The 72,089-nt window shown below is 34.2% G+C and overlaps 5 protein-coding genes and 1 pseudogene across 5 annotated transcripts; 4 read left to right on the plus strand and 2 right to left on the minus strand.

The window, feature by feature from the left end:
* Nucleotides 1-20,556: 20,556 nt before the first annotated feature.
* Nucleotides 20,557-26,651, plus strand: LOC141708312 (protein DOWNY MILDEW RESISTANCE 6-like). Its single transcript, XM_074511874.1, has 4 exons — nt 20,557-20,869; nt 20,968-21,215; nt 25,103-25,427; nt 26,095-26,651. The coding sequence occupies exons 1-4, from the start codon at nt 20,672-20,674 to the stop codon at nt 26,335-26,337; spliced, it is 1,014 nt and encodes a 337-aa protein (XP_074367975.1). The 5' UTR covers nt 20,557-20,671; the 3' UTR covers nt 26,338-26,651.
* Nucleotides 26,652-27,835: 1,184 nt separating this feature from the next.
* LOC141708313 (esculetin O-methyltransferase) lies at nt 27,836-31,585 on the minus strand. Its single transcript, XM_074511875.1, has 4 exons — nt 30,959-31,585; nt 28,812-29,122; nt 28,621-28,685; nt 27,836-28,373 (listed from the first exon to the last, which is right to left on the minus strand). Exons 1-4 carry the CDS (start codon nt 31,381-31,383, stop codon nt 28,077-28,079), a joined length of 1,098 nt encoding a protein of 365 aa, XP_074367976.1. The 5' UTR covers nt 31,384-31,585; the 3' UTR covers nt 27,836-28,076.
* Nucleotides 31,586-38,430: 6,845 nt separating this feature from the next.
* On the plus strand, nt 38,431-39,721 carry LOC141706238 (RPM1 interacting protein 13-like). Its single transcript, XM_074509049.1, has 3 exons — nt 38,431-38,832; nt 38,990-39,076; nt 39,320-39,721. The coding sequence occupies exons 1-3, from the start codon at nt 38,551-38,553 to the stop codon at nt 39,455-39,457; spliced, it is 507 nt and encodes a 168-aa protein (XP_074365150.1). The 5' UTR covers nt 38,431-38,550; the 3' UTR covers nt 39,458-39,721.
* A 1,451-nt stretch (nt 39,722-41,172) lies between these two features.
* LOC141708315 (nascent polypeptide-associated complex subunit alpha-like protein 2) lies at nt 41,173-43,366 on the plus strand. The gene is made up of 4 exons (XM_074511877.1): nt 41,173-41,331; nt 41,422-41,527; nt 42,695-42,813; nt 42,897-43,366. Exons 1-4 carry the CDS (start codon nt 41,284-41,286, stop codon nt 43,233-43,235), a joined length of 612 nt encoding a protein of 203 aa, XP_074367978.1. The 5' UTR covers nt 41,173-41,283; the 3' UTR covers nt 43,236-43,366.
* Nucleotides 43,367-43,682: 316 nt separating this feature from the next.
* LOC141708314 (peroxidase 5-like) lies at nt 43,683-45,459 on the minus strand (annotated as a pseudogene).
* A 2,580-nt stretch (nt 45,460-48,039) lies between these two features.
* LOC141699588 (uncharacterized) lies at nt 48,040-48,636 on the plus strand. Its single transcript, XM_074503502.1, has one exon. The coding sequence runs from the start codon at nt 48,040-48,042 to the stop codon at nt 48,634-48,636; it is 597 nt and encodes a 198-aa protein (XP_074359603.1).
* Nucleotides 48,637-72,089: the final 23,453 nt, after the last annotated feature.

The raw sequence follows: 72,089 nt of genomic DNA on the forward strand, positions 1-72,089 counted from the left end.
CATCATCAGCATTAGACTCTTCAACTATAGCTTTTAGCTTTAAATCAACTTTTGATTTTGCAATCACGACATCCTGATCATTTTCTAGAAAGAACAAAATCAGTAACACCTAAATCTCTCTTTTCTTTTAAAGTGATCTCATCACTTCTCACAAATATATCACTTTTAAGCGTAATAATATTCTCACCAAAAGCACTCAACTTCTCACTCAAATCTACCTTTTCTTTTTGCCAATACAGGAGACTGCCTCTCAAAATTTTGAATTTTCACTAATTGTTTTCCCCAGTCTCATTATAAAGGCTCAATTCACTCACAAGAGAAGAAATGAGAGTTTTGAGAAAAGTGGTTTATAGTCATATAAATAGGAGTATCCTCATACAAAGGTCTATTTATACTCATACTGACATAAAAAGTAGAAGTGTGAGTTGAAATTATACCTTTAGATGGACATTTCATTGGTAAAGCTGTGATTGGTGTAACTAGAATTGCTCTTAGTTCTGGCTTCTCAACAACAACTATAGCATTAGGATTAGGAATTGTGCTATCAGGATCAGCTGCGTCAGGAACTGACTACGAGCAGGAATTACAGTTAAGTCTGCATCAGTACTTTGAAATGATGGTTCTTGTGTGACTGGAGGCTTTGAAGCTTCCCTCAAATATTAAATCATATTTAACTACATCCATCTTAGCAAGATGTTCCTGATGATCTTCTTTAAGCTGCATGATCAGTAATATCAATTTCCTCAGAGTCAGGACCTCCTTGAGCAATGCCAGGAATTGCCCTTTGAGTTATGATGTTTGCACTTTCACTTTAAGAAAGTGATTATTGTGGGACTTAAGCCCGAACAACTGCTGATTCCCTTTGAGAATAAGGTTCTTGTGTGATGTGCTCTTTCTGTGAAGATTGCAACTTGGATTTCTTCCTTTGAAACATTGTTGATTCTGCAACTTTTCTATTTCCTGAGGTGTTATGACCAACATCCTTAGAAAGTTGATCCATCCTCTCATAAGAAACTTCAATAATTTTGGATGGTGGAGTGTCAGGAATACGAGTTTCATCTGTGATGTTGACCATCTTATTAGGAGAACCAGTCAAAGGAACAAGTGTGTCAACTTGCTTTGTAGCAGTATATAAAGTAGACTGGTCAGGAGTTGCATATAATTTTTGTTTGCATCTTGACCAATTTGATTTTTTCTTCAAGTTTATCAGCAAGCTTGATCAATCTCTTCTTTGGAATAGGCTCACCAGCAACTGCCTCATTCCCTGTAGAAGTAGAACATGCAACTAGTAATATTAAACTTAGAAGCCAAAGTTGCATGATCATCATCAGAATTAGATTCGGATTCAATAATTGTTCTCATAGCTTTTTGCTTTCTTTTCTCATTCTCCTCTACAAGTGCATGTCTAAGCCTTGTTATTTGTGTCCTCATTTTCTTAGGCCCAATTACCTTCATTTCTCCACCTTTTTCCTCCTAAATTGTGAGTAAAAGTGGAACAGTCTTTAAACCTGAATGCCTTCCAGACACATCAGTCCTAGCTAACTGTTTAGTTTTTACAACTGATTCTTTTTGGGAAGAATCAGAGGTGGTTGAGTGTTTGGATTTATGTTGGGGATGTGCTTTGGTTAGAAACAAGATGTGTTGTGTCCTATTCCATAGCATCAGGATTTGGTACATGAGTAGCATCAAGATCAGCTACCATGTATTGATTAGGCATACCCTTTTGCAGAAACTGATAGATCTCAACAGTAAATTTAGCCTTTCTTGGAAACTTACTAGATTCATCTCTCTGTGCAAGATCTTTCATATATTTTGGAGAAATTTGAAAATCAACTCATCACCATCAAAAGTAACATCCGGAAGAAAATAAGTAACGATTAAGTAAATAAATTTAGTATAACCTATTACCCCATCATCGTTACTTAATGTAGCCATAAGGAATTGCAATATGGTTCCTCCATAGTAAAACACATGATTGTAAATTAAAAAGTACCATAGTTGGAAGGAAATCAATGGAAGTGTATCAAAATTTGATACCTTATTCAAACAATAGCGAGTGATGCAATCATAGTAAAAATTTCATTCTTTCTTGAGCTTAGTCCTGAAATGCTTTATTGCCTTGGTGAATGTAGAGTTGTGTTCAATGTTCCAGACAAACTCAAGCAGAGTTACAGTAGAAGTAACAACTGTAGTTTTCTCTCCTAACTCTGGAAGTCCCGATGCTTTCTCAATTACCTCTGCTGTGATTTCATATTGCTTGTCATTATACCCAAAGAAAATTACACCTCTTGCAGCATCAATACGAGATGTGGTCCGGACCTACATAACCTATTAAAAGAAAGTGTTTGAGCCAGAATCAGGATTTGCTGGGAATCAGGATCTCTCCCCAATCAGGATTTGCATGGCATCAAGATTTGCATCAGGATATAGACAGTCAGGATATGACTAGATCATAGGCTAAATCAGAATCTACTGATTTATACAGTCCCAGTAATTGAGGAGTAGTTTAGTGTCGGTTCCTGATTTGTAGGAACATAGCTGTAAATTAGGATATATCTGGAAACAGGATAGTTATCTTTTTGACATATCTTGTAATTGATAGAGCATATGTGTATTATATAAACACAGAATAAGTTATCATTGTTGATGGGCTATACACGAGTATCATTATAACCTAATAGCTCTCAAGAATATCAGAATTTCTTGAGAGAGTTTTGTAACAGTTTATACAAGAATTAATAAACTGTTATTGATTTTATTGTTCTTACATCCTGATATCGATTTGTTTATATAATTGTATTCAACCCCCTTAAACAATTATCTTCTTACTGGGTAACAATTGGTATCAAAGCAGTCTAATTTATTTTTAATTAGAAAAGATCAAGATGTTAGTAAGTAAGTATGAAAGCATGAAGATCCCAATCCAGAAGAAAGCCGACTACTCTACATAGAAAGTGAAAATGCTGATGTTTCTTGAATCTATTGATGATAGCTATGGTTGTATCATCAATGATGGACCACCCTATCCTGAGAAGGTTGTTCCAATGACACCAACTATTCATGGACACTACATAAGAAAGGAGAAATCAGAATGTTCAGATGTTGAAAAGACCGCAATACTAAAGATGCCAAGGTCAGGAATATTCTTCATAATAGTTTGGACAATGTTATGTCAAACATGATGATTGCTTGCAAAATTGCCAAAACTATATGACATGTTTTGGAAACTCAATGTCAAGGAACCTTAACAATCAAGAAGAATAGTAAGGTTGTTGTAAGTCATATGTCATAGACCTATTTGTATATTCGAGGATTCAACTCAACTCAAATAAGAATGTAATAAGTAAATAGTGGATCGACCGTCAGAGAGATCTCGCAAAGTAATATCTGTCAAAGGATTCAGAAACAAGGTTCATCTACAGACTTGAGGAGTTAATTCACTGGAAGAAGTTCAAGAAGTTGATCATGCCTCAGTGATATAAATTAAGATCGTGGATTTAATCAAGTGACAGAGATCTCGCCAGGGTATCAATTAATTACAAGGATTTAATCTGAAGAAAATCAGAGTATCAAAGTCAAGACATGAAGAAACGTCACGGAAGTTAGTCACTCATGAACCAGACAGTACATCGAGTGTCAACATTGAAGTGGTGGAATTGATTCATAATTTTCAGTGATTTTCAGAAGATCTGCAGAAGGATGGGTGCTGTTGAAGACTAGAATTAATTCTCTATTAATTAATTAAGTCATCTAATTTAATTAAGAAAATAAATTATATCTGCGAAGAATAATTTATTTATTAATTGAATTAATTGATTAATTAATTCTGAATTAATTTTAGGAATTTTCAGAATTTAAATTGGATTAAAATCTGCATTAAATCAGCAAGACAATTGAAAATGAACTAGCATGACAATCAGGATTGTCATACCGATTGTCATGCTAGGCCATTTTCAATAGTCTCACCGAAAGTTACACTAGGAGGAGGATTGTCTTGCTAGTTCATTCTGATTGTCATGCTAGTTCATTCTGATAGTCTTGCTAGTTCAAAAGATAGTCCTACCGAAAGTCTTGCTGAGCAAAAAGGATTGTCATACCAGCTTAACATTTCGGCTGTTGATTAAAAAGAAGCAGAAGACCTTCTTTCAATTATCTATCATTAAAACAGAAGAACAAAGAACAAGAAAAGCAGCCGCCTTGAAATATTACATTTTTCATCTGTTTAATTCAAGATCAATTTCTAGATTGTAAAGTTAAATCCAATCAACTAGAAATCTTTATCTTGTTCTTGTGTAACAATCTAGCGGATCAAAATCCCTAGAACTTAATCTCAAATTGCGTTTAGCATTTGAATCTTTTTATTACAAAAATAGAAAAAGTTCATGTCAAATTTATTCTAGATTTGTGATAATTAATTTGAGATTAATTCCTTGTAATCGATACAGTTGTTGTAACACCTTTCAAGTTTAATAGTATTTTTATTTAACTTGAATTTTGTTTCACATTTTTTATTCCGCATTTAATTCGATTATTCGGTACTGTTTGTATTCAACCCCCCCTTCTACGAACACATTGGGACCTAACAATTGGTATCAGAGCCTTCTGATTAACGAACAAATCAAGATCCTAGACTTTTGTGATTTTTCAACTCCTTGAATTTTTATTTATTCAAAAATTCATAATGACTTCACATAAAGTTGGAACCGTTAAAATTCCACAATTTGATAAAGAGAATTATATCATGTGGAAGAAGAAGATGCTATTATTTTTACAAGTTGCAAATCCCAAATATTCAAACTTGTTAAAGAAGGGTATAAAAACTCCGATGGTTATTGAACCGGAGGTAATAATAGATGGTGTGGTGACTACTGAAGCTAGAACCTATCCAAAAGAGCCTGAAGATTTTACTCCTGCTGAGAAGGAAGAAGCCTCCTTGGATGCCAGCCTTCAATTAATATTAATTGATTCCCTTGATCCCTTGATGAACAGACATGTGATGAACTGTAAAAATTCCAAACACATGTGGGAAACTATTGAGGTGATTAATGAAGGCACAGAGGAAGTTAGGGAGAACAAGTTGGAAATCCTAACCTCTGAATATGAACATTTTAAATCAAATCCAGGAGAAGGAATTACTGAAGTGTTTGAGAGGTACAATGCGTTGATCAACAACCTGAACATCAATGGAAAGTATTATTCAATCAGGGAGGTCAACAAAAAGTTCCTTTTAACACTGCCAGCTCATCTTGAACATAGAATCACTGCCATTAGAGAAGCTAGAGATCTGAGTGAGATTTCTTTGGACAGGCTCTATGGAGTGTTAAAAACCTATGAGTTGGAGCAGATTCAACAGAAGGAAGTCTACGGGAAGGATAGAATGGTCAGCACATCTAATGCACTTGTAGCTGAAGGTCAACAACAACAACAATCTCAACAGTTAGAAAGAATGGTACAGTTTTCCAAGGGTGAGGAAAATGAGTTAGTAGCAGAATATGATCCTCCTACTACAAATCAATCAAGTGATGATTTTTATTCCTTGGAAGAGCTGGAGCAATTGGAAGATGAATCAATGGCCCAAATTGTCAAGAGATTCTCCCATGTCAGATTCAGGAGGAATCCCAAGCTTAAGTACAAGTCCAACTATAACAAATTCCAGAAAGGTGGATCTTCATCCTCTAACACCAGCAGTGGTGGGTACAAAACAGGGATGGTTGATCGAAGCACCATTAGATGCTATAACTGCAATGAGTTGGGACACTTTGCCACAGAATGTAGGAAGCCAAAGCAAGTAAGAAAGAACTCTGAAAGGGCTTATCTGGCAAAGGGAAGAAGCTGGGATGATACTGACAGTGAAGATGAAGATGAAGGAAATCTTGCTCTTATGGCTATTGATGGAAAAGCTTCATCGTCAAGAATAGAGGTAAAACTTTCTGATGCTGAAATGGTTTATCATCTAAGAGGTAACTTAGATTGTGCACGTCATGATAATGAACTGTTAAGTTTAAAGATCACAGACCTTGAGAAAGAGGTCAATGAATTAAGACTTGTGCATATTAATCAAGACAAATTAAAAGAACAGGTATCTTTTCTAGAGAATAGAGTTGACTGTTATAGAAAACTCGAAACTATTCTCAAAGACAAGATCACCGGTCTTGAGACTAAGGTTAGAGCCTACTTCAATTCTTGTTCGAAGGCTAAAGAGTTCTACAGTAAGCAAGCTGTTAATCAAACATCTGGAATAGGATATGATTACAATGCTGCTATTGGAGAATTAGGCATAAACTCCCCTCCTCATGTCTGTGCTAAAGGGAGGGAAGTACCACATGTGCTTAAGGGTGTTGATGAACCCCTCTATAAAGCATCAATTGCTGAACCATTTGATGCGACCTCTTCTGTTATTCAAGAAGAAATACGTGCTGAGGATCATGCTTATGAGAAGATTGTTTCCAAGTCAAGTGAGTCGAAAGTTCCAGTCAAAGTTGTGAAAGCAACTGAGACTAACTCAGACACACATGAGTTGGATAACAATAATGCCATGTCTACCATGCATAAATTGCCTGCTGTTAATCACTCTCATAAAGCATGTGGTGTTTCTAATTGTATGTCTTGTGCTTTTAATATGATGTATGCTTATTTTAATGGCAAGCATGTGTCTAATGATAAGACTACTCCTCGTCAGCATGTGAATAACAAGAAGCATGATAGGTCTAAGACTGCTAGTCCTTCTAAGGCTAGAAAGGAGACATTTGTGCCTAAGCTTAAACAGAAATTTGTTAAGGCTGTTTACAAGGTCAAATGTTCAGTCATTGAGAAAGTTGAGACAATTAAAATTAAAAATGTTGTTTTGCCTGATAAAGGACAATTCTACAAGTATGCCGGGCCCAACCAAGTTTGGGTTCCGAAGAAGGTCTAATCCATTTGAAGTGCAGGGCAGTATACAGGTGTAACCGGTAGTGTGGATTCTTGACAGTGGATCATCAAGACATATGACCGGAGATAGAGCCCTGCTATCAAATGAGGATTGAGAAAGCTGGCCCCCTGGTTACCTTTGGAGATAACAGCAAAGGTTTATCTGAGGGATATGGTTGTTTGCAAGCTGGGAATGTTATCATTGTAATTTTGTATATTGTGCTAGGTTATTATCAGGAAGCAGTATCTAACATATAGCACTAGTGACGAGACTTGAGAATATTACAACATATCAGGCACCTGATGCACATTACACTTGGAATTGGACTCTAGTAAGATGTGTACAAGTGTACTCCTGGTTGGTGAGTCAAAGAGGAAGTCAATGCACCACAGTTCATGGACTTTGCAGCTGCAGATCTATTGGACTATGCAATCTCTTCTTCACAGTCTCACTTCAGGTTGGTATGAACTAGTATACTGCTCAAGCAATCGTCAAGGACATGGTATGGCACTCTAACTGCAGTTACAGTTTTATATGAATAAGTAGAGTCGTCATATTTATAACTATCTTATCACTAAGCACAATCATATTGTTTTATATGTGCAGTGATATATTGTTAATGCAACATAACAATTAGTATCTAAAGTACTTGACAAGTATCGGTCAATGATATCTTGTTAACATTATGTTGCAGATATTTGTAAGCTTTTAACATGAATGAGAATTACTTAGACTTTACCCTAAGTGATCAATGTTTTCTCAAAAACTCATTCATATTGAAAAACAAAATCAAACTTCTTTCTACATTAGTGATTTCTTATGTCATGTAAAATCTTTTGAAATCACTATTGTAAATCATTTTCTCTCTATTACCATATATTCTGTGTTACAGATTCAGTCTCCAATGGCTTTCTTTCATTAACAGTCATGAGGTTGAAAACCCACAACGTCTATCCCAGACTGTAAAGACAAACACAAAAAACAGAACCAGCCAACACTCTCTTACCATTAAAAGTAGTATGAATGAGCGTGAGGGAGATAGTGCCTAGTGCACCACATAAGGAAGGTTCTGTAGTCAACCCAGTAGCTCTGTCTCCTACATAGATGAGTAGTATTTAAACCGAGACAACTGCTAGCCCCCATACATCTTCTCAAAAAGATGTAATGGCTGAAAAGGCACAAAAATAGTTACTAGATTCATTCTCTCAACAGGGTGCGTCTATTGAACTTTGCCTGTCGGCCAAGGTATCCGATGTAGTGTCACCATTTCAAACATAAACAATTCTTGATGCACAAGGAAATGTTACACACACAAAGGATGAGTTGACGGAAACAAGAGTTTCGACCATTTTAAGGTCAGATTCGATTGTTCAAGGTTCGTTAGTGGACCAATTGCCTTTACAGGTGTTAGGAGAGGATACTGATCCAAAAGCCATATGTCAGTGGTCAGTGTCTACCTCCCCAGGCTTAAATCCCCTGGATGCATCTGCGGATAGTGGATCTGACATAGGTGCAGATCGGCAACTTGTTGACAATGATTCAGATATTACCTGATAAGTCACAAGGAAATGTCTTCACAGACATTAGAAGGGAACTTTGATCTTTATGCTAAATTCTTTGGATCATTGTTTACCTTCCCAGAATTCAAATCTGGAACCCTAAAAGGGAAACTAGCAACTTGTAGATTATGACTCAGATTTATCTGACAAGTTTAACAAGGATGGGGATTTGTGAACTCCCATTGCACCACCTGTGACCTCCTTTAAGGATGGCTAAGGTGATTTTCCTTGCAGGTACAGCTGGATTATGGAGCTATGAGAGAAGAGTGATACACTTGTGAGAATGAGTGTAAACACGAGTGGAGAGAAGAGTGAAACACATGTGAGGTACACTAAAACACAATCACACACTCACAGTGAGGAAGAAAATAAAACTACTTGTTATTTCTTTTCCAACCAAGTGAAATATGAGAACTCCTTCAGACGACTGCATGCATTCCTTCTTTAAGGGGGAGATAAAAGCTTAAGTAATAGTTTGGAGGATCCCTCAACTAAGGGGGAGAAATAGCATGGAGGAAGAAAAAGATCCTAAAAATGTACACTACACCACACCATTGTTGTTTCTAACTACAGATCCTATTGTACGGGAGAGGTGGTAAACACAAGGTGATTTCCTAGTAAGGGAAGAAGCTGTTAGGAGAGTACCATTGGTTTTTATCTGCGGATCCTATTGTACGGGAGAGGTGGTAAAACGAAGGTGATCTTCTTTAATCAGTTGATTCTCATAGGGGGAGAAGCAAGAGAGATATGTGCTTCTCAACAGGAAATGTGGTTGTACAAAAGAAGATGAAACTACTTGAAGATATGTTCAGTCTAGAGGAACATCTACTTGGAATCTGGAAAATGTTAAATCTAGTCCAGAACTTTTCTACTATTTACTTTGCATGTATGTTTATATCTTTTTCTTATTTGTTAGTTGAGTTATCCTCTAGGTATTTGTATGTTATTGTCTAACAAACAAATAGGGGGAGATTGTAAGTCATATGTCATAGACCTATTTGTATATTCGAGGATTCAACTCAACTCAAATAAGAATGTAATAAGTAAATAGTGGATCGACCGTCAGAGAGATCTCGCAAAGTAATATCTGTCAAAGGATTCAGAAACAAGGTTCATCTACAGACTTGAGGAGTTAATTCACTGGAAGAAGTTCAAGAAGTTGATCATGCCTCAGTGATATAAATCAAGATCGTGGATTTAATCAAGTGACAGAGATCTCGCCAGGGTATCAATTAATTACAAGGATTTAATCTGAAGAAAATCAGAGTATCAAAGTCAAGACATGAAGAAACGTCACGGAAGTTAGTCACTCATGAACCAGACAGTACATCGAGTGTCAACATTGAAGTGGTGGAATTGATTCATAATTTTCAGTGATTTTCAGAAGATCTGCAGAAGGATGGGTGCTGTTGAAGACTAGAATTAATTCTCTATTAATTAATTAAGTCATCTAATTTAATTAAGAAAATAAATTATATCTGCGAAGAATAATTTATTTATTAATTTGAATTAATTGATTAATTAATTCTGAATTAATTTTAGGAATTTTCAGAATTTAAATTGGATTAAAATCTGCATTAAATCAGCAAGACAATTGAAAATGAACTAGCATGACAATCAGGATTGTCATACCGATTGTCATGCTAGGCCATTTTCAATAGTCTCACCGAAAGTTACACTAGGAGGAGGATTGTCTTGCTAGTTCATTCTGATTGTCATGCTAGTTCATTCTGATAGTCTTGCTAGTTCAAAAGATAGTCCTACCGAAAGTCTTGCTGAGCAAAAAGGATTGTCATACCAGCTTAACATTTCGGCTGTTGATTAAAAAGAAGCAGAAGACCTTCTTTCAATTATCTATCATTAAAACAGAAGAACAAAGAACAAGAAAAGCAGCCGCCTTGAAATATTACATTTTTCATCTGTTTAATTCAAGATCAATTTCTAGATTGTAAAGTTAAATCCAATCAACTAGAAATCTTTATCTTGTTCTTGTGTAACAATCTAGCGGATCAAAATCCCTAGAACTTAATCTCAAATTGCGTTTAGCATTTGAATCTTTTTATTACAAAAATAGAAAAAGTTCATGTCGAATTTATTCTAGATTTGTGATAATTAATTTGAGATTAATTCCTTGTAATCGATACAGTTGTTGTAACACCTTTCAAGTTTAATAATATTTTTATTTAACTTGAATTTTGTTTCACATTTTTTATTCCGCATTTAATTCGATTATTCGGTACTGTTTGTATTCAACCCCCCCTTCTACAAACACATTGGGACCTAACAGTTGTTCTCATTCAAGAGTATGAACAGTTTGATGCAAAGTCTGATAAAACCATTATGACACTTATGACAGATTCCTGACACTATTGAATGATCTGTCATTAGTTGGAAATGAGTATAACAAGGAAGACTCAAATACTAAGTTTCTGAAAGCTCTACATGAGGAATGAGATACACAGACATCCATCATCAGTCACTAGTATGACTTTGATCAATTTTCACTACATAAAACCTATGCTTGGAAATTCAACAAAGGAAGAACAAGATAGGATAAAAGATGAAGTCTGTTGCACTGAATGCTGAGACTCACAAGTTTAATGAAAATACTAGTGAGAACTCAAGGAGAAGGAATACAGTTGAGATGTCAGATACTGATGAGTCGTTAGATCCTGACACTGATACTGATGAGGATTCTGAGATAGAGTTGGATGATCCTCAAGTAATTCAGATGACTGCAATGTTGGTGAAAGGTTTTAGAAGGATGAGGTTCAAAAAACCACAGAGAAAAGGTGGTTTTAACAAGAAGTATTATGGAGATGACAAAGGAAAATTCAGGAAGAATGAAAGTCAACACTCCAAGGGAAGAAAGTTTGACATGACCAAAGTGACATGCTAAAACTGCAATAAAAAGGGACACCTTGCAATTGAATGTCCAACGACAACTAGGAAGGCACTTATCACCTCAAACTCAAACAAAGACTAGATGGACTCATCAGGACCTGACAGTGATGGTGAATGCTATGCTCTAATGGCAAACCATGGATAATATGTGTCTTCTACTGACAAGGTACCAATGACTATTTTCCCATAAATACTGATAACAAATCTGAGTTAAAAACTTTTATGAAATCTCCGCATGTTAAATTTTAAAAATAAGTATCTTGATAATGATGGTCTAGTTCTTGAGAATAGAGGGCTTAAAAAGAGAAATGATCATCTAGAAGCAGAGTAAATTTGTATGCATAAAACTGAAACTGCTTGTAAAAGAGCTAAGCAAAATGAACACGTTAAGTATCCCATATTAGAAGAAGTTCTTGAAAAAAAAGAGAAGTTCTTAAAACTTGGATGAGTTTAGGAAGAAAGGTTCATAGTTTTATTACTGATAAAAACTAGAAAGAATGTTTAGGTTATAATAAATACACTGATTAAACTATTGTTATTAACATCACCAATACAACACCAGTTAAATTTTTCAGTATTGATGAAAATGAACCTAAGTTAGTCTATACAAAGGATCAACCTCTAAAACTCCTGATAAAAAGAAAATTGAGCTAACATTTGTTCAAAAGAGAGGTAAAAACATAGACCTTCTCTCTAAAAGACAATTGGAAAAGAAAATCAGTGAGGCAACTGGTAAATCTCACAAACAAGGTGACAAGAGAAGTAGAAATAGAAAGCAAGGTATTAATAAAGCATATAATTATTAGTACATTCCTGATACTCCCAGAAAGACTCGCTTTAAATGTAGAAATACTAATCATATTGCTATTTATTGCAGGATAATTAAAAAGAAGGTTGTTATTATTCCTGAGTCTGATATTAGTGGTAGAAAAGTATTTTACAAACCACAGAACCCTTGTTTTCACGGTGGTAGTATTTAGCATTCAAACTATACTTGTAATAAGTATCATAGTCTGTATCACAACTATTTTGATCCTTTTCCCACGTTTAATAAAATTACTAATTCTGTTAGAACTGCCAACTTGAATAAGCATGCATCTTATAAAATTAATACTGACAGTACAAATCCTGATGGTCCAAATCCTGTTAGAAAGTCTTCTGCTGCACAAAAATATAAGATGTCAAAAAGAACCCAACAAGTGTGGGTGCTCAAAGATGCTAATTAATCTACTTATTTCTAATTGCAGGGAAACAAAAAGAATGTGCTAGTATTGAATAGTGGTTGTTCTACACATATGACTGAAAATAAATCCCTATTATCAGAATACGAGGTGAAGGTTGGCCCAATGGTTTCCAATGGAAATGGAAATGTAGGAAAAACACTGGGATATGACAATATTATCATTGGAAATGTCATCATTCAAGATGTAGCTCTAGTAGATGGACTGAAGCACAACCAATTGAGTATCAGTCAGAATACTGACAGAGGATACTATGTTATATTTTATGATACTCACTGTGAAGTAGTTCATAAGATAGCAAAGAAATTTATTTGGATTGGATACAAACATTGAAACGTTTATGAAGCCAAACTTCATGCAAATGCTGATGGACCTGAAACTTGTCTGATAAGGAAAACATCAGTTGATGAAAGTTGGAATTGACAAAAGAAGCTTTCTCAAATAAATTTAAATAATCTCAATAAATTGGTCAAGAAAGATTTGGTAAGAGGACTACCAAATATGTACTACTCTTCTGATGTTTTGTGTGATTCTTGTCACCAAGCCAAACAAAGAAAGACTTCTTTTAAAAGCAAGTCCGAATCATCCATCAAAAAGCCATTCCAAATGCTACATCTGGATCTTTTTGCCCTATTAACATCATGTCTATTAACAAGAAAAAGGTACACCCTAGTTGTTGTAGATTAATTTACCAGATTTATATGGGTATTTTTCTTGCACAGGAAAGACGAGACTCCAAATATTCTTCTGGATCACATGAGACTGATTGAAAATGGTTCCAAATACAAAGTGCAAATACTCAGAAGTGATAATGGCACTAAATTCATAAATTCAACGATGGATGAATTATGCATATATAAAAGAATCTCTCAACAATTCTCAGCTCCAGGAACACCTCAATAAAATGGAGTTGTGAAAAAGAAAAACATGACATTGTTTGAAGCAGTAAGAACCATGCTTGTGAAAGCAAATCTCCCAACTTATTTTTAGGCTGAATTTGTCAATATGCTTCTTATACTCAAAATTTAACTCTTATTAATAGGCATGGGTTGACTCCTTATCAAATGATCAAGGAAAAGAAACCAAGCTTAAAGCATCTTCACATTTTTGGATGTAAATGCTTTGTACTGAGAACACATCCTAAGATGCTTAGAAAATTTGACAGAAAATCCGATGAGGGTATTTTTGTTAGATATCCATCTTCCAAAGCTCACAAAATCTTTAATCTGAGAACAAGAACTATTCTTGAATCTATCCATGTTTCTTTTGATAACAAGAGAATCACTGGTTTTGAAGGAGACTCATATTAAGAACTGGTGTTTGCAAATCAAAGGTCAAGTCAGGAATTGACTCCAATCCTGATGACTCATCAAATCCTGATAATATGTCAAATCCTGACACAAATGATCCTGATCTAGAGTTAGTTATTGAAAATGCACATGTTGAGGGGGAGCCACATCAATACTCATCAAGTGAATTAGATCTTAATGATACATCAGGAGATCATTATGGATCAGGAAATGATAAATTACACGGAAATTCTTCAAGTTCAATAAATGATAGTTCATCAAGAGGAGACCATTCAAATGAACATCAAGATCAATTTGGTGAACAGTTCTCAAATAGAAGCCCTACTCAGTCAGGAACTGAGAGCAATGACACATGGGGGCTTCACAAGATAATGATTTCAATGATGCATCCAATTTATGGGGTATCGGGAAGTAGGACTAAACTTCCAAAAGTAATCAAATGGACAAAAAATCATATACCTGATCTTGTAATCGGAGATCCTGATGCTGGTGTTCAAACTAGGAGTGCAACTGAGCATGAATTATTGTATCATAATTTTCTTTCTAAGGAGGAGCTAAAGAAAGTAGAAGATGCACTCAAAGATGTTGATTGGATTACAACCATGCAAGGAGAGTTGAATAAATTTGAGAGGAATGAAGTATGGAAGCTTGTACAAAGATCAAAAAACAAGTCAATATTTTGTGCAAAATGGGTTTTCAAAAACAAGACAGATTCAGATGACACCATAATCAGAAGTAAAGCTATACTTGTTGCAAAGGGATATTCAAAATAAGAGGGAATTGACTATGATGAAATTTTTGCTCATGTGGCAAGACCAGAAGCTATCAGGATTTTCTTAGCTTATGCTGCTCATAAAAAATTCAAGGTCTTTCAAAGGGATGTCAAAAGTGCATTTCTGAATGGAGAACTGAAAGAGGAAGTATATATGAAATCACCTTGATTCATTGATATAAAATTTCCTAATCATGTCTACAGACTTGATAAAGCACTGTATAGACTCAAACAAGCACCAAGAGTGTGACGGCCTCAACCCTGGGGCCAGGAGTTGACGTCACTAAACACAACAAACCACAATATAAACTATAAGATTATTATTAATAATATACTAACACGACCCCAAACCAAGATCCGATACAGGTTCAAGTATGATTCGAGTTAATCAGTATTACAAACCATTTATTCAAAAAGTCTGACACACTAAACTTATTCAGCAACTCATAAGAACGCACATGGTCTGATACTAACTACCTCCGAGGAGCCAGGTCTAGAAGGGGTTGATACACGGTTTTGCCAAGGTCTGAGTGGTCTTCTAGGAATCTATGAAATATATATATATATATATAACATGTTGCAAGGGTGAGCATACTATCGCTCAGCAGTACCAACATATGAATATCAAGATAAAAATGGTAAAGTAAACAGTTATAGGAATAGAATTATAAATCCATATAAAATCTGTAATTTGAAAATCATTTCCAACAACAGTAAATAAAAAGAAACTGGATATCACTGACTGGCATGCTCTTAATAAAAAAAACATAGTTGTGTGTTGTGTAAGTACCAGAGTCCAATTTTAGCATGCTATTCACATTTGTTATTCAACTGTATCAATCGCTTATTCCCTTACGGGGATCTCAAAGCCAAATCAGATACGTAACGGATATGTGAAGACAGCTGATCAGGCTATCAACACCAGACGGATCCAACTGCCACCCCATTAACCTGTTTTGGAACTCAGAGACTAGCTAGGTCTCTGACCTGCTGGACTAATCGGTTATGTAATGCGCGCAACCGAGTTAGCCTCTTACGCAACCTCACTAGGCCACTCGGGCCCCTATGTATCCCAAATCTGATCATTTTATCCAGTTTTCAAAACACTTGTACCTATCCCATTTTAAAATTATTCATTTAACAACACACGTAAAACCTGGTTCACAAATCGTTCCATTCGGGATATATACCTTTAGAAGTTACTTTTCCCCAAAACAGGTTTAAAACAGTTATTTATAACTACAGGGGATACGTAACTTAAAACGTTTTTGTTCCTGTACCAGAATAAAGTAACAATTTATTCATATGTAGTGAACCATAAAGGAATGGTTAGGGGTACTTTCCTTGTAACGCTTTCAGAAACCCTAAGTAGCTTTTACGCTGACTTCGGTCCTTGCAAAACTCGACTGGGATCTACAGTAACAGAATACCCTAATTAGACATACTGGCATGCTTGATATCCTCGTTCATACATAACCCAATCTGATAACCCGACTTGTATAATATATAAAGGTATACCCATAATCATGTAATCATCATTCATATATGAAGGGTTTTTAGCACATAAACGTAGCGAAAACGTCAATTTAAATCTTAAAAAAAATGAAACCCTCCGCAGGATCCATGCGAAAAATAATATTTAATTCGTAGTTCGGTATGTTTACCTTAAGAAGTTTTACGTTAATTGAAAGATGGAGGTCTTTAATAGCGATCCAAGAACGATGAACGGAAATCCCTAGCAGCGGCTCCTCAAGTGTGAAGCACTCTACCGGTATCCACCAAGAGTACAATGTGATGGAGGAGGAAGAGGTTGAGAGAAATAGTTGCTTCCCTCTTGTTCTACTTTAGAATTAGGGTTAATTATTTGAGTTGAGGCAAATAGGGTTTATAATAGTATATTTATAGGCAAAATTTTCAGCTGAAAATTTTCCCATAAAATATTATTATTATTAACCCTTTATTATTCTCACTAATAATTAAAACACCTTTTAATTATTAATCATTTTTCTAAACTCTTTAGAAATAATTCTCTCACTTGATTTAATTTCCAAAAATTAAATTCTTAATTAATAATATTAAGAATTAATTAAATCTCATTTAATCAATTATTAAATCTGCTAATTAATTATTTATTTCACAAATAAATAATTACCAACCATTATTAATTAATTCCTCCACCATTAAATCATTCTCTTTTATGGTGTGACCCTGTATATTAAGCTGGTAGTAGAAATAAATAATAATAAAACTATTTTATCATTATTTATATAAATTCTCTAATTCATTAAATATGATTAATTAATTAATCATATTTATTCTACATCGTGAGGGATACTTCTCAGCATATCGCGACTATCCGGATAATACGAATTCACTGCTTAGAATACCAAGAACCTATTCAGTGAGTAGTTACCGTACAATCAATTCCTTCTACCCTGCAATATCACGATTAAATACAAGGCATGAAACTTGTGTCAAGCCTATCTTATTTAATCACTTGCTTTCACATTCACTATGCTTAGTTCTATTTAATGTAAATTAGAAACTCTTTTCTAATTTCATTCACTCTGGCCAGAGATTCCTGAACTAACATAAGTGGATCAGCATTGAATATTCTTTTCCTACACTGGAAGGGGTAGATCCTTTATTGATCATACACTAACTTCGTGTACAAATTCCTATACCCAGCAGAGCCCTTATAATTGTCCCTTGAGACTAAGAACTAAACCAAAGCATAGTTCAGTGTACACAAGATGACTATGATGACCTCAAGTCTAAGGATACTTGTACAACTATCACTATGTGAACAACTGCTGACACGTGAGTGAACTCCATCAGTTGTTCAGCTGTGTGAGTCATGTTCAGTAAACTTATTCTATAATAAGCACCTACATACTAGCTATAGTGTCACCACACAAATGTCTATGAGAACAGACATCCTTCATAATGAAGCAAGCATAGTATGTACCGATCTTTGCGGATTATTAATTACCAGTTAGTAATCCTATGACCAGGAACTATTTAAGTTTAGAGTTATCATCTTTTAGGTCTCATTATTATGATCTCATCACAATCCATAAAAAGCTTTACTCTAAACTGTGGTATATCTTATTTAAACATTTAAATAGATAGAGCCCGCAATAAAAACAAAACAAGTCTTTTATTAATATCAATGAAATCAAAACAGATTACATAAAAGTTATTCCTAAATCCTCATACATGATTGGACTTAGGACATATCTCTTTCAATATAGGGGTAAAACACTTTAATTTGTAAAGTACGTTTCTCGCATTTTAAAATAATTTTTGCAAAATTTTGACAGCGACTCCTCTATTTATAAGCCTACCCGTCGAAACATCATCGATGTCAATATCCAACAAATCACAATCCACGATTTACCTTTCAATACGTCTCGTAATATAAATATCGGTTTACGTTATAGGTCACAGGGTCGTCATCATCAATGATTGACAACTCATTGCCATTCTCAATGACAAGGCCATAATACCTCTCAGGTTGGCGAGACACTCTCCTTGTCCTACGAATGGGCTGTTCCACAGAAGGTTGTTCAGTCTGAACAGGTGTTTCCACTTGATCCGTAGTAGTTTGTGCTTCTTGAACTTCATCAAGTTCAATTTTGCTCCCACTGTTTCCTTCGAGGATAAACTCCTTTTCCGAGAAGGTAGCATGTATGGAGACAAACACCCGATGATAGGTGTAAAAGTAATACCCCAAAGTCTCTTTAGGATATCCCATAAAATTACATTTTACGGATCGAGATTCCAGCTTATCTGGGTCAACCTTCTTGACATAAGCCGAACATCCCCAAATCTTAACGTGTTTAAGACTCGGTTTCCTTTCTTTCCATATCTCATATGGCTCCTGATTCTAATCTTGATGCTTAGAAATTCTGATTTCTTATGCAACAAAATATGAATCAGGGTTTGTCAGTATCAGGATTAGAATGAGGATGTGATTACAATCTTAACTCTCAATTATATTCTCCATGATTACAATTCACATAGAATATTATGGCAAATTCAGCATTAGGATTAGAATCAGGATTTGAATACGAATAGTATATTGTTTCATATCTATGTTTTTAGTTAACTTTTTTAATAACATTTGCAGAACACACATATGCTTGCAATCTTGCCATTAGCTATTTGGAATCAATTTGTGATTTCCATGACATCTACTGTTCAAGAGACTTCCAACAAATCTTTTAGAAAACTGGAGAATCATTTTGCAAATTATAGAGCATTGATATGGATCTGTGCAGATAAAAAAAATATTTTAATTGTATAATGTTTAAACGACGAGGCGTCGCAATAATATTAAAATACTTTTGAATAAAAAATTTCTTTTAGCAGAATAATGACTTTTGTTTTAATGCACTAATTTATATGTTTTGTATATGTATTCAGGTAAAACATTATGGTTTTCAATTCAACAGTTTTAAAATAACTTATATTAGTATTTATATCTTTTAATTTTCAAAATTTTAAACTGCGAGGTGTCGCCATAAGGCGACGCCGAGTAATATTGCACTATTTTTTTATATTTAAGTTATATATATAGTAATACAGTTAGAGAGTAATTTTCAAAAATTGATTTCAAATTCACATGTGTAAGCAATATATGTAGAAATATAACATTGTAGTTTTCAATTCAACTGTTTTAAAATAACTTATATTGAGTACTTTCATTTTTTTAATTTTCCAAATTTTAAACTACGAGGTGTCGTCGTAAGGCGATGCCGAGTAATATAGAACTAATTTTTTTATATTTAAGTTATATATATAGAAATACAGTTAGAGAGTAATTGACACAAATTAATTTCAAATTCATATGTTTAAGCAATATATATATATATATATATATGTAACATTGTAGTTTTCAATTCAACGGTTTTAAAATAACTCATATTAAGTATTTACATTTTTTTAATTTTCCAAATTTTAAACTGCGACCCGTAAGGCGACGCCGAGTAATATTGAACTATTTTTTTATATTTGAAATTTATATACAGAAATACAGTTATAGGAGTAATTGACAAAATTTGATTTCGAATTCACATGTTTAAGCAATATATGTAGAAAAACATATATACGAAAATTAACTTTAATAGATATTTTTAATCTCAACATACAAATATAATCCACTGTCAACTTTCATTATTGAAGTAGACACCATTGTATAATGCTATACAAAATTTAAATATCTGATTAGTAATGTTTAGACAGTAATAAAAATCAACCAAGTTTTTCTATATGCCAAATCTATTCACATACTGTGTACCAATCTAATGCAAAGTTTAAGTAGGAACACGATTGATAAAAATATTTTCATACTTTAAAGAATCCTTATGGTGTACTATTTATGTTATGTAATATTTACTGGATTTTTTTAAAAAGTATTTAATTAAAAAAAATATTTACTCAGTTTTGCTGTACAAATTATTAAAATATTGACTACTAAAAACGTAAAAGAGAAATGTTAAAAATGAGTTAAAAGACTTTTAATTGGTTAAAATGTGAGAGAAAGAAAACTAAATTAAAATATTGAGATTTAATGTTAAACTATAATATCAATTTTATATTTTAAAATAAAGAGAACCTAAATAACTGTAATAAATAAATTAAATAAAACTAGAAGATAACCGTTTATGTTATAAAAATTACAAACTTCGTGAAAAAATGTGCGGGCAAAAAGTCTAGGAACTAAATACTCGAAGTATCTCAAGCATCCTTTATTTTATGCCGAAATGAATAAACAAGGAGTATTTACATACACAAGTTTTAAAGACTTTGAAGCGGCGTCAACCCCTGTCACTCCGTAGATGTCTCCAATTTTAGTATATATATGTACGTGTATCGTTAACACCTTCTTCGTAACTACTCGAGCTAACTGAGTTATCAGATTACCAGATACTCTATATTATATACCATATATTAGTATAGCTGTAGATAATATGAGTACTGGAATGATAGCTACCGGTATCCCTTTTTCAAAGCTGCCGGAAAGTTATATCCGTCCTGAATCCGACAGACCTAATTCTTCCGAGGTATCAGAGTGCGAAAATGTACCTGTTATCGACTTGGGTTGCGACGATAGACAGCTCATCATTCGACAAATTGGAGAGGCCTGTCAAGAATATGGTTTTTTCCAGGTAATCCTAATTTGTATCTTTGTTACACTGGCTTAATATTTTAATTTATTCTGTTCGGAGAAAATTTAATTTGTGGGCGCACGTGTATACATGAGCAGGTGATTAATCACGGAGTGGGAAAGGAAACAGTGGAGAAAATGCAAGGAGTGGCAAGGGAATTCTTCAGTTTGCCGGTAGAAGAGAAACTGAAGTTGTATTCCGATGATCCGTCGAAAACAATGAGACTGTCCACAAGTTTTAACGTGAACAAGGAAACAATTCACAATTGGAGAGATTATCTGAGGCTTCATTGTTATCCTCTGGAAAAGTATTCACCTGAGTGGCCTTCTAATCCATCTTCCTTCAGGTTACTTTTCTCATCTCTGCACCCATTTAATTCGAAACCAACAGCAGTTCTGTTAATCAGCCTAATGTTAAATTGACAAAGTATCATGCAAATTTTAGATTGAGATACATAAATATGAATGAGAAGTGGTCTGTACAATTTTGAATATAGGAGATTATAAAACAGGATAAGTACAACATGTACAGGACAGACACAGGAGGTATGTTTTTAAATCTTATTTTAAAAGTAATATATTTATAATTTAAAATATATGCCAAATTAAATACTAAATAATTTGTTTTTATCATATATTTTCGTACTCAAAATATGATACATCAAAATATAATTCTATTGAGATTAAATTTTTATATCCAATTTGATATTTTAGCGCGGCTCAATCCTCCACCATGTATATTTTTGTAACTGATGTTTAATTAGTGTTGAGAGTTTCAATGTTCAAAGAAGTACCTTTTTTACAACTCTAATAAGGGAAGAAAAGAGGTGCCAAATCCTTTAGAAAAGGGGAAAAAGTAAGAATGAGAGTTGTGGCACATGGTACGAATAAAAACAAAGCATGATCACATGATATACGTGCTACAAGAGTTGTTGAGTTCGAGTTCGCTAGGATGTGCTTACCATGCACGTATATTTTCTTAAATTTACGTGTAGGGGCGTCTTTTACGTGTTATTTTCGTAAAAAAACGATTTACTTAAATTATCTTCATTCCTGTACTCATGAACGTGTTAGTAACATAACTAAATTTGAAGACAATCACTTGATTATTAAATTTATTAATCAATGTGTTAAAGCATATTATAATGACAAAGTGGAGCTGCTGGAGTATACAAATAGCTCACATTGCTATAAAACTTGTTCATATTTGGTCAAATCAACAAACATGACCATAGTCCATGAAAAAATAGGAATAATCGGCTACTAAAGGTGAGTTCGAAATGACTGGTATAGGATGTGTTTTCCATGCACGTAAAACTGTTAGGGTTTTAAAATTAATTGCGGAGAAGGTGTTTCCGTGAAAACGAATATACTTGATTAATTCTTGTTTGCGAACACACAAATTATGTGTTATTAAGAAAAACACAAATTACGAAAATTATTAGTCAGTGTGCTTTAAAAAGTACGATGACAAAACGCAACGTGCGGGGAGCTCACACTACGTAAAACTAGTAGTCTAGTAGTACATAGTATATGACTATATCATGAATGATACAAATTGGTATAATGAACAGTAAGCTGAGTAAATTAGGAGCACATTAAGAAAAGAGCTGGCAGTACAACCAAAAGTTCAAAGTATAGTACAAATAATAGATCTGAAATGAATCAGGTGGTCAGGATTAATAAAATGCGAACATATGACTTTAGCGAAGTTTAAGTATATACAATACACTCTCAGAGACAAAATGGAGGTGATTTCATGCTTTGTGGATACATACGGCTTAAAATATGTACACGCACTCATACAGTCACGCTCCATTGTTAATAAAATTGTTTTACTTTTATTCATTATTATATTTTCAAATTTTTTAATAAAAATGACAATAAGTAAAAATAAATGTAAATTTAACAAATTTACATTTCAAAATTTTTACTATACAAATGGGATAAAATTATCACTTACTTATTTCTATTTAGAAAACTCGGAAACATGACCTTAATGTCCGTTGAGTAATTATAGATATCGAAATTTTTTCTTAAAAAATATAATATATTTTCATTTAGATACACATATATATATTGATCTTATCTTATTATTAAAAGATTTAACGAAAGTACAGATACGTCAATATCTGATATCGATTTTGGAAATGAATCCGTGGCAGACAGCATTTTCCATGTCTGTTACTGCTGTAGTGTATAGATTTTTTTGTACGCTTTATATAAATATCCCTCGGTAGACCCCTCCTTAGCAAATGCACAATCAGCGGAGCGATCCGGTGCTTATTGGTGCTTGATCATGTTTATTGTTGTGCCTAATCGCTGTTTCATTAATTAATATACAGTGGTGATGACGTTACTTTGAGCTTCATGGGTGATGTCATCCCATCCCATTTGACTTTTTTTATTTAGCTTTCTTAAAGTGCGGGAATATTAATTTGCCTGCCCTCCCCATGTTGCCAATTGCGTCATATCATAAACCCGCGTTGATGTCAGAGTTTGTGAAAGATATTTCTTCGGAATATCTTACCACTCTATATTTTTTTTTCTAATTACACCCTTTATTTTTTATTACTAAGACCAATGTTATAAATATTCTAGGTGGATCAGGGCGGTTGTAATGCCTTCTCGGGACCTTGATTAATTAATTGATCGTATTTAAATATATTTTTATATATTATATAATTTTAATAATAAAAAAGTATATATTTATAAATAAAATATAAAACCCTCATTTTAGTATCAAATATAATAGGTAACTATTTTCAATTCATATATCAGCTTCAGTTGTTTATTAAAAAGTTATACTTTTATAATTTTTCCCATAAAATTGATCATTTTTTTTTGTTTTAAGGTGTGTTTGGTATAGATATTGTTGACAACAACAACACCTTTTCAGTTAAAAAATTGTTTGGTAAAATTCAAAAGCTTATCTCCGGAAAAGTGTTTTTGAACTAAAAGCTCCTGTTAGAGAAATCAAGTCTCTCATACTTTTAGAAAAAACTGTTTTTCAGCTTTTGCGGGAAGCAGGTGTTGATTTCACCATCAAACCTTACCAATTATATTATAATTTTTAATTTTTTGCATCAAAATATATACATATCAAAAAAATTACCAAACAGTCAGCTGATTTTTACAACAGCACTTTTTCTAACAGCACAGCAATTTTTAACAGGAATACCAAACAGATACTTAGGCTGATTAATTTTGATTAATTTCACCTAATTAATGTCTAATTAATCCCAATTTTTGACCGGCTAGATCGTTTTTTGTTTTTTTGACCAATTTTATGAAAAATCATCTAATTAATCACTTAATCACGTCTTGGGGCATTTTGTGAATACTTAACGCCTAGGCACCGTTTAAAACAATTTTTAGAACACCAAATAAGACACATTGTATTTCAGACACATTTAAATATATTTTAACTGTTTGTTAGAAATATTATTTTCAATGAAGTAAAATATGTGTTGTCTGAAAATTGTATGGAGGTGTATAAATATTGGGCAAGGACGTAAGGTTACGTGGGGCGATGCAGTTCTCAAATTTTATTTTGTTTAATCTATTGTTTTATGTCTGAGCTCCTCGTCGACATTACTTTTATCATTGCTTCCTTAACCAAACGCACGACACAGAGAATCGATCAATTAAAAAATCAGAGCTGAACCATGTGTATGCATGTGTCAATTTTTTAAATAGGATATATGTAATGGTATTGTGGTAGTTGAACAGTTGAGCTCAACTGGGGCAGTTGCTTAATATATACATGTCGCACATAAATTTCTAACAAGAATATCTTCTATAATCAAGATGATCTTCAACTCTTGACGTTTCAATCATATCTACTCATCTCCACGGCTCGATTAACACGTCTATTTTATATAAAGTGGATTAAAAAACACGTCTAATTCTGCATATTTTTTAATGAAAAAGAGGACGAGTTATATTATCTTAAAATTTTGTATTACGTGATTACAACCTGATTAACGAGAATGTGAAAATTTCTATAGTTAACTGCGATGTAAATAGATATTCTATTACCTTAAAAATGTTAATCATTCTCGTTGATTGGGTTAAAATTTCAGAATTCTATTCTCGTTGATTGAGTTAAAATTTCAGAATTCAAATGTCACCACGATTTGGAATAGTAGTATCTAAAGATGTTTTAAGTGCAGATTCAACCATAGATTAATAGTATATCATTTGAAGTAAATTGTTTGTTATGTGTGATCAGGGAAATAGTAAGCAATTACTGTAAAGAAGTACGAGAACTAGGGATGAGACTGGAGGAAGCAATATCAGAAAGCTTGGGGCTTGAAAAAGATTACATAAAGAAAGTGCTGGGGGAACAAGGTCAACACATGGCCATAAACTATTACCCGGAGTGCCCGGAACCAGACCTGACATATGGATTACCGGGCCACACGGATCCTAATGCACTAACCATCCTCCTCCAAGACCTCAATGTCTCTGGCCTTCAAGTCCTTAAACAGGGCCGCTGGTTAGCTGTCAAACCCCACCCTGATGCCTTTGTCATTAATATTGGCGACCAATTTCAGGTATTCGCATATTCTGCCCCGCCTATATGTGCATATTTATCAATTGTTTCCTTACACCGTCAGGCTGTCGTCTAGGTCTAAACAGTTTAACAATTGTGCTCACGGGTTCTCAAGTTAAAACTTTATCGTGGTATAATATAATCCTTTTTTCGACGATTCTGTTTTAAAATATTGCATTGAATGACAGTATTTGATATCTGAGGACCATGAAAATAATTGCTCTTAATTTCTAGAAACTCTGCATAACATTTGGATTCGGTAGTAGGAATAGACATTTTGCTAAAATGTGGTAATTTTGGAGATTTGAATATGACATAAAGTTACTCAATTATGAGTGTGATTAATAAATATATTGGATACATGTTACTGTCAGGATGACGGGTCCAAGTTATATGTTATGAACTTATCATACATTCATACTATCTCCGATTTTTAATTGACAAGGGCACCCAAAATTTGACAAAAGGGTAACATGTTAGTGGGCCTTTCTTGACAATTTGTAAAACTCACTTAGCAATATTAGTCAAAAGTCACAAAGAACAAGTAGTAATTAAAAATAATATAGGTGGGAGATGAGCCGCAAGATAGATGCATGTCGGCATAGCAATGTTACATCTTTGAAATGGAAAGATATAAACAAATGGGATTGGTGCAAATTGTATTGCAGGCATTGAGTAATGGAAAGTACCAAAGTGTATTTCACCGGGCAGTGGTCAATGCCGACAAACCAAGGCTGTCCGTAGCTTCTTTTCTGTGCCCATATGATTGCGCGGTAATAAGTGCTCCCAAGAATCTTATACAAGAAGGATCAACCGGCATTTACAGGAGCTATACTTATGCAGAATACTATAAAAGGTTCTGGAGTAGGAATCTTGATGATGATCATTGTCTGGAACTTTTCAAGAATTAGTTGACTCATTCTCTGCCTTGTTATACCTAACCTTATAGCTTCATATTTCTTCTCATGTGCAATAAGTGATTCAAGTGTCAAATAAGAGGTCGAAATTCCGAGTTTCAGTAAAAATACAGTGTTCGTGTATTCATGATATTATTCCAAAAAAAAAAAGAGGAAGACAATTAGCATGGTTGCTATTGCCTTTACTGAATGATTTCAAAATCAAAATTAGTACTTTCTTCTTAAAGTTTATTTCTTATATTAAGATTCATAAAAAATTGTACTTCAGTATTTTTTTTATGTAAAATAAAGAATACATATTTAGTATCTTTCTTAGAGGTCTTAACATATGTATTCTACTTGTATTTTGCAACATGTAGTTGAAATGGTCACGCAGATAGTTGTAATATATGTGAGAAATTGCACATTAGCCAATTGGGCTAAGATCATATGGCCCAATTTCATTTGTGTTTAATGTTTATGCTGCTTCATCTTAAATTATACATGCTTACTGCCAGTGCTCTGAGAATTCGATGACAGATTCAAATGTGTTTCAAACTTTTCTTTATGACTGCCATTCGCTCGGGCTGATCTCGAGAGCAAGTAATACAAGATATTGATCATTGAGGGGTAACTGTTTTAAAAAAAAATATTATAAAATAACTTAGAAATGAAAAATTAACGGAGCTTTTGAATTTAAAATTGATTAGGCAATATGTCTATTCTAATTTAAATTGTTGAATATGTTTTTTATATGATCTATCGAGAAAGAAATGATAACGAATTCTTGTTTTAAAGGCGTTATTAAAGATTTTGCTATCAAAATTACAGGAAAATTAATTTATAAGTTATAAGTCAACATCTGTTTGTTATGATTATAATGTAATGAGAGCTTATTTGATCTTATTGCTTTATTTTTTATTCTATTATAAATTCAAATATACTTTTCTTGTAAAAATAAAATTATTGTCCAATTTTTTGACAACATTAAAAACCCTAAAGTTATACCATTTTATTGTGTCCCGTTCAATTGTAACTCTTTTTTGGTCTAATACATCTTTGCATGGTTTCTGTATACACTCCGTAAACTTCAATTTAATCGAACCATTCTCGTATTCACTTTTGTATATGAATAATGTTTCGTGAGAAAAAGTTATCTATCAGATGATATCTTTACCGAGTCGAATTTTAAAATACTTACTTATGAACTAACAGGTCACATTTTAGTCAAGTATTCTATAAAAAGATTTCCCAAAGCATGAAACGTAAACAGATCAAAGTACATCTTAACATGATTTTAATGTACGGCTTTCGCCTTTAGCATGTCCCAAATAAATTGGGTTATTCGAAAAATTACTCATGTTTAAAAGTTTAAAATAATTATTCCAAAATTATTTGAACCAAATAGTGGTACAAATTTTTATGATATAGCGTAGGACATCTTGAAACTCGGGGCAGGGCTGCATTCGCTTAATATGTTGGGCAATCCTATCGAATTCAATGGGCCAGAACATAAAAGATAGTACTGTCTAGTATAGATTGTATAGTTGACATTTAAACTCCGGAAAAGATACAATGATGAAATAGTTACAGCCTCGTGTAAAAGAAGATTGAAAACCAATAACACACAACAGCAGCACCATTATACTACTTATTATTCCATTAAAACTTTATTTCTCATCAATTAGGTGACCACAAAACCGAGCATTAACCAGACGCCAGACCCAAGTTTATAAACCGGAGGGATCAGTCTTCTATTTAAGGAATTCAATAACCCAAGTATTATAAGCACAACAGGCCTTGTTAAAGCTTTTGAACCCGGCCTCTTTACCCAGTGCCTCGAATTCTTTCTCGGTTCTTTCTTTTCCTCCGGGATTATGTGCCAACATGATAACGTCTATATGAACGACATTCTTGGTTGTAAGCTTGGAGTCTGGTGCCTCCGGAAGAATGCATTCTGCGAGTATCACCTTCCCATTCTGTGGAAGGGCTTTATAGCAATTCTTCAAGAATGACAGACAATGTGCATCGCTCCAATCGTGACATATCCACTGCACGGTATATAATTCAGTCTAGTTAACATGAACTGACATTAGGATATAATAGTATTACTACTTAAAAGAAAAAATTTAATCAGAATCTCTAGAATCAACTTTAAAATTATAGAGTTGAAAATTAGGTCAGCACAACTCGCAAGATGTGCTTTGTTAAGGGACCTTTCGAGGTGATACACTGATACTGGCCCGATGATACTAATCCAATGTATATAGTATAGGTTTGAAAGAGATTAATGAATACCTTCATAAAAATAGCATCCCCCTCGGGTACGCTGACAAACATGTCACCTCCAACGTGCTCTACACCTGTATAACCAAATTAAACCAACAACAGATTACCACATATACTGACCCTCATTTTATTTCCAGTTAAGATTTTCGGTCAAATAACCAAAATCGACACAAGTCCACCATCACTAGGAATGCACGTACCAGGATAAGATGGAGCATCTTCCACAACATGGGGTAGATCAAAGTTAATCCCTTTGATATTAGGATATTTAGAGATAATCATATTAAGGGTTGCTCCGGTGCCTCCACCAACATCCACCACAGTTTTGAGACCGGCAAAACCATTGTAAGTTTCAAGGATTTTCTTCATAGTAATAGTGGAATGATTAGACATTCCTAGATTGAAGACTTTGTTGAATCTAGGGTCTTTGCCATGGTACTCAAATGCTGTCATTCCATATGCTTTGTTAAAAGGTATTCCACCGTCAAGTACTGCATCTTTCAAGTGGTACCTATATCATTTAACAAGTAAGTTTTTGTAAGGTAAGCTAGCTGCAGTTGACACTCCCAAAAATGTACACTACTCTTTTTTTACGATCCTATTACCTATAGTCATATCCAGTAGAACCAAGACTAGGCTTTCATTACTGCTCATACCAGATCTAAATCGGCCTAGTGAAAATTGGGTACATTAACATATTTGGCAGCTGCGCGCGGAACCAGGAGGTTGATGTCCACAACCCCAGGCGCGATTAAATTTTAAAAGTCTATAGTTTTTTTCCCAGGTCATGGTTACATTTGATAAAAAGATGGCTATCTTCGAGGTCCCTATCATTAAATCTAGCTCCGGATCTGCGGTCCTTCAAATTTAAGGTCCACTACGGCCTTATGGCCAATTTGATCCCTGATGATTTGGACTAGATTCATGTTGTTTTTGGCTGAGATAAACAAAAAATGGAAGGAATAGCATGAGACTATAATATTTGCGGTGGTTCAGATTTTTCATGTTTTCCTCCATTCCATTTCTTACAACTAATACTAACGGTCAAAACATCATATTTTGAAGAAAAACACTCAATTCCTTCCCATGTCCATTTTATCCGCAATTCCTATCATAACAATTTGCAATTACTCATTCTTTTTCCAAATCTTCGGTCTAAATTCAATTGTTTCCAATTAATTTTACTCAGATCATTCATTCTCCCCAACCGAACACGGGTTTAGTTATATTTCATTTAAATCCAATCTAAAAATATATGTGGACGAGGGACTCGCCTAATCTATCAGAATTGTATACAAGAAACCAGAAATTTGGTTTTCTGTCAAGACAAACTTTTCATTCCAAAGGTTGGACAACAAGCTGAATTAGTAGTGTGGTAGGTGAGGTGGTTTGTCCACTTGCCTCTAGCCGAATATTAGGTGCCAAATTAATTGTACTGTGTTTGTATCTAAGAGCAACTCCGGTTTGACACAAATTTGGACTGATCCCTGGTCCAAACCCCTCTCCAACTCTAATAGTTTGGTCCAAATTTCGTTCTAAATTATAATATGATTTATAATGAATATTTTAATTTTATAGTTCAAGCACTTTACTTATTATATAATATATGATATTATTTTAATATTTAATTATTATTAATTAAATTTATTATTTTAAAATATGATTAATAATAAATAATGTAATTCTAATTAAATGTATAACATTTATAGTAAACACGTTTAATTTTTATTTTTACTATAAATACATAAACATCAAACATTACATTAAAATAAGAAAAGTACAAATATTGATTAAATAATAAAATATTATTAATTAATCTAATTCTCAGAATTAGTATTATTTTAATATTATTCAAATTTGGACCCACTAATAGTATATGTCCAAATTTGGAGTTCATCGGTCCAAATTTGGACCGAGATTTAGGCTATTGTTGGGTGAATTTGGACCGAAATCGGTCCAAATTTGGACCGAAATCGGTCTAAATTTGGAACTTTAGACCACTGTCCGAGTTGCTCTAAGTAATTAAGCAAGGGCAAACAACTAGGATACAAATTAAGTAAGCAGTTCGAATCATAGAAGGAATCTTGTTAAGAGCACTTACTAAAGAGATCTGTGAGGCCACATCTTTTGAATTTGTGATGATTTTTATGATTGAATTTAAGAGTTTCGATGCAATAAAAGGAATGGATAGAGAAAGATTGGACAAAAAGTAGACACATGCATTATATGTATTGGCAGGAATGCAAGTGCAGCAATTATTTGTGGCACCGTGGCTTAAATCAAATAATTATAGATTCCTATATTGAAAATGAAACAAAAAAAAGAGAGAGAGAGAGAAAAGAATTACCAGCTTTCCATAAGAATCTTATCTTGGTTCATGAGCAAAAGAGGTGCCATAGACACACCATCAGAGTTCTTGGTCAAGAACTTGCAAACAGGCGCCAAGGCATAGAGCCTCTCCACCCCACCCTGAGGCAGGTCTTGAAGTTTACATTTGAGCACAGAGTAGCTGGCCAAGAGCCTAAGGATGCGGTCAAGCATGACGGGAGTGTCAGGTTGACTGGATGGAAGCTGAGACGCAAGCTCAGAAGGCGAAACATAAGCTCCTGGACCAGCTTTAGCTATGGACTCAAGAAGGTCAAGCTCAATGGCTGATTTGAGAATCATGGGTAGAACAGATGCACTTGCTAATTGCATGGCAAACATGCATGCTTCTTCTTCTTCATCATCGACTTGGATTGTTGGTGGGATTAGCTCAGTCGTTGTAGTCATTTTTGGTTGTTTCAAATAATAGGGGGGGGGGGCTGTAAAAAGTGAGTATGTGACCAAAAGGAATTGATAAAAGAATGTATGGAGAATGCAATGAGATATACTGGGATAGTGTGTCTATTTATTAATGGGTTTTGGTTCACCAACTCCCATCTGGTTCCCCTTAGGCGCCCCCCTCTGGCATAGTGGCATTTGCAGCTTGTTTATGAATTTTAATAACCTATATTATTTCTTTCTTTTTTTTCTAGTTAAACAAAGTCAGGTATCCACCGTGTTTTAACAAATTTCAAATCCTCGATCTTCAATAAAGTAAACGAGAGAAATACGGTTAACATAGCGAAATTAGCCATTAACAGTCAAAGACAGAGGCCTAGAAGTTGTTACTGGAAAATAAGTGCACCAGATCATAGTAATTAATAAAGGTTAAATTTGTGAGAATTATTATTTCTCAACTTACAAGCCGGGTAAAATTAATATGCAAACATTCTGTTACCAAATAAAACATGCTCCTTATTTAACAAATTAATGGTGGTGGTTATTCGAAAGGGAAGTTGCTTAATTTTCAGAATAGGTTCGGAAGTCAGTTTAGAATAGAACAACGCCCGAGTTTGGCCACCAATAACAATCAAACTAATACACATGTTTGAAAACTTGGGATCACCTATAATTATTTTTGTGGTTTAGTTCTTTCGCATGATATAAGTAGTTTCGTATTCTCCCTTTCTCATTTGAAACATGGAAAACTGAGCATTCACAGGTAACGTAAGTACTTGACTCGACTTGTCGCTCATTTTCAAAAATACAAATTAAAATTGTAATCCGGTGGAGTGTTAAAATATATATTTATTATTATATTATATATATTATGATATTTTTGATATTTAGTTTATATTAATTTTTTATATAAGTTCAAAAATGTATTATAAATTTCAAGTGGATTGTAATAAAATTTTACGTTCGTATTATATCTCTAAAACTATCATGGTGTCTCTAAAATTATATTATATATGTTGATGCCGATGAACAAAAGACTCAAGAAGATGAAGCCAATCAATTCTACAAAAGAAGAAAAATGATTCCCGGAGCTCATTGAGCTGAGAAATTAGAGATGGTAACAACCTCTGACAATGTTCAAGTTGAAGAGAAACAATTGTTGAAATTCAACCAGTAACAACCTCTAATAGACTAATACTACTTAAGTTGTTGATAGTTCAAGTAAAATACAAGTTGATTTCACAAATCCTGGTTCAGAGGACTTAAACTCTGATATGTCAGAATTAACCTATGAAGAAAAGAAGAAGTTACTATGGGGAAGTAAGACACCTGCACCAGTAAGAGATTCTTCTGAGACTGTAAACAAGATCTATAGTGGAAATTCTCATTATAGAAGTAGAAGAAATGTCTTGGGACTTCCAAATGTTGATACTTATGTTGCTGATGCTTTGATTCTAAAAAAGCCTGGAAATCTGACCAAAATTGGTGACAATACAAAGCTTGAAGATTTGCAGAAAATTAAATCAATACAGATTGTAAATGATCTAGTTGGTGAAAAGCTGATCTATTTTTTGGAATCTGGAAGAAGGTTGAGGCTTCCTCAAGAACACTTGAAGAATAAACCATGGCAGGAGTTGAAATTCATCACAACTTTATTCAAGATAACCAACTCAATTACTGCTAGATGGTCTGAATTTTTGAAGAACTTAGTACACATGAAGCTGAGAGGAATGACATACAAGTCCAAGTATATTCCAAAGTACAATCATGAATCTGGACATACTGATGATATGCCTACTGGAGGAGCCAAAGTGACTAAGTATTTGGGAAGAGAAGTTCTTACTTTTAATCCTGATTGAAAGAAAATTGGATTTCTGGAACTGGATGATTTGACACTTGGAGAATCAAATATACATGACCTCTTGTTTATCAGAATGATCAATCAACAGAGGAGCTCGAGGATATCAGACAGAGAATGGAAATGTATGTAAATGTTTTTGAAGGCCAATTACTCAAGAAATTGCTTGATGAAGCTACTAATTGTACTGAAGTTCAAGAATGAAGATAAAGTTTGGAAGCACTGACTGTAAGATATATCTTTCGTGTAAACTAGCATCTCTCAATAATATATGTTCGTCCTTCGAGAGATTAGTTTGTAATCAGTTTTTATTAATCAATACAAAATTGTTTATCCTGTTGAGTACTTAATTTAATTTATCTGCATAAATTGTATTCACCCCTCTACAGTTGTATTAAGGATCTAACAAAAAATAAAAGACGAAGAAGGTATACATATGTGCCTTGGATTACCATATCACAAACACGAGAAAAGAAAGAGAATATGATAGAAAAAAGAAAGGAAAAAAACCCAATATTATCAATAAGTCAATGTCATTATAGCGAAACAGAGAGTGCATGAGAGTTTCAATTAAAATCAACAGAAAAATCTTCAATCAAAACCAATTTTGCTTACTTACTTCAGTGAAATCCACCCAATTCGAAAAAAAAGTAATCATGATTAAAACTCGATTATCCAATTTTTTTTAAACTAATTTGAAGAAGAAGATAAAAAAAAATCGAAATGCATATATTAAATCTAACATGTGGAAACTACTAAGTGACTCTTCATTAACCTATTTGAGATCGAATCATAACTCTTAATACCATATGATAAAATATAAAGAGAATAGAGAAATGAAGAATTTTATTATAATATAAATTGTTATTAGTTACAAGAGAATGATGTTTTATATAGGCAATAAGTAAATAATAATAAAAAAAAAATCCTAAGAATGAAATTTATATAAAAATAAAACTATTTAATAATAATAATAATATTATATATGTTAACACTCTTTTCATAAATCAGTCAAAATTTCTCTCTCATTTGTTAATAATTTATTTTATTCATTGTGCTCTCACATATTTTCTCTCTTCATAATTTTTTATTCCAGTTTTTACGGTTCCACTTTCATTAAATAAACACAATCTTGAGAACAGAGAGACTATTAAAATATAAAAATGTAGGGTCTTACTCCAATGAGAACCCTACTATTGTGAGATATGAGATCTAATCATATCCACTCATTCAAATACAACATATTCATCTCTCACCGTTGATTTAATATTTAATATTTATAAATTTTAATATTCCTCCATCTTCTATCTAATTCAACCACTCATCAACCACCACCACCTCCGGTGACAACCATTTCCGGCCACCATCACCTCCGGCGACCACCAGAAAATCACCACCGTCAAACATAAAATCACCACCGTCAAATCAAAAATCATCACCGGATAATGAAAAATCACCACCATAAAATAATAAATCACTGCCGGAAACTAGAAATCACCACATTAATCCACTTTCTTCCCATCAGATCTGGCCACGATCACCAACTCCGTCCAAAATCACCACCATAATCACCATACTACAACTCTGTCCGGCCATGCACCGACCACCAAAATAAAAGAAATCACCACCAAAAAACCAAAAATCACCATCGGCAAACGAAAATCACCATACTCAACCACTATTTCTCGCTACCAGATCCAGCCACCAACTCCGACAACCGACATCATAACGAAATTACGAGATAAAATTTAAATCAACACAAATAAATTATAAACGCCACAATAGTCACACTTCCTCCTCCAAAATCACCAAAATCGACACAACCATCATAAAATTCAGCAAAACTTAATGGATTACTAGTTTCAGGTCTAAATTTAATTAGTCGAAGTTTTTTCGGAGAAAAATCATATCTGGATCGGAGTTTCAGATCTTAAAGCGTGGTCGCAGGGAGTTGACACCGAAAATGGGCGGAGTTAGTGGTGAAAAAGAGGCTGGCGAGGTTAATGATGAATAAGGGAGGGAGTGAGGGGGGAGAGAGAGATGATGATGATGACCAGATTTGTGTTTATCGGCGTGGAGGGTGGTAGTAGGCGGCAGGCGGTGGTGCGAGGTTGGAGCGATGGTGGTAGTGGGTGGGAGCAGTCGGTGGTGATGGTGGGTGGAGAGAAATGAGGTGGTTGTGAGAGATGAAGTAAAAAAGTAAATTTTAAAAAATTAATTGGATGGCTACGATTTAATTTGGATAAAAGAATATATGGCTGAGATTAGATCTCAGTTCTCATATTAATGGGGGTTCTCATATCAGTAACTCCCCACATACTGTAATTTTAGTTGGAAGATTTATAATTCAAGTTCGTATGATAAAATGGGTTTCGAGTTCAGAAAAATATTAAAATATAATATGGGCCTCATTTAGAAGTTTCTAGTGTTTTTAAATGTTTTTTCCTTATACAATCTTGCATAGACGTTTATCGCAAGTTTTTGAATATTAGAAAATATGAAAGCATATACAAGTTTTGTAGATGTGAATGTGATAATTCGGGGTCAACGATTCGTAGGCTTGAATGTTTGACCAATCAAAATTGCATTGATACAGATTTACGTTAATATTCATTTTAGTTGTTATATTTAAATATTATGCAATTAATTTTAATAAAATTTATTAATATTTATTATGAAATAAGAAAATAAAAAAAATGTATCATTGATTTTAGGTTTCTGAGTAGTTGTAACTTCATACAACTTGTAGTAGTAGCTAAAATCAGGTCATTTAAGTTTGGATGTTTTCTTCTTATCGGTTCACTTAATACTGAAGGAAATGAAACAATTTGGACATGAAATGTTATACTCTATTACCTAATAGCTAATTTGTTTTGGTGGTGCATTGACCTCTCAACTGTAATGGTACAATTATATAACCGATGAATTTCTTCTTCTTTTTATTTTTCAATTTGAAGACCAATATTTAGTGTTCCTGGTACTTTTACCAAGATGATCGATAACTCTCCTTGTCTTAAAATTTTGAATTGAAAGGAACTGCTGGGGATTGGGGAAGTGCATGCGGATAAATAGCAGTTTTAGTTTAAGTTTTTAAGAAAGTAGAGTGACCTCTCTTCTCTACATCTGTGTGCAACAAACTCGAAATGACCTCTACCTACTGCTATCTTCCAAAATCTTATCAATAATTTGCCCCACCACTTGGTGGCTGCCCTGCTTGCTCGCTCACTTTTTTACTCCCCCCATTATGTCATTATTATTAGTGTGCTCTTTGTTCAACTTATTGCTTCCAATTCTGGGCAACTCTTTGTGTTTGAAATGTCGTGTGCTTGTGCATCTTTAGCATTATAAAGCACCCAAAATCTTACTTTTAGTTGTCATGTTTTGCAAAAATACACACATATTATGAACTATTAAATTCTTTATTTTATTTTCATGTTTCCCCTTAGCTATTACATTTAATTATAGAGTGATGAGTGTCTATATTAATTTAAGAGTCAACCATTAAAATTAGAAATATAAGGATATAGATGAAAAGAAAATTCCATAAAAATATATTGAAATGCAAAATGTGACAATTATTAGGAGACAGTTTTATTTTTTTGGGACAACTAAATGCATATTTGTGCTTTGTCTGTTTTGTGACTGTTTGGATGCAGTACTATATTTGTTTGTGATTTTGGACCTTTAGACGTCTTACCTTCGACGTAAAATTAAGGCAGAGGAATGAATCATCAAACATATTTATCTACGGTCCGTATTATAAGCACGGTTGTAGAATTCAAAAATATGAATTAGTTGGTTGAAATATTAATTTTTTATTTATCAAAATTTTGAAATTACTGAAGTTTTTTTAATAAATTTTTTGTTTTAATATTTGTAAAATAATATTTAATATATCCTCCTATTAATAATGAATACATCATTCAAAAATAATTTATAACGACAAATTAGATTTTTAAAATCGAAATGATCAGAAATATTTTTTATAATTTTTTCTGCGATTTTAAAAAATCAAAGAATACGAAATTAACCCAAAGTTAAGTCAATTTTTAATAAAAATTCATACTTATTTTGTAAATAAAAAGGTTAATTTTATTTTTATACAACAAATTATGGTCTTTCTTCAAGAAAAAACTCTCTTACATAAAAACCCGGTGAAAACTCTTGATTCCATCATAAAATTTCATTAAATTAATTGCTAATGTAAAATAATAATTATATTTAAATATAAAAAAATGGTTGACAATTGAAATTTGAAAAAATAAATTGATTTTAAATTTAATAATATCATGATATAATTTTGCATATGTGTACTTTTACTATGATTTTACCACAAAAGCACTTGAAAGTATTTTCATCAAATTTCAATAATTTTTTAAATAAAAAAATTGTACAACTTCATTCTTAATGGTAATGAAAATTTGTAATTATATATATTAAAAAATGCAATAAATTATATATTCATATTTTTTAAATAAATAATGTTTCTTTAGATTCTTGTAAGAGCAAGTCTAATAGCTTTTTTTTAAATGAGCTTTAAGTTCAAATGTAAGAAATTTGACTTAAATAGTGTCTTAGTGATTTTTTCAATCATTCATGTCTTATCTTTGAAGAACTACCGGCCCTCCTTATTTCACTTTTATTAATAAAATATTTATTTTCCATTCATTCTTTAATATTTTTTTCTCTCACTTTCTTCCCCTTTTTCTTCATATTTTTTAAAATTTCAATTTTATAATTAATAAAATAATGAAAAGAGATGGGCTTAAAAATCATTATTAAAGTTGAAATATAAGATTATGTCTTAATTTAATAAGAGTTGAATTAATATTTATAAGAAGGCTACTGTGGGACTTGGTGCAAGGGACAAGGGAGCCCTCCACCCATATTACCCAACAAATCATAACTTGAGAAACTTTAATTTTTTTTTTTCTTTTCAAAATAATGATTATAAATAAGTTAGTTGGATTCCTAACTTATGCAACTTGGGTTCAAAAGAATTTTATCCTTAAACTTTCGTGTTGGGCCATAAATCTTAAAAAAAAAATTAACAAATTTTTAAAAATTTTAGTTGCTAGATATACGGGCCTCAAATGGAGAAAAAACTGGACTAGACCTAAACAGAAGTGAATAACAACAGTCGGCCCAAAGGCTTTCCTACTTCCACACTATTGAGATTTGAGACGCGGATACCAACACTAGTACTAGTACTTTGAAAATACTCCAGTTCCGTTGGAGTTCTTGTCCTTGAAAATTCTCACAAGGGTTTATTCATATTCTACAAATATCAAAAGGGCTCTCTTTATTTTTCAAAAAAAATGAGTGACCTTGAAACCAAAGTGAAAATGGATCCGAAAGTTTCTCCCATTGTAATTGATGACATTATTGATCTGAATTATGATGATGGTGTTGAAGAGGGCACTCCTTTGAGACCCATTTTTTGTTTAAAGAATAGAAATAATTTGAAGGATTTTGAAGATAAAGAAGATTGTTTCATTCTTGATTTTGACCCTGATGAGTCTTTGAGTATTTCTAAGCTTTCTGTTTCTGGAAATGCTGATGGCTCTCCTGATGTTACTGTTGTCGCTGAGAAAGGACAGGTTTTTATGATTACATTTTGTATCTATTGTTTTGTATTGAGTTTGAGTATGTATTGTTTTTTTATCCCTTTTGTTTTCTTGATTTTCTTGAATCAGGGTTTGGGGTTTTTGTGATTGATTTGTGTGTTTATGACTATGTGTTTGTGTTTATGTGTAGGTGGCTTGTAGAGATTTTCCGCATTCAAGGCATTGTTGTGCCAAGTTTCCGTTTAGTACTACCAATCACGAAAGCTTCTGTAAACTGGTAAATTAAGTTTCGTTAGTGTTTGCTATATGGATTGTCTCGAATTTAATTGTTTTTGACTTTGAGAAAGGATTAGAGCAACAGCTTGTTGCTGGCTTTGACATTGTTGGATGTGTTGTAAACGTTGTTGTGTTATGTGTGTGTGTTGTGTAATGTATAGTGTTTTATTGAAAGTTTTGGGCTTTGTTTGTTATACTGTGTTTGAATTTCTGTTCTATTGCTTTTAAATTTGGTTGGTTGTAGTGCTATTGCTTTGTGTGCGACATAGCAGCTCCTTGCAAAAATTGGAATGGATCGAGTGGGCATTGTCATGCTATAAATAATGAAAGTTGGAATTCACAGAGGAAAGCTATGCAAAAGCTCCATAATGCTGTCAACTAAATCTAAAATCTCTTTCGCAGCCTTTTGCTTTACTATAGTATCCAACTTCTAAGTTTTCTAGCTATCAGTTGTTAAGGGTACTTTAATGTATATTCTTAATTACGGGAACCATGTTGGCTCGGTGAAAGTGATTGTTCCGTGAAGTTGTAAGTCTCAAACTAGCATTGTCTTGATGACTGATTGAGCTAATCTCATTTTGATTTGTTGAAGATGTACATTTGCTTATGCTACCATATAAATGTCAAGCTCATGATTTGTTCTTCATTGTCATTAAGTACAAACTTCTCTTTCTGTGTCAAGCCTTTATACATCTTGATTAGAAAACGTTGGTAATAAGAAATTAGCTGAATAAACATAAAATGTAAGCTTACTATTTTTTATTTCGGTTTCGTTGATAGAAGAACATCCTGACTCTATAGGGGCGCTAGCGGTTGATCGGCCTTTGAGCCCAATTACTGGTACAACTTATTGGCCGGCTAAGATATAAATGATATATGCGAGTTTGTTTGTATAAAATTGAAATAAAGAATGAAAAAGTGAACTGTAGTTTTCTGTAGTTTGTTGTTTGTACTAAATGAATTACAGATTGCAAATTATTAGTGAAGGCATGTATTATTTACGTGTGCATTTTTAGTGAATGCCTCTACTATAATTTGTCAATTGTAGCTAGAGATGTCTCTGGTAAGATTGAAAGATGTTGCAGTCAGGGTGCGATTCTAATAGATATGGGTTTCGTCGATGGAGTTGGTTAGTGTTTGATTTGTTAATTTTTCTTGTCGGAAGGAAGGTAGAAATATACAGCTTGTTGCATTTGATTCTCCCTTGATTCCGGAAGAACGAGTTACGAATGTAGATAAAAACTGTGAACAAAATTGAAGGGAGACGAGAGGAAGGATTGATATAAACAGGGTGCTTTTATAGTTGAATTTTAGTGTGTTTGAGTTGGGTTGAACGGAGTGTAGTGCAAAATTAACTAGTAGAATAGCAAAGCATATGTTTTGACATCTTGTTTTCCAACAACAGCTTGTGTTTTATTTCTTAAGCACTTGCTTTCTATTTATAATGAGATCTCATTCTTCACCTTATTATTTAAAAAAAGATCTGGTTTTTAAATTCAGGGTGCGAGTTTAATGTACATATCTAGAGGATAATTAATTTGAACAACGGAAATGTATAGTGGCCGAGAATAAATTTACAAAGTGCACACCACAAAAAATCGTTTTGTTAAATAAAGGAGAAAATATTGCCACACTTAAATGAATAGTCCTGAAAAAGGAAATACTAGTTTTTTCTCCTTACTTTCCAGATTGCATATATTTTTTTGAGAAATGAAGCACTGTAAATTCATAATGAATTTTACAATTTGAGAATTGGAACATGACGCAATGGGGATGTCAAAAAATATTCTTAATAATATATCATACATTACTTGTTTTTATTTGTGGACATGAATATAACACACAATTCAGAAATTTTGGCATTTATCTTACAAATTAGGCATTTCGGAAGAAAGTGAAGGATTAGTTTGTTTAACAGTTTGCAATTTCACAAAGAAATAATAAAAAATTAAAAACTAGTTAATATTGAAATTTTGAAAAAGGTTAAAATTGGGCCTGAGATGGGATGTACATAGTAAAAGTGGGCATGGGCTTGATTTTGAAGGCTGGGCCAAGAAAAAATAGCAGCCCTAGGAGATAAAAAAGCCGGTCAATGAGTGAGGTGGGAGAGTGTGTAATCCTAAAGCAAAAGTCTATGTTGTTCAGCTCAACTGAGAGAGATAGAGAGAGAGAGAGAGTGAGAGAGAGAGTGAGAGAGAGATTTTAAACATGCCTGGACCAGTTGTTGAGGAGCTTGAGATCCAGAAGGAACTTGAGGTTTCGCATTTCTTTATTACTTTTTTCCTTCTTTTATGATGTACAAAATAATATTCTATTAATAAATGTGTGATTAAATAATTTGTATAGAATGAAGAGCCAATAGTAGAGGACGTTAAGGAAGAAGATGACCATGATGATGCTGATTCTGATGACGAAGACGACGATGATGACAAGGAAGAAGATGGCACACCAGGTCTCTTTTTAATAATTCGTGATTCTTTGTTATTTAAAGCATCTTTTGGTGAATTTAATTTTCTGCTTTAATTTCGATCATTTCTTTTTATATTAATCATTTTAAGCTGTTTAATTGATTCACCTGCTCTGCTATAATTCGCGTGCCTAAATTTAACTATGGGAGAAGTGTCATTTTACTTTTACAGTTGTTAATTACCCCCTTCCGTCACACTGTACTAGTCTACAATGTATTATGTACCTTTACGAACACCTGCATTTTCAACTCAACAACATTTAGCCAATTCAAATTATAGTTAAATTGTGTCTATCTTGTTAAACTGTGCATACAGTTTTGTTAATTTCTCATTTTGTACCTTCACTTTTATTTTAATGCTATATCGCACTTCTTTGTTGTGTCATGATATCGTTTTGTGTAAATTATTCAGGTTTTTCCGCAAAATTAGTACTTTAATCCCATTTAATACTACTGGGTTTGTCATATTGCGTATCATCCCACTGTCCACTATTGGGTGTCTTGCAATGTTATTCTGCCTAGAAGAGCACATAAGGTCCTATTTGGGTGATGCTTATATTGTATTCTTCAGTAGTTTATTCTGTTATAAATTTCAGTTTCATATTATTTTTTTCAATGATTGGTCAGCCATTTTTTAGGCACCTAAAAATATCACTGGCAGAGAAATTGTTGCATGGTTGTTTTTGTTGCTGATGTTTTCTAAATCTGATATATGTGCAATGGTATAAAAAAATTACTGCATCATTGTTTATAGTATATTAGCCGACCATCTATCATTGTTTGCTGATACATTATGTTGTATGCTTGTGTCCGTGCTTATTTGCACTAGTTATTGTTGAAGTATTTTCGTCGACTATCTTGAATATTCATCGTCGTTTACTGGGACAAGGTGTTATATACTTAATACTTGCATCCATGCTTAATCATACAATACATTGTTCTCTGTCTCTCTGTTTACCTAAGTCATTAACCAGAGCTGCTTTTAATTGTTCTGGAGATACCAAACCGTAGTTTCTTCTTTCTTTTTAACTCTAAGGGGTAGATGATTAATGCAAAACATGTCGATAAGAAAAGGATGCAAGTTCATTTTTGTGCATTTTTAGTTCCTGATGTGTCTCCTGAAATGTATTTGAATAGTGAGTTGATTTGCAGGTGGTAGTGATAGTTCAAAGCAGAGCAGAAGTGAGAAGAAGAGTCGTAAAGCAATGTTGAAGCTCGGCATGAAACCGGTGACAGGTGTTAGCAGGGTCACTATCAAGAGAACTAAAAACGTAAGTCAATGTTATAGCCTTATTCTTATTTCAATTATTTTGCTAATAATTGTGAGCTTTCTTAAAGTGTACATGTGTTTCAGATATTATTCTTCATCTCAAAACCCGATGTATTCAAAAGCCCAAATTCTGAAACTTATATTATATTTGGGGAGGCAAAGATAGAGGATTTGAGCTCTCAGCTACAAACACAAGCTGCCCAACAGTTTAAGATGCCGGACATAGGATCTGTGATGGCAAAGGCGGAACTTCCTAGTATAGCTCAGGCTGACGAAGAGGAAGAAGTTGATGAGCCTGGTGTGAATGACCGTGACATTGAATTGGTAATGACGCAAGCAGGAGTCTCAAGAAACAAGGCTGTCAAGGCTCTCAAGACACATGAAGGAGACATAGTCAGTGCTATAATGGAACTTACAACTTAGGTACAATTTCAGACTTTCCTTGAAGAGCTAGTTTTTCTGGGTTTTGGAACTAATGATATTTATATTATTGTTGCTGTTTTAGCACATTTTGTTGAATATTTACCCGGTTTCATAAGGAGGCTTGCAAGTGCTATTGTTGTTCATTGATAGTTCTGCAATTTTTTCCATGATGCTTATTTGGTTTGTCGGTATATCTAAATGTAACTAGAGAAGAAGACTGGGTGTAATTATGTTTGACAAAATTCTTGTCATATTAAAATACGGAGGACGGGAAGAACAAATAAGTTTTTCCCCGGGTTCAATAGTCGTTCGCGTTGATATTCTCTCGGTTTGATCTCCAATATTCTAATTATTATTTTATATATAAAATAGCTTTGTTGGGATTTGAGTGCAATGATATAAAAAGAACTTCATGTTCTTACAAACCATAAGCAGGAATCCTCAGTTACTCCATATAAGGTGGACTATTTCTAGCTGATATCATCATAATCACTTATGTCAGCACATAAAGACATTCTCTCCTGTAGTTTCAATTAATGACCCTACAAGTAGCTCTAATTTCACCCGGCTTTCCTGTTAGTACGCCAATCCGGCCCATCTTTACCATTGCTGCAGCAAACTTAGACCTCCAAAACATTGGATTCATAGCATTTTGTGCTACTTGGTTTGTTGTCATTGGACTGCTCAGTAGAGTTTGATCTGAGTTATGTAATCCTCTATTTGCCAAAACGTCCATGTAGTAGTCAGTATCTGCCATTGCTGGACTAGATGGATTTATCGGCACAGTAAAGTTGCCCATATTTGGACTTCTCTGTGGACATTGCTGCTTTAGCTGTACAGCATATAGTGGATCCATGCTAGGGTCCTGCATGCTTGTGGTGTTGTAATTTGTAATTATACAGTCTGTTACTGAATGATGTGCAATGAGAGCGGCCAATGGTGTGAGCACCTGTTGCAAATGCTCATATTTATAAGTTCATTGTAGCTTATATGTAATTTTGGTGAAATATTGAAGCAAGACTATTAGTTCTTAGAGATTAATGATTAGTTTCTTGATTAATTATTCACCAGATAGTGTAACCATTTCTTCCTGGGTTAGTCCTCGGTTTGCAAAGGATTGAGTTAGTTGATTAAGGTTGTCTGATGGGGCAGGTAGGCTGCTGGATGCCTCTGAAGCTAATGATACTCTCCCATCTTTTCTTCCAGCTGGTACATCATAGCCAATCCCTCCGGTCTGGGTATGAGTAGAAATATGTTAATTAGTTAACATGCATTTTATGAATGGAACTATGTGATGTGCAAACTGCTGTGTTTTTGGGGCAATGTCCAGTAGGATCATGACTATTTAGATCCAACACACGAAATCAAACTCTTTAGTTATAGGCTTTTAGCTGCTTTGTTAATTAGAAAACTAAACCCCTATATATCAGAAGTTAATGCAAGCCAAGATCTTACCATCTCTATGCTATCGCGTGCAGCAAATGCTACTATATCGGCACATGAGACCACTCCTCTGCACATTGCTTCGAGCTTAGCCTTTGCATTGTCAATGACTTCAAATCCTCTGAGACTAGGATTATTTGTTGGTGAATCCTTTTCTGCGCTGTTTGATGCTGTTGAGTCTATGGGCCCTGATCCGTCACAGCCCTAGAGTACATGTAACCATCATCCCTCTTAGAACAGTCATGTACATGCATAAAATGTAAACATGCGTCGTTTTTTGAAGAAATTGTCTGTTAAGGTAAATATTGATATGCATGTTTTTCAGAGTTGGGGCCAAAATGACACGTAATTAAATTGAAAATAGGAAGAAAACAGTTGTCCTTGTGGTAAAATGCATAATATAAGCATGTAGGTAAGTGATTAATGATATTTAAAGTTTAAAAATGCTTACCCTAACAAAACAGTCATGAAAATGGAGTCTAACAAGACCAGCAGCAAGTCCAGGGTCCCTGTAATAGGCATTTCTAACCTCATCTTTGACTATATACTCCGCCATGCCACAAGTATTGCCATAATATCCAACCTCAAGCTGAGCTTCCAGTTCCTTAAAATTATATGAAATCAAAACCATAATCATGAAAAAGTTAATTACTGAGAGCGAACTCATTTTTTTGTTCCGAGTACTTGGTTTCTACTTACTGATCATATGTTCAAGCCTTTGGTTACTACTACATGTTTATATAGTGAGAAACAAGTGCTTTGCATATTGGCCTATTGAGTACGTCTTTTTAGTGCGGGAGGGAGCTTTTGTTTTTCTTATTTGTTTAGCTAAACATGATCACTACTCACTAGTCACTACTAAGTGGTAGCAAAAAAAAAAGAAGAGTAAAGATAACTGGCGTGGGTTCGACTTCTCAGACAAGCATATAGATTAGCATCTTATCATTCAATTATCAAAATGTTACCGCACTTACTAAAACAGATTCATGCATAAAATTGCTTAATCTTAAACTTCATGGGATTGCTTACACTGACTTGAGCGCACTTAATCTGTAATAATGCAACTGAGAGCTCTTTACCTTGTTCAACAAAGATTAATCTTATTGGGTAGTGTCAAACCAAGTATCACATTAAATATTGTAGTGAAAAAAAAAATCTTTTCCATATAAACAGTGAGATAAACTCTATTATTGTAGTGAGATAAACTCTATTATTGTGACGAGGTCTTTTGAGATGTATTGAAAAATAAATCGGTGTAAGACACGGTTCAAAGGAGATGATATTATATTGTTATTTTTAGTGTGGAGTTATGGTGTCGACGGCCCAACAAATCCAACTAAGAATATTTATCATTCGTCTTCTTTGATCTTATTTGAGAGTTACAATGGTGGTCATTAACACTGACGTCCCTTACCTTCATTTCAAATCGGTAAGGATGGAGTGGGTCGGCTATTGTTTAAGTCTATATCCCGTCTTTTTATCCTTTGTAATCACATCTATGTAGGTATTTTTCACAGTCAAAGTCCATGATTAGCTTAATTATGAAATATTATGGAAGGTTGACATTTCCACGAGTAAAACATATTACTGCATTTTGCCTGTACATTGGTTGTAGTCCTGCTATTGACATAACATATATGTTGTGGATGCACCACCGCCCGTCCCACTCTTGCAAGTGACCCTCTCTACATCGTACAGGTGACGATATCCTTCTCCAAAAGCTTTTCTTTTTGATGCATAACCAAAATTTTAGTGATGGGTTTTGACACAGTAGAATCTGAATGAGCACATCGGGTGTTTCTTGAGGCTGACCTACATAAATAAGTGTTTGGAGGCTGACCTACATAAATAAGTGTTTGGATAATGTTACGTATAAGTGGATGATGTGTTTGATAAATTATAACTTATAAGTTATACTCCTCTCCCTCTTTCTCATTTATTTTTATACATTTTTCTTTTTTGGACCATTCAATTATATATATTTCAACATTTACCAAAAATAGTAAAAAATTTAATAATATAAAATTCAACTACATCTGATACTTTCTCCCCCTACACTCACTTTATTCATGCTCTCACCACTCTACCCAATTTTATACTTTCTTCTTACTAAATTTATATTTTTTCTTTATCTCTCATCTCAGTATCTTACCAAAATTTCCGAAAGTAACATTATTTTACTATTATGTCTTGTGCTCTGTGCCCAAACCATTTGTATACAAATGGCTGGGACGGAGCGAGTATTTTTTTTGAAACAAACTTTAAATATAAATTACTAATTACATGAATTAAAATTTTAAAAACATGAATATAAAATAAAAGTGGAAAATATTAAAATAAAGATAACGACCTCAGAATAAAATTATAAAATTTACACAATTTATTTCGACGAAAATAAGATTATATTATTAATTCGGGTAAAAGAAAAAAACTAAATATAATTAAAATTATTTATATAACTAAATATAAATAAAATTCGGAAGAAATGATATGCAATCGTATAATATTTTTAAACTATAACTTATAAATATTACATAAAAATATAATATTTTAATATATTTTTATTAATAATTTGCTTAATTCCTAATTTACTTTCTTAACTATTTAAATTTATATTACAAATAATAGGCTCATCTTCCCGGAATGGGGTTACTTGACAAGAAAGTAAATCATCCTTAACTTTCAGATTTTGAACATATAAGTCAGAAATGGTCAGGTAAATGAATATTGCCAACAGGTGCAAGAAATATGATTGGATTCATAACTCATATATGGAGCATATGTGAAGCGCCAAACATGCACAGTACAACTCCAACAACACATGAGGTCATGTTTAAATAGACTCCTCTTTATGTGCGGGTTAAATGGCTATTTCGTCATTAAAGTGATATGTACTTATATTCAAAAAATTTGTAATTGGGTAACTAAACCTCTATTTAATATTAATTGGGTACTTAAACTATAAAATAACTTTCACTGCCGTTAAATTGTTTTGACTTTTAACGGAATCTGTTAAACTTAACAGATCAATTGTCATACCAGATAAAATAAGTACCTATTTGCAAGTTGGGCTCCACTTCAGTGACCAAATTGTCATTTCACAATCTTTTCCAATAAATACTTAAACACTCCATCTCTATTCATTAAACAACTCTATCCATTAAACAATATACAATGAATTACAATTGTTAGAAAATGATCTAATACGAGTTGAATTTTAAATTGGATGTATTTTTAATTGATATAACTATTGTTCATATGTACATGAAAATGAGTTTTTCTCTCCTAAATATGTGAGAGTTTTTCTTTTTCTCGCCTAATTCAAAATCATTCAGAATTTGTGAGAGCTTTATTGTGAACAATGGCAGAAAGAGACGACATTAATACTAATCTTCAACGATTAGGAATTGATGATGAGGAGAATGAAGGCTTTATATTGGATGAAGAAGTGGATGAGAATGTCAATAAATATGGGCTTTGTCTTGTTGGGAGATTGCTGATAGAAAAAAACATTAACAACAGAGTCATGAAGTCCAGGATAACAGATGTGTGGAGGCCGACAATGGGGCTAAATATCAAGGATCTAGAACAAGGCATGTTCCTGTTTCAATTCTTCAAGAAAGAAGATATGCAGTGGGTTACCAAAGGAGGCCCATGGTCATTCGATAATGCAATGCTGGCTCTGGAAAAAGTTCAAGCAGGGGAAAATCCAGCAACGATAAAACCATGTTCTCTGAATATCTGGATCCAACTATACAATATCCCAATAGGTTATATGCTAGAATCAGTGGGGAAGCAACTTGGAAATTTCTTTGGAGAATTTCTGGAATATGATGCAAAAAATAACACGTCAATCTGGAGGGAATGCATGAGGGTGCGTATTAAAATTGATGTACGTAACTCCTTAAAAGGCGAAAGAAGTTTGTCAAGTAGGATGGATCAGAGATTATATGATTGAGTGTAAATACGAAAGGTTGGGCAAATTTTGCTTCCAATGTGGAATAATAACTCACACAGATAGATTCTGCAAGAATAGTATGAATGGAGGTGAGGATAGTCTGACAAAAGATTGGGGTAGTTGGCTCCGAGCACCACCACACAAGGTGGCGGGGAAAACTTAAAGAAAATGGTTGAGGAGTGTTAGGTCACACAACACTGTAGAAGGGGGTTGAATACAGTGTTTATACAATCAAATCGATTTAACACAAGTATGTAACAAAGATCAAGTATATTGAATAAACTCTGTTACAATAAGAACTGTTGTTCTCTCTTAGTGATGAACAAATATCACTAAGAGCTGCTAGGTTACAATGTATAATCTTCTCGATAATAATAACACATATAGTGTAAACCCTAAGTCTGTGTTTATATAGTACACAGTTACAAGATAACTTCTAATTGATATGGAATACAATTCTGTCTCCTAAAATACATCAATCAGATATCTTCTACAAGTCTTCCAGTCTTCTAACTCTTTCCATGCATATCTTCTTTTATTTTAGTCTTGATCTTCTCCTGTAAATCAGCTTCCTTCCTTAACTGTAAGACTTCCCGCACTTAAGTTCTGATATGACCTTAAGTTCTGATATTAAGTTCTGACTTCCATTAAGTCCTGATTTCAGTAAATCCTGATATGTCCTGTTTGTTAAGATCTGAAAACTAAACATGAATCACATTAGACATGACATCTCAAATATATCTAACAATCTCCCCCAACTTATAAATTATGCAAAATATACAAGTTAATAGATTTGATGATGTAAAAAACCTTCAAGTACAAATGCAAATAAGAGTTTAACTAGATAACTAACTACAACTTATAGTCCTTGTAGATTTTACCAATCTCAGTGAGTCAATCTGAATCCATAATGATTCTTGGCAAAGCTTGATATCGGCTTTTCTTCTTTACTCCTCAGGACTTGAGACATTGTAGCTTTAACTTGCTTCATCTCTTCATCTTGACTCCCAATCTGGTAGATTGCAGTCCTTAAAGCAGAGATAAGGTTTCTTTCTAAACCATCATTCAGTCTTATTACCCTAGGATGAGAAGAATCTTCATTGTAGCACAGACATTTCTCATTCAGTAACACTTCAAGCTTAGCAGAATCCTTCTTCATTGGAGTTTCACTTCCATCATCTTCAACAATACTAGGAATGAATTCTGTAACTCTTGAACCATAAATTTTTGCTTTATCTCTGATGGTCTTCAATATGAAATTTGACCATCTCCTGGTAATATCAGACTTTACCTCTAAAAGGTAATGAAAGAATTGAAGTTCTTTCAGTGATTTGTTTAGCACATCTGATTCTGACATCTGATATGTCCTTCCATCTTCAAGAAATAGAATCAGATTTTCCTTGACATTGTGTTTGTCATGAGCATCCAGTACCACTTGAACAAAGATAACCTTATCAAGGTGTTTCTGTGTAACATCTTCAAGAGGGCTGTCACTCAAAACAAATGGATTACTAGTAGCAACTTCAACTCCTGTCTTGATCTTTGCTTCATCAGAACCTAGTCCAGCCCTGTCTCTTGGTTCTCTAGCATTTAACCCAATAGTCATGAAAGTAGACAACAATTGACTTTTCTTTGGATCCGATGGTTTGACATTTTTCCACAGAAGTTTCTTTTTATCAGCTACTTCCATCTTGTCTAAATCAACTTGAGTACTATCAGAGGTTGATGTCTTGATGACTTTATCAGAACTTACTGTTTCCGTTGTAACTTGCTGTTCTTCACTCTGAACAACTTGAGCCTTGTCATAGGTTGTCTTTGATTCTTCAGAAATCTTCCTTCTTTTCAGAGTTTGAACATCTTCATCTTCAGCAAGAGTATCATCAGTAACTTGAACCATTTTGCACACTGGTTTTATCAGAATTTGAGGAATTTTCTTCTCCAGTGGCTTGGTCGGTTCATCAACTTTTCCCTTCCCTTTGTCTTTGGGATCAATCTCAATCTGTGATCTAGTCTTGGGCTTTAATGCCTCAATATTTGACTTCTCCTTGATCACAATGCCTTTTTCCTTAGGCCTTGGAGGTTTCTTTGCAACAGAAGCTTTTAACTTTAGATTTGTCTTTTCAGCTTTAAATCTAGCTTCTTCCTCCTTGAGATTTTCTAAGTCCATTCCTGGATTATGCTTCAAAAATAATCTTCTAGCAATTTCCTCATCAAGTGTTTGAATCTTGGGATCTTTGTAGTAGACTGTAGTCTGCTTCCCCTTGAGCTTCAGAGTTTGCATAAACTTTTGAGAATATTGACTTCCACCTTGTATCAGAACATCAGGCTTTGTCATTAAACTTTGCTCATCATAACTTGATATCAGATTTTGAGTATCAACACTTGCTATCAGATTTTGAGTTTTAGAAGCTTCAGAACTTGTCTTCTTTTGATGAGAAGATCTGCTTGCATCAGTAATTAATTTCCTAGAAGAAACCTTGCTGCTGTGCTCTTTACCTTGAACTTGACCTCTACCCTTGCTAGGGTTTCCCTGGTCATCAGCTTCATCATCTTTCTTCTTCAGTATTTAATCATTAGAGCATTTGGACTTAACTATCTTCTCCCCCTTTTTGGCATCATCAGTTAATAAGAGAGAGAGAGAGATAAGAAGTTCAACTGAAGATTGGAGTTCATCCAATTAAGCTTTTTGAGAAGCTTGATTTTGCAGGACCTCAGCAATTTGAGCCTATTGCTTCTCTTGAATCTTCTCAATGGCTTCAACCTTTTCAGAAATAGGTCTGATAAACCTTTTTATGTCAAGCTTGGTCTCCATATCTAGCTTTTCAGCTTTTTCAAGAAGCTTATCAACCTTTTCTTGAGTAGCAAAGTGTAGACCTTGAAGATTCTTGGTAGACATAGCTGTGACTTTGAGTTGTGTCTTGAAATCAACATTTGTGAGCAACTCATCAGCTTTACCAATATGGTCTGTCAATACTTTAGAGCTTGGAATGAAATCAGTTTCATTCCACTTCTTGGTCCACTCCACACCTCTGTGAGTATCTTCCCAATGAATAGGTGCTGCTTGCTCAACAAATTTCTCAATTAGTGCCTCCTTTCCTAGAATAGGAGCAGGAGTATCAACAGAAATACTGTTTGCTGAACTTGAGGAAGACTCATTATCTTCTGATAGTACTAGAGTGTGTGAATCAACTGGAGATTCTGGAACAATCTTATCTAAATTCTGAGCATCAGAATTTATCTCCAGAATTGGTGTTGTTGGTGTAGATGGTATCTCAACATTTAAGATTGGAGAGTTGACTTGAGATGGCTGAGCTGCTGTCATTGGAGCTTCCAAATAAAGAACAATTGGTATATTCAGATTGTGAATATCTATTTCAGAATTTGTGGTTTGTTCTTCAGCATCAGCTGTTGCTTTTATTGGAGAGACAGGAGGGGTGAACACGGTATCTTGAACAGTGTCTTGAGCTTGAATTGGAGATGGCAAAGCTTCAAGTACACTAGGTCGTGAGATCAGAGATTCCTGATCCCCTTCCTCAGCTTCTTCAATATCTTCTGATGGAGGCTTAGCTATGTGCCTTTTTGCCCTCATTTTCTTCAATCTCCTTGATAATGAAGGAGTTGCTTGAGCATAAGAACTAGAAGTTCTCTTCCTCTTCAAAGTATCAGAACTTTGAGCTTCAACATTTGTCTGTTGGGTTTACCCTTCAGCTTCCGTTTCTTTCTGAAAAACCACAGTTTCAGCTTCAACAGTCACAGGTTCTGATGCATGAACCTGTACTTGTTCCTCTTCACTGTCAGATTCATCCCTGAGAATCATCTTTCTTCTCTTTTATGGAGGTTTAGGAACTGACTTTGCCCTTTTAGGCTTGGAAGATGAAGGTCCGATGGTATGTGCTGATGGTTGTTGTTGTGAGGATTGAGTTGAGGGTTGGAAGTAAGTTCTGATGGTAGATTGAGTTGGTTGAGGTTGAGAAGTGGTTTGTTGTGTAGGTGCTGATGGAGGTTGGGATGATTGGACATCAGGATATATGGTAGAATATGTGGCTGGATCAGAATTTACCAAAAACTGTTTGACATAAGTAGGAATACTTGGGGACCCATGAGCACCACCATCATCATACATGCCACTTCTCTAAAACTCCAGCACTTGAGTTCCAGAGATGGCTTCTGGTTGGGTCAAAGCATATCCAATCTCAGAGTTAGCAAGGAAGTCCTGAATAAAATGAAGTTCTGATGGAGCTTCACCCTTGCTAAGAATAGCCAAATAATTGTTGGGAACAAATTTATCTCCATTGAAAACAATATCTTTTGGTGCCATTTCTCTGAAAAATAAGTGAGAAAATAGAGTGCACAAGGTGTTTGATAAAAGTCCTGTAAGAAAAAGGCTTCAGAGAATATTAGAGAGATAGAGAATAAGAGATATTTGAGAAAGAAAAGTAGGTAAAAGATTATAAAATCTTTTAACTCCCATATTTATATCCTCTTTTTGACAACTGTTATGATTGAAGCAGAACAGACTTTAGACACCTGGCAGCATATCATTAGTCAAAACATTTTTAGTGGGAACGGGTATTAAGCAGTAATAAATGTGCACATGCAGTGTTTCAAGGAAAACACGCTTCCCACTTACTTAATGATTATGACTGTTTTTATCTCACCTAATTATATTCTGATTAAATATGACCATTTCAGTATTTACCATAAATAAGTCAAATAAATAAATAATGCCACGTAAGCATCAGAGTTTCCATTAGGATTTAATATCAGAACTTGACTTTTATTAGATTTTAACAGTCATCAGAACATGGCTTCTGTACTCAAAAAGTGAATATTTGTTACCGTGATTCTTCATACAAATACTGACTTGTTTCTTCAGGGTTTAATCATCAGAATCTTGCATCAGAACTTGTCCTCAGAATTTATGCAAATGACACTTAACTGTTTGTCAAAAACAACTTAATCACCACAATAATTTTCATTATTCATATGGAGTGAGAGTGTGTGCATTTAGCAAAATACTAGATAAAGATTAAAGTCTGATAAACTTCAGTACATCTTAGAAATAAGGCATAACTAAGAAAAGTGCTTAAAATCTGTCATTAATAATGAAGTCTAATATAGAATAAATTTATGCAAGAATCCATCTCAATTGTTTGTGCTCATTTTATGCATCTTTTAAAATTCTTTTTCACAGTGGCTTCTGAGTGTAAGTGAGTCACAACTGCTATCAGAATTTATGCTATTATCAGAGTATTTCTCCAGTAATCAGAGAATGTGAAAAGTCACCAAGAAAAATTTATTTGCTTTTTCTAATGCATATTACTTAATACCAGCAATGCACTTGGGTCTTCCCTTCCACATTTTTACTCTAGATCTCAAAGGAGTACCTGACTGCAATTTTCTTTTTTTCTTTTTTTTTAATAAGTGAGGCTTATCAAACATGTGGTTCATCCTTAAGATTTACTGATATCAGAATTTGATAAATAAGAAGCAAGAATCTAGTTTGTGACTTAGTAATAAGATACACAAAGTAAATTTGACTAAGCTCAAAATCAGAATTTGCTTGTATTAATGAATTTCCACATAAACAACTAACTCAAACATGGGATTTCCAGTATGTTAAATACTACTAGGTCAGCATCTAGCACAGTTATCCTCATTGGGTTGAATAGTCACAGAACATTAAAAACACTATCATAGTATATAGATCCATATCAGATAATAATCAGTATTTAATGTATTATAATTTAAGCACAAATTACATGAAGATAAGACAATCTGTAAACACTGATCATAAAGTCTGATGCATGAGAACAAAAACTAAGCAGATTTAGAGAAAGAACCTGAAACCATTCCAAGTTCATTTACTAGTCTTGTAAAAGTAGCTTCACATAGTGGTTTTGTGAAGATATCTGCTAGTTTTTGATCTGTTGGAACAAAATGCAATTCCACTGTACCTTCCATTACATGTTCCCTTATGAAATGGTACCTAATGCTGATGTGCTTTGTCATTGAGTGTTGCACTGGATTACCTGTCATAGCAAAAACACTTTAATTATCACAGTAAATAGGTATTTTAGAAAATTCTAACCCATAGTCCAGTAACTGATTCTTCATCCAAAGAATCTGTGCACAACAGCTTCCCGCAGCAATATATTCTGCTTCTGCAGTTGATGTGGAAATTGATTTCTGTTTCTTGCTAAACCAAGAAACCAATCTGCCTCCAAGAAATTGGAAGCTTCCACTAGTGCTTTTCCTGTCTATTTTGCATCCTGCCAAATCTGCATCTGAGTAACATATTAGCTTAAAATCTGATTCTCTAGGATACCACAATCCTAGATCAGCTGTACCCTTGAGGTACTTGATTTTTTTTTCACAGCTATTAGATAAGGTTCTCTTGGATCAGCCTGAAATCTTGCACAAAGACAGGTAGTATACATAATATCAGGTTTACTTGCAGTTAAATAAAGTAAAGATCCAATCATACCTCCGTAGTTAGTAGTATCTACTGATGAACCAGTATCTTTATCTAACTTGGTTACAGTGGCCATGGGAGTGGATGCAGTTGAACAATCTTACATTCTAAATTTCTTCAGTAAATTTATGGTGTACTTGGATTGATTGATAAAAGTACCTTCTTCATTTTGCTTGACTTGAAGTCCCAGAAAATAACTAAGTTCTCCCATCATACTCATTTGATATCTTGACTGCATTAGCTTTGCAAACCTTTCACAGAGTATGGCATTTGCTGAACCAAATATGATCTCATCAACATATATCTGTACCAAAAGTAAGTCCTTTCCATGGTTGAGGTAGAACAGTGTTTTATCAATTGTACCTCTGTGAAATCCACTTTCCAGAAGGAATTGAGCTAAAGTCTCATACCATGCTCTTGGAGCTTGCTTAAGGCCATAAAGTGCTTTGTCTAATCTGTAGACATGATTTGGAAATTTTGAGTCTTCAAATCCTAGAGGTTGTTCAACATATACCTCTTCTTCCAATTCTCCATTGAGAAAAGCACTTTTCACATCCATTTGAAAGACTTTAAACTTTTTGTGAGCAGCATAAGCCAAAAAGATTCTTATGGCTTCCAATCTAGCAACTGGTGCAAATGTTTCATCATAATCAATACCCTCCTGTTGAGAGTAGCCTTTAGCAACCAGCCTTGTTTTGTTCCTTGTAATTATACCATCACTGTCATTTTTATTTCTGAACACCCATTTTGTGCCAACAATTGATCTGTTCTTTGGTCTTGGCACTAGGGTCCAGACTTTATTTCTTTCAAATTCATTTAACTCTTCCTGCATTGCTTGCACCCAATCAGCATCTTGAAGAGCTTCTTCCACTTTCTTTGGTTCAGTCTGAGATAAAAAAGAATTGTTAGATATATTTGAGATGTCATGTCTAATATGATTCATGTTTAGTTTTCAGATCTTAATAAACAGGACATATCAGGACTTACTGGAAGTTAGAACTTAATATCAGAACTTAAGGTCATATAAGAACTTAAGTGCGGGAAGACTTCCATATCAGAAAGGAAGCTGATTTACAGTATAAGATCGAGACTGAAACAAAAGAAGATATGCATGGAAAGAGTTAGAAGACTGGAAGACTTGTAGAAAATATCTAATTGATATATTTTAGGAGACAGAATTATATTCCATATCAATTAGAAGTTATCTTGTAACTGTGTACTATATAAACACAGCCTTAGGGGTTTACACTATATGTGTTATCATTATCGAGAAGATTATACATTGTAACCTAGCAGCTCTTAGTGATATTTGTTCATCACTAAGAGAGAACAACAGTTCTTATTGTAACAGAGTTTATTCAATATACTTTATCTTTGTTACATACTTGTGTCAAATTGATTTGATTGTGAAAACACTGTATTCAACTCCCTTCTACAGTGTTGTGTGATCTAATAATTGGTATTAGAGCTTATCTGTTAACACACATATAGTAAAGATCCAAACAATCATGTCTGAATAAGCACAAACTCCAATCAAGCCCACCAAAACTGAAGAAACTCAAAAGACTCAAACCCACAGTCGATATGAGACTATTAGGGTTCCCATACCGAGACCTTCTGAGTATCCCATATGGAAAGTGAAGATGGCTATGTTTCTGGAAGTTACAGATCCAGAATACCTTGAAAGAATTAATGAAGGAACACATAAGCCTACCAAGCTCTCAATTGTAGTTTCTGATCAACCAGCAAAGACCATATCAAAGGAGAAAGGTGAGTACACAGCTGAAGACATCTCATCTATTGCCAAGGATGCAAGGGTAAGGCATTTGCTGCATAGTGCCATTGATAATGTCATGTCAAACATGGTAATTAATTGTAAAACTGTAAAGGAGATATGGGATGCTTTGGAGACAAGATTCCAGGGAACTGATGCAATCAAGAAGAATAGGATGACTATACTCACTCAAGAGTATGAGCACTTTGACTCAAAAGCTGATGAGTCATTAACTGACTTATATGATAGTTTTGTCAAACTCTTGAATGATCTGTCACTAGTGGACAAGGAATATGATCTTGAAGATTCAAATCTAAAATTCCTTTTAGCTCTTCCTGAAAATTAGGATTTGAAGTCTACTACCATAAGAGATAACTATGACCTTACTGAAACTACTCTTGATGAAATTTATGGTATGCTCAAGACTTATGAACTTGAGATGGATCAAAGGAGCAAGAGGCATGGAAGAAAGTCAAGGACAGTTGCTCTTAAGGCTGAGGAAGAATCTCCTAAAATGTCTGCCTCAAAGAGGGTCAAAGGAAAGGCTCTCATCATAAAGTCTGATTCAGAGTCATCATATTCTGATGATGATGATTCAGAAACTGAAAGTTTACCTGAAATAGATACTGATGAAGAGATGATGAAATTGTGTGCTCTTATGGTAAAAGGGTATCACAAAGATAGCCTACATGAAATTCAGAAAAGGCAAGAAGTTTTCCAGGAAAAGTGGAAGTTTTGATAAGAAAGGTTTCAGAAAGTCTGAAGGCAAAGGAGGAAAGTCTGACAGAGGAGACAACTAAAATGTCAAATGCTACAACTCTGGTGAAAGAGGCCACATATCTCCTGACTGCAAGAAAGGAAAAAGTGACAAAGGGAAGGCACTTGTTATAAATAAGAAAAGCTGGACAGACACTTCAGATTCTAAACATGAGGTGAAATATGCCCAAATGGCAAATGCTGACAGCAGCCCTGAAACTGCTGAATTGAAGGTACCTCAAACAACTTATGCCTTTCATACTGATGATATTACTGAGTTGAGATTGTATCTTAAAACCATGTTCATTAGTTATAGAGATCAGACTTTAACATGTGAAAGATTAACATCTGAAATTCTAGCTTATAAAAGAGAAATGATTATTCAGAAAAAGAGTTAGTTTTTCTTCATCAAACTAAGAAAGAAAAAGATGATGCTGTATATGTTAGAGATGAAGTGTTAAAATTGAATGAATCTCTAAAAGCTGACTTAGAAAAGGAAAGAGAGATTATCAGAACTTGGATTAATTCTGGCAGAACAACTCAGAATTTATTAAGTAGTGGAAACTGGAAAGAGGGCTTAGGTTATGGAGATGATAAAAGTGAAAAAAGAACTGAACAAATTGAGCCAATTGTTGTTAAACAGACTGCTAAGCCAAAGGTAAATCCTGTTAAGTTTGTAGCAAAACCTGTAAAGTCTGATTCTGAAAAGATGAAAGAATCTAGGACAAAAGTAAAAGAAAAATCAACTTCTGACAAATTAGAACATGATAAACCAGCTGAAGTAAACATAGGCTTAATGACAAAGAAGCGGCTTAAGCATAAGCTGAAAGAGATTAGGAATGTCAACAAGGTAAATGAATCTAGGAAAAATAGGAATGGAAAGGAAGGTGTGAACAAAAGCAATAATTATATGCCTGTTCCCAATGCTCCTAGAAAGAAATGTTATAACTGTGGAAACTCTAACCATCTTGCTTCTTTTTGCAGGAAAAATAAAGATATAAACTCTTTACCTCCTAGATCAGGAGTTAAGAGTCAGTCTGTTAGGTTTAAACCACAAAATCCTTATTTTCATTGTGGTAGTTTATGGCATTCCATTTATACTTGTAAGGAATATCATAGTTTGTACTATGATTATTATCAAATAAAACCTTCATTGAAGAAAGTTACTTTAATTCCTTCTAGTGTAAATTCTGATGCAAAGTCTGATATAAACTCTGATAAACAGCAAGTTAGCACAAACTCTGAAATTAAATCCGCTGCAAATGCTAACAAACTTAAAAAGGCCAAAGGATCCAAGCAAGTATGGGTCCTTAAAACTATCCATTAGTGGTCTTTGTGATTGCAGGGCAACAGGAAAAATATCCTAGTGCTGGATATTGGATGTTCAGGACATATGACTGGAAATAAAGCCCTGCTATCAGATTTGTGGAGAAAGCTGGCCCAGAAGTTTCTTATGGAGATGGTAACATGGGAAAAACTCTGGGATATGGAAATATAAATCTTGGGAATGTCATCATTAAAACAGTAGCTCTTGTCTCAAGACTTAAACACAATCTGTTAAGTGTGAGTCAAGTCTGTGACAGAGGTTATCATGTGGATTTCTTTGAAGAACACTGTGAAGTTGTAAGCAATTCTACAGGAAAAGTGGTTCTGAAAGGTTATAGGCATGGTAACATTTATGAAACCAGACTTTAAACAAGTTCTGATGGTTCTGCAATCTATCTGTTGAGTAGAGCATTAATTGAAGAAAGCTGGAATTGGCACAAAAGACTCTTTCATTCGAATTTCAACAACATAAATGAGCTAGTAAAGAAAGAACTTGTGAGAGGACTACCAAAATCAGTATTTGCTCCTGATGGCCTTTGTGATTCATGTCAAAAGGCAAAACAAAGAAAATCTTCATTCAAGAGCAAAACTGAATTTTCAATTCTTGAGTCATATCTTCTACTACATGTTGATCTATTTGGTCCAGTTAATGTCATGTCTATTGCAAAGAAGAAATATGCTATGGTTATAGTGGATGAGTTCACAAGATACACTTGGGTGTATTTCTTGAATAAGAAGAATGAAACTGCATCTACTCTAACTGATCATGTCAAACAGCTGGATAAATTGTTCAAAGATTCTGTTAAAATTATAAGAAGTGATAATGGCACTGAGTTCAAGAATTCAATCATGAAAGAGTTCTGAAAAGAGCATGGAATCAAACAGAAATTTTCTGCACCTGGAACTCCACAACAAAATGGAGTTGTAGAAAGAAAGAACAGGACTCTCATTGAAGCTGCACGAACTATGCTTGATGAAGCAAAGCTACTAACCTACTTTTAGGCTAAAGCTGTGTAGACTGCTTGTTTTACACAAAATGCTACACTCATATACAAGCATGAAAAAACACCATATGAGATGGTGAAGAAAAAAATCCAAATATGAAATACTTTCATGTATTTGGATGTAAGTGTTTTGTTCTTAAGACTCATCTTGAACAGCTGTCAAAATTTGATGTAAAAGCCGATGAAGGAATTTTTGTTGGATATCCACTTTCCACAAAAGCCTTCAGAGTCTACAATTTAAGAACAAGGGTTGTCATGGAATCTATCAATGTATCTTTTGATGATAAGAAGATTACTGGACTTGAAGATATCAATGATCATGATCAGCTGAGATTTGAAAATGAAGATTTAAACTCCGATACTGTAAATTCTGATGACTTAAACTCTGATCCTGTAAATTCTGACGGGTTAAGTTCTGATGTCATTGAAACCGTGGTAACAACTCCAAAGGAAAATACACCTGTCCAGGGGGGTAAGCTGAAGATCCTACCACAACTTAAGACTCTCAAGAAGCATCAGAACCTGTCACTGGCTCTTCAAGTTCTGATTTATCAAATTCTGATGAGCCAAATTCTGATAATTCTGGAAACTCTGATACTTCAAGTCCTGAAGGATCCAACTCAAATTCTGAAGTTTCAGAGAGCATAACTACAGGGGGAGCATCAGAAAATGCTGATGGAGATAGCATGGATCATGGGGGAGGATCCAGTTCTAGAAATTAACTTCTATCTGCAAAGAAGTGGACCAAATCACATACACCTGACTTAATAATTGGAGATCCTGAAGCAGGTGTCAAAACTAGAACTGCAACATCAAATGAATGTCTCTATCATTCTTTTCTATCTCAGACTGAACCAAAGAAAGTGGAAGAAGCTCCTCAAGATGCTGATTGGGTGCAAGCAATGCAGGAATAGTTAAATGAATTTGAAAGAAATAAAGTCTGGACCCTAGTGCCAAGACCATAGAACAGATCCATTGTTGGCACAAAATGGGCGTTCAGAAATAAAACTGACAGTGATGGCACAATTACAAGGAACAAAGCAAGGCTGGTTGCTAAGGGTTACTCTCAACAGGAGGGTATTGATTATGATGAAACATTTGCACCAGTTGCTAGATTGGAAGCCATAAGAATCTTTTTGGCTAATGCTGCTCACAAAAAGTATAAAGTCTTTCAAATGGATGTGAAAAATGTTTTTCTCAATGGAGAATTGGAAGAAGAGGTATATGTTAAACAACCTCCAAGATTTGAAGATCCAAAATTTCCAAATCATGTCTATAGATTAGACAAAGCACTTTATGGCCTTAAGCAAGCTCCAAGAGCATGGTATGAGACTTTAGCTCAATTCCTTCTGGAAAGTGGATTTCACAGAGGTACAATTGATAAAACTCTGTTCTACCTCAACCATGGAAAGGACTTACTTTTGGTGCAGATATATGTTGATGATATCATATTTGGTTCTACAAAAGCCAAGCTCTGTGAAAGATTTGCAAAACTAATGCAGTCAAGATATCAAATGAGTATAATGGGAGAACTTAACTATTTTCTGGGACTTCAAGTCAAGCAAAATGAAGAAGGTACTTTTATTAATCAATCCAAGTACACCAGAAATTTACTGAAGAAATTTGGAATGCAAGACTGTTCAACTGCATCCACTCCCATGGCCACTGCAACCAAGTTAGATAAAGATACTGGTTCATCAGTAGATATTACTAACTACAGAGGTATGATTGGCTCTTTACTCCATTTAACTGCAAGTAGACCTGATATCATGTATGCTACCTATCTTTGTGCAAGATTTCGGGCTGATCTAAGAGAATCTCATCTAATAGCTGTGAAAAGAGTTTTTAAGTACCTCAAGGGTACAGCTGATCTAGGATTGTGGTATCCTAGAGAATCAGATTTTAAGCTAATAGGTTACTCAGATGCAGATTTTGCAGGATGCAAAATAGACAGGAAAAGCACTAGTGAAAGCTGCCAATTTCTTGGAGGCAGATTGGTTTCTTGGTTTAGCAAGAAACATAAATCAATTTCCACATCAACTGCAGAAGCAGAATATATTGCTGTAGGAAGCTGTTGTGCACAGATTCTTTGGATGAAGAATCAATTACTGGATTATGGGTTAGAATTTTCTAAAATACCTATTTACTGTGATAATCAAAGTGTCATTGCTATGACAGGTAATCCAGTTCAACACTCAATGACAAAGCACATCAGCATTAGGTACCATTTCATAAGGGAACATGTGATGGAAGGTACAGTGGAATTGTATTTTGTTCCAACAGATTAACAACTAGCAGATTTCTTCACAAAACCACTATGTGAAGCTACTTTTACAAGACTGGTAAATGAACTTGGAATGGTGTCAGGTTCTTTCTCTAAATCTGCTTAGTTTTTTGTTCTTATGCATCAGACTTTATGATCAGTGTTTACAGATTGTCTTATCTTCATGTAATATGTACTTAAATTGAAATACCTTAAATGCTGATTGTTATCTGATATGGATCTATATACTCTGATAGTGATTTGAATGTTCTGTGACTATTCAATCCAATGAGGATTACTGTGCTAGATGCTGACCTAGTAGTCTTTAACATACTAGAAATGCCATGTTTGAATTAGTTGTTTATGTGGAAATTCATTAACACAAGCAAATTCTGATTTTGAGCTTAGTCAAATTTACATTGTGTATCTTATTACTAAGTCACAAACTAGATTCTTGCTTCTTATCTGTCAAATTCTGATGTCAGTAAATCTTAAGGATAAACTAAATGCTGATAAGCCTCACTTATCTAAAGAAAAGAAAAGAAAAGAAAATTAAAGTCAGGTACTCCTTTGAGATCTGGAGTAAATATGTGGAAGGGAAGACCCAAGTGCATTGCTGGTATTAAGTAATATGCATTAGAAAAGCAAATAAATTTTTCTTGGTGACTTTTCTCATTCTCTGATTACTGGAGAAATACTCTGATAATAGCATAAATTCTGATAGCAGTTATGACTCATTTACACTGAGAAGCCAATGTGAAAAAGAATTCTAAAAGATGCATAAAATGAGCACAAAAAGTTGAGGTGGACTCATGCACAAATTTATCATATAGTAGACTTCATTATTAATGATAGATTTTAAGCACTTTTCTTAGTTATGCCTTATTTCTAAGATGTACTGAAGTATATTAGACTTTAATCTTTATCTGATATTTTGCTAAATGCACACACTCTCACTCCATATGAATAATGAAAATTACTGTGGTGATTAAGTCATTTTTGACAAACAGTCAAGTGTCATTTGCATAAATTTTGAGGACAAGTTCTGATGGGAGTTCTGATGATTAAACTCTGAAGAAACAAATCAATATTTGTATGAAGAATCACAGAAACAGACATTTACTTTTTGAGTACAGAAGCCATATTTTGATGACTGTTAAAATCTAATAATAGTCAAGTTCTGATATTAAATCCTGATGGAAACTCTGATGCTTACGTGGCATTATTTATTTACTTGACTTATTTATGATAAATACTGTAACGGTCATATTTAATCAGAATATAATTAGGTGAGATAAAAACAACCATAATCATTTGGGTTAGTGATAAACGTGCTTGTCTTGAAAAACTGCATGTGCACAGTAATTATTACTTATTTCCCGTGCCCACTAACTCCTGCTTTAACTATTGACTGTTCACATATTTCCAGGTGTAAACTGTCTGCCATACTTCATGTGGGTTGTATAAATAAGACAGTTAAAAGATTTTACAATCTTTTACTTCTCTCATTCTCTTATATCTCTTATTTTCTCTTACCCACTAACAATCTCCGAAACTCTTTTTTCTTACAGGACTTTTATCAAACACCTTGTGCACTCTATTTTCTCACTTATTTTTCACAGAAATGGCACCCAAAGATATTATTTTCAATGGAGCTAAGTTTGTTCCCAATAATTACTTGGCTTTTCTTAGCAAGGGTGAAGCTTTATCAGAACTTCACTTTATTCAGGATTTCCTTGGTAACTCTGAGATTGGGTATGCTTTGACCCAACCAGAAGCCATCTTTAAAACTCAAGTGCTGGAGTTTTGGAGAAGTGGCATGTATGATGATGGTGGTGCTCATGGGTCCCCAAGTATTATCTTTTCAACAGGGGAGGATGAGCATGTAGTGACTTTGACTACAGTTCGACAGGCTTTACATTTTCCAGAAAACTGTGTCTATAGTTCAACAGTTGAGGAGCCAGTCCTTCAGCAGATGATGGCTAGTTTGGGCTATGAAAAGACATTGGCAAAGCTGGGTCAATTGAAGAGACCTCACATAAGGAGGGAATGGAGTTTCTTCTTTGACTGCATCACAAAGGCTTTTGCTAACAAATGTTCTATTTTTGATGCAATCCCAATTCTCAGTCAACAAATCGGGTATGCTCTTATTAATCAAACTCATTTTGATTATGCAAGTGCTATTTTAGGCTTTATTGGGGATAGGATGACAGAAGATAGAAATACAGTTTACTTTGTTAGATTCTGTCAGCTTATTTATAGTTTTTGTTGCTCTGATGCACCCCAACTAGAAAGTGAGTTAATTGAACCATTTAAGCTTGCTAAGAGAGCCTTTACTGACTTATTACCTACTGAAAATAAGAAAACTATTTTGAGACCCCTCCAAATTCCAATTTCAGTCAAACAGTTTTTAGTAAACTCTGATCCAGCCACATACACCTCCATATATACTGATGTCCCACCAACCCAACCTCCACCAACACATACCACCACTACAAAAACACCTCAAACTTCTCAACCTCAACCAATCAACCCTCCATCAGGACATATTTCAAACCAACACAATCATCTCAACCTCAACCATCAGCACATACCATCAGACCTTCATCTTCCAGGCCAAAAAGGGCTCAATCTGTTCCTAAATCTCCAATAAAGAGAAGAAGGATGCTTCTAAGGGATAAGTCTAATGATGAGGAGGAATCACATGTTCATGCATCAGAACCTGTGACAGTTGAAGCTGAAACTGTGGATTCTCAGAAAACAACTGCAGCTGAAGGTTCCGATACCTTAAAGAGAAAGAGAACTGTAAACTCTGATGATAAAGCAACTCCTTCATTTGCAAGGAGATTAAAGAAAATGAGGGCTAAGAGGCATTTGGCTAAGCCTCCATCAGAGAATACTGAAGAAGCTGAGGAAATGGATCAGGATTCTCTGATCTCAAATCCAATTATGATTGAATCTCTACCACCTCCAGCTACAGCCCAAGACACTGTTCCTAATACAGGGGTTACACCTCCAGTCTCTCCTCTTCATGAAGATATTACAGTTGAAGATTCAGGCTTAAGTTCTGAAATTGACATCAACAGGATGCACACTCCTACTATTCTGTATTTGGAAGCTCCTACAACAGCTCAGCCATCTCAAGTCAACTCTCCAATCTTAAATGCTGAGATACCATCTATACCAACAACACCAATTCTGGAGATAAATTCTGATGCTCAGAATTCAGATGAGATTGTTCCAGAATCTCCAGTTGCTTCACACACTCTAGTACTGTCAGAAGATAATGAGTCTTCCCCAAGTTCTGAAGACAGTGTTTCTGTTCATACTCCAGCTCCTGTACTTGGAAAGGAAGCATTGGTCAAGAATTTTGTTGAACATGATGCTCCTGTACCTTGGGATGAAACTCATAGAGGAGTAGAGTGGACCAAGAAGTGGAATGATTATGATTTCATTCCAAGTTCTAAAGTTCTGACAGAGCACATTGCTAAAGCTGATGAGCTGATGATGAATTCTGATATCAAGACACAGCTCAAGATCAATGCTCTATCTACCAAGAACCTTTAAGGCCTCCACTCTCAAACTCAAGTAAAGGCTGATACACTATAAGAATCATTTAACAAGCTAGATATGCAAATCAAGCTTGACAAGACAAGGATTATCAGACCTACACTTGAGAAAGTAGAAGCAATTGAGAAAGCTCAGGAGAAGCAACAGGCCCAAATCTCTGAGGTCCTGGCTAATCAAGCTTCTCAATTGGCTCAATTGGATAAAATCCAATCTTCAGTTGAACTTCTTCTCTCTCTCTCTCTCCTACTATCAGATGATGCCAAAAAGGGGGAGAAGATAGTTAAGTCCAAATGCTCAACTGATCAAATACTGAAGAAGAAAGATGATGAAGCTGATGACCAGGGAAACCCTAGCAATGGTAGAGGTCAAGTTCAAGGTAAAGAGCACATCAACAAGGTTTCTTTAAGGAAACTAATTACTGATGCAAGCAAATCTTCTATTCAAAATAAGACAAGTTCTGAAGCTGCTAAAACTCAAAAACTGATAGCAAGTACTGAAACTCAAAATCGGATATCAAGTTCTGATGAGCAAAGTCTGATGAAAAGCCTGATGTTCTGATACAAGGTGGAAGTCAAGATTCTTAAAAGTTCATGCAAACTCTGAAGTTCAAGGGATAGCAGACTACTGTCTACTACAAGGATCCCAAAATTCAGACACTTGATGAGGAAATTGCTAAAAGATTATTTCTGAAGCATAATCGAGGAATGGATTTAGAAAATATCAAGGAGGAATAAGCTAGATTTAAAGATGAAAAGAAAAATCTAAAGCCAAAAGCTTCTATTGCAAAGAAACCTCCAAGGCCTAAGGAAAAAGGCATTGTGATCAAGGAGAAGTCAAATACTGAGGCATCAAAGCCCAAACAAGATCATAATCTGAGATTGATCCCAAAGACAAATGGAAAGGAAAAGTTGATGAACCAATCAAGCCACAGGAGATGAAAATTTCTCAAATCCTGATAAAACCTGTGTGCAAAATGGTTCAAGTTACTGATGACACTCTTGCTGAAGATGAAGATGTTCAAACTCTGAAGAAAAGGAAGATTTCTGAAGAATCAAAGACAACCTCTGACAAGGCTCAAGTTGTTCAGAGTCAAGAACAACAAGCTACAACAGAAACAACAAGTTATGATAAAGTCATTAAGACATCAACCTCTGATAGTGCTCAAGTTGATTTAGACAAAATGGACGTAGCTGATGAAAAGAAACTTCTGTGGAAAAATGTTAAACCATCAGATCCAAAGAAAAGCCAATTTCTGTCTACCTTCATGACTATTGGGTTAAATGCTAGAGAACCAAGAGACAGGGTTGGGCTAGGTTCTAATGAAGCTAAGATCATGACAGGACATGAAGTTGCTACTAGAGATCCATTTCTATTGACTGACAAACCTCTTGAAGATGTTACACATAAATACCTTGATAAGGTTATCTCTGTTCAAGTGGTACTGGATGCTCATGATAAGCACAATGTCAAGGAAAATCTGAATCTATTTCTTGAAGATGGAAGGACATATCAGATGTCAGAATCAGATGTGCTGAACAAATCACTGAAAGAATTTCAATTCTTTCATTACCTTTTAGAGGTAAACTCTGATATTACCAGGAGATGGTCAAACTTCATATTGAAGACCATCAGAGATAAAGCAAGAATTTAGGGTTCAAGAGTTACATAATTCATTCCTAGTATTGTTGAAAATGATGGATGTGAAATTCCAATAAAGAAGAATTCTGCTAAGCTTGAAGTGATTCTGAAAGGGAAATGTTTATGCTACAATGAAGATTCTTCTCATCCTAGGGTAATAAGACTGGATGATGGTTTATAAAGAAACCATATCTCTGCTTTAAGGACTGCAATATACCAGATTGGTAGTCTGAATGAAGAGATGAAGCAAGTCAAGACTACACTCTCGCAAGTCCTGAGGATTAAAGAAAAAAAAGCTGATATCAAGCTTTGTCAAGAATCATTATGGATTCAGATTGACTTAGTGAGATTGGTAAAAGCTACAAGGACTGTAAGTTGTAGTTAGTTATCTAGTTAAACTCTTATTGCATTTGTACTTAAATGTTTTTGACATCATTAAATCTATTAACTTGTATATTTTGCATAATTTACAAGTTTGGGGAGATTTTTAGATATATTTGAGATGTCATGTCTAATATGATTCATGTTTAGTTTTCAGATCTTAACAAACAAGACATATCAGGACTTACGGAAAGTCAAAACTTAATATCAGAACTTAAGGTCATATCAGAACTTAAGTGCGGGAAGACTGTCATATAAGGAAGGAAGCTAATTTACAGTATAAGATCGAGACTGAAACAAAAGAAGATATGCATGGAAAGAGTTAGAAGACTGGAGGACTTGTAGAAGATATCTGATTGATATATTTTAGGAGACAGAATTATATTCCATATCAATTAGAAGTTATCTTATAACTGTGTACTATATAAACACAAACTTAGGGGTTTACACTATATGTGTTATCATTATTGAGAAGATTATACATTGTAACCTAACAGCTCTTAGTGATATTTGTTCATCACTGAGAGAGAAAAACAGTTCTTATTGTAACATAGTTTATTCAATATACTTGATCTTTGTTACATACTTGTGTTAAATCGATTTGATTATGAAAACACTGTATTCAACCCCCTTCTACAGTGTTGTGTGACCTAACAAGAATGATAGAGACATTCATTTGATGTTGCAGTTCTAGTTCTGACAGCTGCTTCAGAATCTCCAATAATTAAGTTAGGTGTATGTGATTTTGTCCACTTCCTTGCAGATGGAAGTTAATCTCTAGAACTGGATCCTCCCCCATGATCCATGCTGTCTCCATCAGCATTTTCTGATGCTCCGCATGTAGTTATGCTATCTGAGACTTCTGAATTTGAGTTTGATCCTTCAGGATTTGAAGAATCAGATTTTCCAGAATTATCAGAACTTGGCTCATCAGAACTTGATGAATTAGAACTTGAAGAGCCAGTGACAGGTTCTGATGCTTCTTGAGAGTCTTGACTTGTGGTAGGATCTTCAGCTTACTCCCCCTGAACAGGTGCATTTTCCCTTGAAGTAGTTACCACAGTTTCAATGACATCAAAATGCAACCCGTCAGATCATTGATAGATTCCATGAAAATCCTTGTTATTAAATTGTAGACTCTGAAGGCTTTTGTGGAAAGTGGATATCCAATAAAAATCCCTTCATCAGCTTTTAGATCAAATTTTGATAGCTGTTCAGGATGAGTCTTAAGAACAAAACACTTACAACCAAATACATGAAAGTATTTCAGATTTGGCTTCTTTTTCTTCACCATCTCATATGTTATTTTTCCATGCTTGTTTATGAGTGTAGCATTCTGTGTAAAACAAGCAGTCTGCACAGCTTCAACCCAAAAGTAGGTTGGTAGCTTTGCTTCATCATGCATAGTTCGTGCAGCTTCAATGAGAGTCTTGTTCTTTCTTTCTACAACTCCATTTTGTTGTGGAATTCCTGGTGTAGAAAATTCCTGTTTGATTCCATGCTCTTTGCAGAACTCTTCCATGATTGAATTCTTGAACTCAGTGTCATTATCACTTCTTATAATTTTAACAGAATCTTTGACCAACTTATCCAGCTGTCTGACATGATCAATTAGAGTAGATGCAGTTTCATTCTTCTTGTGCAAGAAATACACCCAAGTGTACCTTGTGAACTCATCCACTATAATCATAGCATATTTCTTCTTTGCAATAGACATGACATTGACTGGACCAAATAGATCAACATGCAGTAGGTGATAAGGCTCAAGAATTGAAGATTCAGTTTTTCTCTTGAATGAAGATTTTCTTTGTTTTGCCTTTTGATACGAATCACAAAGGCCATCAGGAGCAAATACTGATTTTGGAAGTCCTCTCACAAGATCTTTCTTTACTAGCTCATTTATGTTGTTGAAATTTAAATGAGTGAGTCTTTTGTGCCAATTCCAGCTTTCTTCAATTGATACTCTACTTAACAAATAGATTGCAGAACCATCAGTACTTGTTGAAAGTCTGGCTTCATAAATGTTACCATGCTTGTAACCTTTCAGAACCAATTATCCTGTAGAATTGTTTACAACTTCACAGTGTTTTTCAAATAAATCCACATGATAACCTTTGTCATAGATTTGACTCACACTTAGCAGATTGTGTTTATGTCCTGAGACAAGAGCTATTGTTTCAATGATGACATTCTCAAGATTGATATTGCTATATCCCAGAGTTTTTCCCATGTTTCCATCTCCATAAGAAACTTCTGGGCCAGCTTTCTCCACAAAGTCTGATAGCAGGGCTTTATTTCCAGTCATATGTCCTGAACATCCACTGTCCAGCACTAGAATATTTTTCCTGTTGCCCTGCAATCACAAAGACCGCTATTGGTTAGTTTTAAGGACCCAGACTTGCTTAGATCCTTTGGCCTTTTTAAGTTTGTTAGCATTTGCAGCGGATTTAGTTTCAGAGTTTATGCTAACATGCTGTTTATCAGAATTTATATCAGACTTTGCATCAGACTTTACAGTAGAAGGAACAATTATAACTTTCTTCAAAGAAGGTTTTATTTGATAATAATCATAGTACAAACTATGATATTCCTTACAAGTATAAATGGAATGCCATAAACTACCACAATGAAAACAAGGATTTTGTGGCTTAAACCTAACAGACTGACTCTTAACTCCTGATTTAGGAGGTAAAGAGTTTATATCTTTATTTTTCCTACAAAAAGAAGCAAGATGGTTAGAGTTTCCACAGTTATAACATTTCTTTCTAGGAGCATTAGGAATAGGCATATAATTATTGCTTTTATTCACACCTTCCTTTCCATTCCTATTTTTCCTAGCTTCCTTTACCTTGTTGACATTCCTAATCTCTTTCAGCTTATGCTTAAGCTGCTTCTTTGTCATTAAGCCTATGTTTACTTCAGCTGGTTTATCCTGTTCTAATTTGTCAGAAGTTGACTTTTCCTTGACTCTTGTCCTAGACTCTTTCATCTTTTCAGAATAAGACTTTACAGCTTTTGCTACAAACTTAACAGGATTTACCTTTGGCTTAGCAGTCTGTTTAACAACAATTGGCTCAATTTGTTCAGTTCCTTTCTCACTTTTATCATCTCCATAACCTAAGCCCTCTTTCCAGTTTCCACAACTTAGTAAATTCTAAGTTGTTCTGCCAGAGTTAGTCCAAGTTCTGATAATCTCTCTTTCTTTTTCTAAGTCAGCTTTTAGAGATTCATTCAATTTTAACACTTCATCTCTAACATACAAAGCCTCATCTCTTTATTTCTTAGTTTGATGAAGAAAAACTAACTCCTTTTCTAAATAGTCATTCCTATTTTTAAAAGCAAGATTTTTAGATGTTAATCTTTCACATGTTAAAGTCTGATCTCTATAACTAACGAACATGATTTTAAGAAATAATCTCAACTCAGTAATATCATCAGTATGAAAAGCATAAGTTGTTTGAGGTACCTTTAATTCAGCAGTTTCAGGACTGCCATCAGCATTTGCCATCAAGGCATAGTTCACCTCATGTTCAGAATCTGAAGTGTCTGTCCAGCTTTTCTTCTTTGTGACAAATGCCTTGCCTGTCACTTTTTTCTTTCTTGCAGTCAGGAGATATGTGGCCTCTTTCACCACAATTGTAGCATTTGACATTTGAGTTGTCTTCTCTGTCAAACTTTCCTTTACCTTCAGACTTTCTGAACCCTTTCTTATCAGAACTTCCACTTTTCCTTGAAAACTTCTTGCCTTTTCTGAATTTCCTATAAGCTATCTTTGTGATACCCTTCACCATAAGAGCACACAATTTCATCATCTCTTCATCAACATCCATTTCAGGTAAACTTTCAATTTCTGAATCATCATCATCAGAATATAATGACTCTGAATCAGACTTAATGATGAGAGCCTTTCCTTTGCCCCTCTTTGAGGCAACAACTTTAGGAGATTCCTCCTTAGCTTTAAGAGTAACTATCCTTGACTTTCTTCCATGCCTCTTGCTCCTTTGATCCATCTCAAGTTCATGAGTCTTAAGCATACCATAAATTTCATCAAGAGTAGTTTCAGTAAGGTCATAGTTGTCTCTTATGGTAGTAGACTTCAAATCCTAACTTTTAGAAGGAGCTAAAAGGAATTTTAGATTTGAATCTTCAAGATCATATTCCTTGTCTACCAGTGACAGATCATTCAAGAGTTTGGCAAACCTGTCATATAAATCAGTTAATGACTCATCAACTTTTGAGTCAAGGTGCTCATACTCTTGAGTGAGT

The sequence above is a fragment of the Apium graveolens genome, chromosome 2 (assembly GCF_009905375.1).
Source record: "Apium graveolens cultivar Ventura chromosome 2, ASM990537v1, whole genome shotgun sequence".
Classification (NCBI taxonomy): Eukaryota; Viridiplantae; Streptophyta; class Magnoliopsida; order Apiales; family Apiaceae; genus Apium; species Apium graveolens.

What these genes read in the sequence shown, in the direction of transcription:
- LOC141708312 (XM_074511874.1), top strand. Translation starts at nt 20,672, where the DNA reads ATGAGTACTGGAATGATAGCTACCGGTATCCCTTTTTCAAAGCTGCCG. An exon ending in TCTAATCCATCTTCCTTCAG is followed by an intron (nt 21,216 to 25,102) that starts GTTACTTTTCTC and finishes ATGTGTGATCAG; the next exon opens with GGAAATAGTAAGCAATTACT. An exon ending in ATATTGGCGACCAATTTCAG is followed by an intron (nt 25,428 to 26,094) that starts GTATTCGCATAT and finishes ATTGTATTGCAG; the next exon opens with GCATTGAGTAATGGAAAGTA.
- LOC141708313 (XM_074511875.1), bottom strand. Translation starts at nt 31,383, where the DNA reads ATGACTACAACGACTGAGCTAATCCCACCAACAATCCAAGTCGATGAT. An exon ending in AAGATTCTTATGGAAAGCTG is followed by an intron (nt 29,123 to 30,958) that starts GTAATTCTTTTC and finishes TAAATGATATAG; the next exon opens with GTACCACTTGAAAGATGCAG. An exon ending in GGGATGCTATTTTTATGAAG is followed by an intron (nt 28,374 to 28,620) that starts GTATTCATTAAT and finishes TATACCGTGCAG; the next exon opens with TGGATATGTCACGATTGGAG.
- LOC141706238 (XM_074509049.1), top strand. Translation starts at nt 38,551, where the DNA reads ATGAGTGACCTTGAAACCAAAGTGAAAATGGATCCGAAAGTTTCTCCC. An exon ending in TTGTCGCTGAGAAAGGACAG is followed by an intron (nt 38,833 to 38,989) that starts GTTTTTATGATT and finishes GTTTATGTGTAG; the next exon opens with GTGGCTTGTAGAGATTTTCC. An exon ending in ACGAAAGCTTCTGTAAACTG is followed by an intron (nt 39,077 to 39,319) that starts GTAAATTAAGTT and finishes GGTTGGTTGTAG; the next exon opens with TGCTATTGCTTTGTGTGCGA.
- LOC141708315 (XM_074511877.1), top strand. Translation starts at nt 41,284, where the DNA reads ATGCCTGGACCAGTTGTTGAGGAGCTTGAGATCCAGAAGGAACTTGAG. An exon ending in AGATCCAGAAGGAACTTGAG is followed by an intron (nt 41,332 to 41,421) that starts GTTTCGCATTTC and finishes TAATTTGTATAG; the next exon opens with AATGAAGAGCCAATAGTAGA. An exon ending in GGAAGAAGATGGCACACCAG is followed by an intron (nt 41,528 to 42,694) that starts GTCTCTTTTTAA and finishes GTTGATTTGCAG; the next exon opens with GTGGTAGTGATAGTTCAAAG.
- LOC141699588 (XM_074503502.1), top strand. Translation starts at nt 48,040, where the DNA reads ATGGCAGAAAGAGACGACATTAATACTAATCTTCAACGATTAGGAATT.